Genomic DNA, 69,092 nt, shown 5'->3' on the forward strand with positions numbered 1-69,092 from the left:
GGTACCCTACACAATAAGAGGGGGTTTGAAATTTTGACTTGTCTACTTAAATATCACCAAAATCTGATCACAAGGTCAATTACGTCCCTGGGTGGGATTGAACCACCAACCTTTTGGTTAATAGTCGAACACACTAACCGATCGCGCCACAGAGACACTTTGCAAAAAGTACATACTGACAAAGGCTAATAAGCATACATCTAGAACGTTTCCTAGAAAAACATTAAAAAATAAATAATCTGGAGAGTTTTTGTAAGATGTTTCTTCCATCAACCAACGAATAAACACATTGGTACTTTCCCATGATGAGTGAGTGCTTCAGGATCTCTTGCACTTACATGTGCAGCAGAGTACAGCAATGGAAGCATGCTGGGCCCATAACCCAGAGGTAGGCAGATTGAAACTATCCTCTGCTATATGCATTTTTTTTTGTTAATTAAAGTAATCCAAAACTGGGATTGATATTTTGGCTCTTTTATTTTTACTTAAAGTACAATAACTTTTACCATTTTAATTTGTTTTAATAGTATATTGACAGTATTGTTTTCTTTCAAAAATCCACTTCATTTTCTTTACCCTATTATTAAAATGGTAATTTACAAAAATAAACTACATTGTCACCAGAAGAGCAATACAAAATGTACAAGTGATATATTAAAATCATCTTTCCAGCTTGAATTTCAATGATGCATTGGGGCAACGATTTTGTGAGAAACATCTTCACCCTTAAATAAAGATTTTCTTAATTCCTTACCTGTGTGCTAATTAGATATCACCTTGTTTTCACATTAAACAGACTTCCACATGAGAAAGCAGCAAGGATGCAGTGGCGTTAATGTTTCCTGGTGTCAACCTGTATTATTTCAGTAGACATTGAAATGAGGATGCATCTTGCTGCCTTTCCAATGAAGCAAGTTTAATTTAGTAATAGGTGAAAAACCATCCCTACAAAGGTGTTAATCAGAGACTTTGCTTTGTGGACACTTTTCAGAGAACAAATTTGTTAGCATAAAAATAAAGCCAGAAAATGAAGAGCTGTTTAATCACTCAATTGGATTTTTCTGCCAGCATATTTCTTTTTCTCTGCAACCCACTGCTAAATTGTGCTTCCTAGCTGTTTTTATAAAATCACTGAATCAAATCTAACTCTGATTACATCAGAGAAGGCCAGGTACCCTACACAATAAGAGGGGGTTTGAAATTTTGACTTGTCTACTTAAATATCACCAAAATCTGATCACAAGGTCAATTGCGTCCCTGGGTGGGATTGAACCACCAACCTTTTGGTTAATAGTCGAACACACTAACCGATCGCGCCACAGAGACACTTTGCAAAAAGTACGTACTGACAAAGGCTAATAAGCATACATCTAGAACGTTTCCTAGAAAAACATTAAAAAATAAATAATCTGGAGAGTTTTTGTAAGATGTTTCTTCCATCAACCAACGAATAAACACATTGGTACTTTCCCATGATGAGTGAGTGCTTCAGGATCTCTTGCACTTACATGTGCAGCAGAGTACTGCAATGGAAGCATGCTGGACCCATAACCCAGAGGTAGGCAGATTGAAACTATCCTTTGCTATATGCATTTTTTTTTGTTAATTTAAGTAATCAAAACTGGGATTGATATTTTTGCTCTTTTATTTTTACTTAAAGTACAATAACTTTTACCATTTTAATTTGTTTTAATAGTATATTGACAGTATAGTTTTCTTTCAAAAATCCACTTAATTTTCTTTACCCTATTATTAAAATGGTAATTGACAAAAAAAACTACATTGTCACCAGAAGAGCAATACAAAATGTACAAGTGATATATTAAAATCATCTTTCCAGCTTGAATTTCAATGATGCATTGGGGCAACAATTTTGTGAGAAACATCTTCACCCTTAAATAAAGATTTTCGTAATTCCTTACCTGTGTGCTAATTAGATATCACCTTGTTTTCACATTAAACAGACTTCCACATGAGAAAGCAGCAAGGATGCAGTGGCGTTAATGTTTCCTGGTTTCAACCTGTATTATTTCAGTAGACATTGAAATGAGGATGCATCTTGCTGCCTTTCCAATGAAGCAAGTTTAATTTAGTAATAGGTGAAAAACCATCCCTACAAAGGTGTTAATCAGAGACTTGGCTTTGTGTACACTTTTCAGAGAACAAATTTGTTAGCATAAAAATAAAGCCAGAAAATGAAGAGCTGTTTAATCACTCAATTGGATTTTTTTTGCCAGCATATTTTTTTTCTCTGCAACCCACTGCTAAATTGTGCTTCCTAGCTGTTTTTTATAAAATCACTGAATCAAATCTAACTCTGATTACATCAGAGAAGGCCAGGTACCCTACACAATAAGAGGGGGTTTGAAATTTTGACTTGTCTACTTAAATATCACCAAAATCTGATCACAAGGTCAATTACGTCCCTGGGTGGGATTGAACCACCAACCTTTTGGTTAATAGTCGAACACACTAACCGATCGCGCCACAGAGACACTTTGCAAAAAGTACATACTGACAAAGGCTAATAAGCATACATCTAGAACGTTTCCTAGAAAAACATTAAAAAATAAATAATCTGGAGAGTTTTTGTAAGATGTTTCTTCCATCAACCAACGAATAAACACATTGGTACTTTCCCATGATGAGTGAGTGCTTCAGGATCTCTTGCACTTACATGTGCAGCAGAGTACAGCAATGGAAGCATGCTGGGCCCATAACCCAGAGGAAGGCAGATTGAAACTATCCTCTGCTATATGCATTTTTTTTTGTTAATTAAAGTAATCCAAAACTGGGATTGATATTTTGGCTCTTTTATTTTTACTTAAAGTACAATAACTTTTACCATTTTAATTTGTTTTAATAGTATATTGACAGTATTGTTTTCTTTCAAAAATCCACTTCATTTTCTTTACCCTATTATTAAAATGGTAATTGACAAAAATAAACTACATTGTCACCAGAAGAGCAATACAAAATGTACAAGTGATATATTAAAATCATCTTTCCAGCTTGAATTTCAATGATGCATTGGGGCAACGATTTTGTGAGAAACATCTTCACCCTTAAATAAAGATTTTCTTAATTCCTTACCTGTGTGCTAATTAGATATCACCTTGTTTTCACATTAAACAGACTTCCACATGAGAAAGCAGCAAGGATGCAGTGGCGTTAATGTTTCCTGGTGTCAACCTGTATTATTTCAGTAGACATTGAAATGAGGATGCATCTTGCTGCCTTTCCAATGAAGCAAGTTTAATTTAGTAATAGGTGAAAAACCATCCCTACAAAGGTGTTAATCAGAGACTTTGCTTTGTGGACACTTTTCAGAGAACAAATTTGTTAGCATAAAAATAAAGCCAGAAAATGAAGAGCTGTTTAATCACTCAATTGGATTTTTCTGCCAGCATATTTCTTTTTCTCTGCAACCCACTGCTAAATTGTGCTTCCTAGCTGTTTTTATAAAATCACTGAATCAAATCTAACTCTGATTACATCAGAGAAGGCCAGGTACCCTACACAATAAGAGGGGGTTTGAAATTTTGACTTGTCTACTTAAATATCACCAAAATCTGATCACAAGGTCAATTACGTCCCTGGGTGGGATTGAACCACCAACCTTTTGGTTAATAGTCGAACACACTAACCGATCGCGCCACAGAGACACTTTGCAATAAGTACATACTGACAAAGGCTAATAAGCATACATCTAGAACGTTTCCTAGAAAAACATTAAAAAATAAATAATCTGGAGAGTTTTTGTAAGATGTTTCTTCCATCAACCAACGAATAAACACATTGGTACTTTCCCATGATGAGTGAGTGCTTCAGGATCTCTTGCACTTACATGTGCAGCAGAGTACTGCAATGGAAGCATGCTGGACCCATAACCCAGAGGTAGGCAGATTGAAACTATCCTTTGCTATATGCATTTTTTTTTTGTTAATTTAAGTAATCAAAACTGGGATTGATATTTTTGCTCTTTTATTTTTACTTAAAGTACAATAACTTTTACCATTTTAATTTGTTTTAATAGTATATTGACAGTATAGTTTTCTTTCAAAAATCCACTTAATTTTCTTTACCCTATTATTAAAATGGTAATTGACAAAAAAAACTACATTGTCACCAGAAGAGCAATACAAAATGTACAAGTGATATATTAAAATCATCTTTCCAGCTTGAATTTCAATGATGCATTGGGGCAACAATTTTGTGAGAAACATCTTCACCCTTAAATAAAGATTTTCGTAATTCCTTACCTGTGTGCTAATTAGATATCACCTTGTTTTCACATTAAACAGACTTCCACATGAGAAAGCAGCAAGGATGCAGTGGCGTTAATGTTTCCTGGTTTCAACCTGTATTATTTCAGTAGACATTGAAATGAGGATGCATCTTGCTGCCTTTCCAATGAAGCAAGTTTAATTTAGTAATAGGTGAAAAACCATCCCTACAAAGGTGTTAATCAGAGACTTGGCTTTGTGGACACTTTTCAGAGAACAAATTTGTTAGCATAAAAATAAAGCCAGAAAATGAAGAGCTGTTTAATCACGCAATTTGATTTTTTTGCCAGCATATTTCTTTTTCTCTGCAACCCACTGCTAAATTGTGCTTCCTAGATGTTTTTATAAAATCATTGAATCAAATCTAACTCTGATTACATCAGATAAGGCCAGGTACCCTACACAATAACAGGGGGTATGAAATTTGACTTGTCTACTTAAAGATCACCAAAATCTGATAACAAGGTCAATTACTTCCCTGGGTGGGATTGAACCACCAACCTTTTGGTTAATAGCCGTATACACTAACTGATTGCGCCACAGAGACACTTTGCAAAAGTACATACTGACAAATGCTAATAAGCATTCATCTAAAACGTTTCCTAGAAAAACTTAAAAAAAGTCAATAATCTGGAGAGTTTTTGTAAGATGTTTCTTCTATCAACCAACGAAGAAACACATTGGTACTTTCCCATGATGAGTGAGTGCTTCAGGATCTCTTGCACTTACATGTGCAGCAGAGTACAGCAATGGAAGCATGCTGGGCCCATAACCCAGAGGTAGGCAGATTGAAACTATCCTTTGCTATATGCTTTTTTTTTTGTTAATTAAAGTAATCCAAAACTGGGATTGATATTTTGGCTCTTTTATTTTTACTTAAAGTACAATAACTTTTACCATTTTAATTTGTTTTAATAGTATATTGACAGTATTGTTTTCTTTCAAAAATCCACTTAATTTTCTTTACCCTATTATTAAAATGGTAATTGACAAAAACAAACTACATTGTCACCAGAAGAGCAATACAAAATGTACAAGTGATATATTAAAATCATCTTTCCAGCTTGAATTTCAATGATGCATTGGGGCAACGATTTTGTGAGAAACATCTTCACCCTTAAATAAAGATTTTCTTAATTCCTTACCTGTGTGCTAATTAGATATCACCTTGTTTTCGCATTAAACAGACTTCCACATGAGAAAGCAGCAAGGATGCAGTGGCGTTAATGTTTCCTGGTGTCAACCTGTATTATTTCAGTAGACATTGAAATGAGGATGCATCTTGCTGCCTTTCCAATGAAGCAAGTTTAATTTAGTAATAGGTGAAAAACCATCCCTACAAAGGTGTTAATCAGAGACTTTGCTTTGTGGACACTTTTCAGAGAACAAATTTGTTAGCATAAAAATAAAGCCAGAAAATGAAGAGCTGTTTAATCACTCAATTGGATTTTTCTGCCAGCATATTTCTTTTTCTCTGCAACCCACTGCTAAATTGTGCTTCCTAGCTGTTTTTATAAAATCACTGAATCAAATCTAACTCTGATTACATCAGAGAAGGCCAGGTACCCTACACCATAACAGGGGGTTTGAAATTTTGACTTGTCTACTTAAAGATCACCAAAATCTGATAACAAGGTCAATTACGTACCTGGGTGGGATTGAACCACCAACCTTTTGGTTAATAGCCGTACACACTAACTAATTGCGCCACAGAGACACATTGCAAAAGTATATACTGACAAGGGCTAATAAGCATTCATCTAAAACGTTTCCTAGAAAAACTTTAAAAAGTCAATAATCTGGAGAGTTTTTGTAAGATGTTTCTTCCATCAACCAACGAAGAAACACATTGGTACTTTCCCATGATGAGTGAGTGCTTCAGGATCTCTTGCACTTACATGTGCAGCAGAGTACAGCAATGGAAGCATGCTGGGCCCATAACCCAGAGGTAGGCAGATTGAAACTATCCTTTGCTATATGCTTTTTTTTTGTTAATTAAAGTAATCCAAAACTGGGATTGATATTTTGGCTCTTTTATTTTTACTTAAAGTACAATAACTTTTACCATTTTAATTTGTTTTAATAGTATATTGACAGTATTGTTTTCTTTCAAAAATCCACTTAATTTTCTTTACCCTATTATTAAAATGGTAATTGACAAAAACAAACTACATTGTCACCAGAAGAGCAATACAAAATGTACAAGTGATATATTAAAATCATCTTTCCAGCTTGAATTTCAATGATGCATTGGGGCAACGATTTTGTGAGAAACATCTTCACCCTTAAATAAAGATTTTCTTAATTCCTTACCTGTGTGCTAATTAGATATCACCTTGTTTTCACATTAAACAGACTTCCACATGAGAAAGCAGCAAGGATGCAGTGGCGTTAATGTTTCCTGGTGTCAACCTGTATTATTTCAGTAGACATTGAAATGAGGATGCATCTTGCTGCCTTTCCAATGAAGCAAGTTTAATTTAGTAATAGGTGAAAAACCATCCTTACAAAGGTGTTAATCAGAGACTTGGCTTTGTGGACACTTTTCAGAGAACAAATTTGTTAGCATAAAAATAAAGCCAGAAAATGAAGAGCTGTTTAATCACTCAATTGGATTTTTCTGCCAGCATATTTTTTTTCTCTGTAACCCACTGCTAAATTGTGCTTCCTAGCTGTTTTTTATAAAATCACTGAATCAAATCTAACTCTGATTACATCAGAGAAGGCCAGGTAGCCTACACAATAAGAGGGGGTTTGAAATTTTGACTTGTCTACTTAAATATCACCAAAATCTGATCACAAGGTCAATTACGTCCCTGGGTGGGATTGAACCACCAACCTTTTGGTTAATAATCGAACACACTAACCGATCGCGCCACAGAGACACTTTGCAAAAAGTACATACTGACAAAGGCTAATAAGCATACATCTAGAACGTTTCCTAGAAAAACATTAAAAAATAAATAATCTGGAGAGTTTTTGTAAGATGTTTCTTCCATCAACCAACGAATAAACACATTGGTACTTTCCCATGATGAGTGAGTGCTTCAGGATCTCTTGCACTTACATGTGCAGCAGAGTACAGCAATGGAAGCATGCTGGGCTCATAACCCAGAGGTAGGCAGATTGAAACTATCCTCTGCTGTATGCTTTTTTTTTTTAATTAAAGTAATCCAAAACTGGGATTGATATTTTGGCTCTTTTATTTTTACTTAAAGTACAATAACTTTTACCATTTTAATTTGTTTTAATAGTATATTGACAGTATAGTTTTCTTTCAAAAATCCACTTAATTTTCTTTACCCTATTATTAAAATGGTAATTGACAAAAAAAACTACATTGTCACCAGAAGAGCAATACAAAATGTACAAGTGATATATTAAAATCATCTTTCCAGCTTGAATTTCAATGATGCATTGGGGCAACAATTTTGTGAGAAACATCTTCACCCTTAAATAAAGATTTTCGTAATTCCTTACCTGTGTGCTAATTAGATATCACCTTGTTTTCACATTAAACAGACTTCCACATGAGAAAGCAGCAAGGATGCAGTGGCGTTAATGTTTCCTGGTTTCAACCTGTATTATTTCAGTAGACATTGAAATGAGGATGCATCTTGCTGCCTTTCCAATGAAGCAAGTTTAATTTAGTAATAGGTGAAAAACCATCCCTACAAAGGTGTTAATCAGAGACTTGGCTTTGTGGACACTTTTCAGAGAACAAATTTGTTAGCATAAAAATAAAGCCAGAAAATGAAGAGCTGTTTAATCACGCAATTTGATTTTTTTGCCAGCATATTTCTTTTTCTCTGCAACCCACTGCTAAATTGTGCTTCCTAGATGTTTTTATAAAATCATTGAATCAAATCTAACTCTGATTACATCAGAGAAGGCCAGGTACCCTACACAATAACAGGGGGTATGAAATTTGACTTGTCTACTTAAAGATCACCAAAATCTGATAACAAGGTCAATTACGTCACTGGGTGGGATTGAACCACCAACCTTTTGGTTAATAGCCGTACACACTAACTGATTGCGCCACAGAGACACATTGCAAAAGTATATACTGACAAGGGCTAATAAGCATTCATCTAAAACGTTTCCTAGAAAAACTTTAAAAAGTCAATAATCTGGAGAGTTTTTGTAAGATGTTTCTTCCATCAACCAACGAAGAAACACATTGGTACTTTCCCATGATGAGTGAGTGCTTCAGGATCTCTTGCACTTACATGTGCAGCAGAGTACAGCAATGGAAGCATGCTGGGCCCATAACCCAGAGGTAGGCAGATTGAAACTATCCTTTGCTATATGCTTTTTTTTTGTTAATTAAAGTAATCCAAAACTGGGATTGATATTTTGGCTCTTTTATTTTTACTTAAAGTACAATAACTTTTACCATTTTAATTTGTTTTAATAGTATATTGACAGTATTGTTTTCTTTCAAAAATCCACTTAATTTTCTTTACCCTATTATTAAAATGGTAATTGACAAAAACAAACTACATTGTCACCAGAAGAGCAATACAAAATGTACAAGTGATATATTAAAATCATCTTTCCAGCTTGAATTTCAATGATGCATTGGGGCAACGATTTTGTGAGAAACATCTTCACCCTTAAATAAAGATTTTCTTAATTCCTTACCTGTGTGATAATTAGATATCACCTTGTTTTCGCATTAAACAGACTTCCACATGAGAAAGCAGCAAGGATGCAGTGGCGTTAATGTTTCCTGGTGTCAACTTGTATTATTTCAGTAGACATTGAAATGAGGATGCATCTTGCTGCCTTTCCAATGAAGCAAGTTTAATTTAGTAATAGGTGAAAAACCATCCTTACAAAGGTGTTAATCAGAGACTTGGCTTTGTGGACACTTTTCAGAGAACAAATTTGTTAGCATAAAAATAAAGCCAGAAAATGAAGAGCTGTTTAATCACTCAATTGGATTTTTCTGCCAGCATATTTTTTTTCTCTGCAAACCACTGCTAAATTGTGCTTCCTAGCTGTTTTTATAAAATCAATGAATCAAATCTAACTCTGATTACATCAGAGAAGGCTAGGTACCCTACACCATAAGAAGGGGTTTGAAATTTTGACTTGTCTACTTAAAGATCACCAAAATCTGATAACAAGATCAATTACATCCCTGGGTGGGATTGAACCACCAACCTTTTAGTTAATAGCCGTACACACTAACTGATTGCGCCACAGAGACACTTTGCGAAAAGGCATACTGACAAAGGCTAATAAGCATTCATCTAAAACGTTTCCTAGAAAAACTTTAAAAAGTCAATAATCTGGAGAGTTTTTGTAAGATGTTTCTTCCATCAACCAACGAAGAAACACATTGGTACTTTCCCATGATGAGTGAGTGCTTCAGGATCTCTTGCACTTACATGTGCAGCAGAGTACAGCAATGGAAGCATGCTGGGCTCATAACCCAGAGGTAGGCAGATTGAAACTATCCTCTGCTGTATGCTTTTTTTTTTTAATTAAAGTAATCCAAAACTGGGATTGATATTTTGGCTCTTTTATTTTTACTTAAAGTACAATAACTTTTACCATTTTAATTTGTTTTAATAGTATATTGACAGTATTGTTTTCTTTCAAAAATCCACTTAATTTTCTTTACCCTATTATTAAAATGGTAATTGACAAAAACAAACTACATTGTCACCAGAAGAGCAATACAAAATGTACAAGTGATATATTAAAATCATCTTTCCAGCTTGAATTTCAATGATGCATTGGGGCAACGATTTTGTGAGAAACATCTTCACCCTTAAATAAAGATTTTCTTAATTCCTTACCTGTGTGCTAATTAGTTATCACCTTGTTTTCGCATTAAACAGACTTCCACATGAGAAAGCAGCAAGGATGCAGTGGCGTTAATGTTTCCTGGTGTCAACTTGTATTATTTCAGTAGACATTGAAATGAGGATGCATCTTGCTGCCTTTCCAATGAAGCAAGTTTAATTTAGTAATAGGTGAAAAACCATCCTTACAAAGGTGTTAATCAGAGACTTGGCTTTGTGGACACTTTTCAGAGAACAAATTTGTTAGCATAAAAATAAAGCCAGAAAATGAAGAGCTGTTTAATCACTCAATTGGATTTTTCTGCCAGCATATTTTTTTTCTCTGCAAACCACTGCTAAATTGTGCTTCCTAGCTGTTTTTATAAAATCAATGAATCAAATCTAACTCTGATTACATCAGAGAAGGCTAGGTACCCTACACCATAAGAAGGGGTTTGAAATTTTGACTTGTCTACTTAAAGATCACCAAAATCTGATAACAAGATCAATTACATCCCTGGGTGGGATTGAACCACCAACCTTTTAGTTAATAGCCGTACACACTAACTGATTGCGCCACAGAGACACTTTGCGAAAAGGCATACTGACAAAGGCTAATAAGCATTCATCTAAAACGTTTCCTAGAAAAACTTTAAAAAGTCAATAATCTGGAGAGTTTTTGTAAGATGTTTCTTCCATCAACCAACGAAGAAACACATTGGTACTTTCCCATGATGAGTGAGTGCTTCAGGATCTCTTGCACTTACATGTGCAGCAGAGTACAGCAATGGAAGCATGCTGGGCTCATAACCCAGAGGTAGGCAGATTGAAACTATCCTCTGCTGTATGCTTTTTTTTTTTAATTAAAGTAATCCAAAACTGGGATTGATATTTTGGCTCTTTTATTTTTACTTAAAGTACAATAACTTTTACCATTTTAATTTGTTTTAATAGTATATTGACAGTATTGTTTTCTTTCAAAAATCCACTTAATTTTCTTTACCCTATTATTAAAATGGTAATTGACAAAAACAAACTACATTGTCACCAGAAGAGCAATACAAAATGTACAAGTGATATATTAAAATCATCTTTCCAGCTTGAATTTCAATGATGCATTGGGGCAACGATTTTGTGAGAAACATCTTCACCCTTAAATAAAGATTTTCTTAATTCCTTACCTGTGTGCTAATTAGTTATCACCTTGTTTTCGCATTAAACAGACTTCCACATGAGAAAGCAGCAAGGATGCAGTGGCGTTAATGTTTCCTGGTGTCAACTTGTATTATTTCAGTAGACATTGAAATGAGGATGCATCTTGCTGCCTTTCCAATGAAGCAAGTTTAATTTAGTAATAGGTGAAAAACCATCCCTACAAAGGTGTTAATCAGAGACTTGGCTTTGTGGACACTTTTCAGAGAACAAATTTGTTAGCATAAAAATAAAGCCAGAAAATGAAGAGCTGTTTAATCACTCAATTGGATTTTTTTTTGCCAGCATATTTTTTTTCTCTGCAACCCACTGCTAAATTGTGCTTCCTAGCTGTTTTTTTATAAAATCACTGAATCAAATCTAACTCTGATTACATCAGAGAAGGCCAGGTACCCTACACAATAAGAGGGGGTTTGAAATTTTGACTTGTCTACTTAAATATCACCAAAATCTGATCACAAGGTCAATTACGTTCCTGGGTGGGATTGAACCACCAACCTTTTGGTTAATAGCCTTACACACTAACCAATTGCACCACAGAGACACTTTGCAAAAAGTACATACTGACAAAGGCTAATAAGCATTCATCAAGAACGTTTCCTAGAAAAACTTTAAAAAGTCAATAATCTGGAGAGTTTTTGTAAGATGTTTCTTCCATCAACCAATGAAGAAACACATTGGTACTTTCCCATGATGAGTGAGTGCTTCAGGATCTCTTGCACTTACATGTGCAGCAGAGTACTGCAATGGAAGCATGCTGGGCCCATAACCCAGAGATAGGCAGATTGAAACTATCCTTTGCTATATGCATTTTTTTTGTTAATTAAAGTAATCCAAAACTGGGATTGATATTTTTGCTCTTTTATTTTTACTTAAAGTACAATAACTTTTACCATTTTAATTTGTTTTAATAGTATATTGACAGTATTGTTTTCTTTCAAAAATCCACTTAATTTTCTTTACCCTATTATTAAAATGGTAATTGACAAAAACAAACTACATTGTCACCAGAAGAGCAATACAAAATGTACAAGTGATATATTAAAATCATCTTTCCAGCTTGAATTTCAATGATGCATTGGGGCAACGATTTTGTGAGAAACATCTTCACCCTTAAATAAAGATTTTCTTAATTCCTTACCTGTGTGCTAATTAGATATCACCTTGTTTTCACATTAAACAGACTTCCACATGAGAAAGCAGCAAGGATGCAGTGGCGTTAATGTTTCCTGGTGTCAACCTGTATTATTTCAGTAGACATTGAAATGAGGATGCATCTTGCTGCCTTTCCAATGAAGCAAGTTTAATTTAGTAATAGGTGAAAAACCATCCCTACAAAGGTGTTAATCAGAGACTTGGCTTTGTGGACACTTTTCAGAGAACAAATTTGTTAGCATAAAAATAAACCAGAAAATGAAGAGCTGTTTAATCACTCAATTGGATTTTTTTGCCAGCATATTTTTTTTCTCTGCAACCCACTGCTAAATTGTGCTTCCTAGCTGTTTTTTAATAAAATCACTGAATCAAATCTAACTCTGATAACATCAGAGAAGGCCGGGTACCCTACACAATAAGAGGGGGTTTGAAATTTTGACTTGTCTACTTAAATATCACCAAAATCTGATCACAAGGTCAATTACGTCCCTGGGTGGGATTGAACCACCAATCTTTTGGTTAATAGCCTTACACACTAACCAATTGCGCCACAGAGACACTTTGCAAAAGTACATACTGACAAAGGCTAATAAGCATTCATCTAGAACGTTTCCTAGAAAAACTTTAAAAAGTCAATAATCTGGAGAGTTTTTGTAAGATGTTTCTTCCATCAACCAACAAAGAAACACATTGGTACTTTCCCATGATGAGTGAGTGCTTCAGGATCTCTTGCACTTACATGTGCAGCAGAGTACTGCAATGGAAGCATGCTGGGCCCATAACCCAGAGGTAGGCAGATTGAAACTATCCTTTGCTATATGCATTTTTTTTTTTGTTAATTAAAGTAATCCAAAACTGGGATTGATATTTTGGCTCTTTTATTTTTACTTAAAGTACAATAACTTTTACCATTTTAATTTGTTTTGATAGTATATTGACAGTATTGTTTTCTTTCAAAAATCCACTTAATTTTCTTTACCCTATTATTAAAATGGTAATTGACAAAAACAAACTACATTGTCACCAGAAGAGCAATACAAAATGTACAAGTGATATATTAAAATCATCTTTCCAGCTTGAATTTCAATGATGCATTGGGGCAACGATTTTGTGAGAAACATCTTCACCCTTAAATAAAGATTTTCTTAATTCCTTACCTGTGTGCTAATTAGATATCACCTTGTTTTCACATTAAACAGACTTCCACATGAGAAAGCAGCAAGGATGCAGTGGCGTTAATGTTTCCTGGTGTCAACCTGTATTATTTCAGTAGACATTGAAATGAGGATGCATCTTGTTGCCTTTCCAATGAAGCAAGTTTAATTTAGTAATAGGTGAAAAACCATCCCTACAAAGGTGTTAATCAGAGACTTGGCTTTGTGGACACATTTCAGAGAACAAATTTGTTAGCATAAAAATAAAGCCAGAAAATGAAGAGCTGTTTAATCACTCAATTGTATTTTTTTGCCAGCATATTTTTTTTATCTGCAACCCACTGCTAAATTGTGCTTCCTAGCTGTTTTTTTTATAAAATCACTGAATCAAATCTAACTCTGATTACATCAGAGAAGGCCAGGTACCCTACACAATAAGAGGGGGTTTGAAATTTTGACTTGTCTACTTAAATATCACCAAAATCTGATCACAAGGTCAATTACATTCCTGGGTGGGATTGAACCACCAACCTTTTGGTTAATAGTCTTACACACTAACCAATTGCACCACAGAGACACTTTGCAAAAGTACATACTGACAAAGGCTAATAAGCATTCATCTAGAACGTTTCCTAGAAAAACTTTAAAAAGTCAATAATCTGGAGAGTTTTTGTAAGATGTTTCTTCCATCAACCAACGAAGAAACACATTGGTACTTTCCCATTATGAGTGAGTGCTTCAGGATCTCTTGCACTTACATGTGCAGCAGAGTACTGCAATGGAAGCATGCTGGGCCCATAACCCAGAGGTAGGCAGATTGAAACTATCCTTTGCTATATGCATTTTTTTTTGTTAATTAAAGTAATCCAAAACTGGGATTGATATTTTTGCTCTTTTATTTTTACTTAAAGTACAATAACTTTTACCATTTTAATTTGTTTTAATAGTATATTGACAGTATTGTTTTCTTTCAAAAATCCACTTAATTTTCTTTACCCTATTATTAAAATGGTAATTGACAAAAACAAACTACATTGTCACCAGAAGAGCAATACAAAATGTACAAGTGATATATTAAAATCATCTTTCCAGCTTGAATTTCAATGATGCATTGGGGCAACGATTTTGTGAGAAACATCTTCACCCTTAAAGATTTTCTTAATTCCTTACCTGTGTGCTAATTAGATATCACCTTGTTTTCACATTAAACAGACTTCCACATGAGAAAGCAGCAAGGATGCAGTGGCGTTAATGTTTCCTGGTGTCAACCTGTATTATTTCAGTAGACATTGAAATGAGGATGCATCTTGCTGCCTTTCCAATGAAGCAAGTTTAATTTAGTAATAGGTGAAAAACCATCCCTACAAAGGTGTTAATCAGAGACTTGGCTTTGTGGACACTTTTCAGAGAACAAATTTGTTAGCATAAAAATAAAGCCAGAAAATGAAGAGCTGTTTAATCACTCAATTTGATTTTTTTGCCAGCATATTTCTTTTTCTCTGCAACCCACTGCTAAATTGTGCTTCCTAGCTGTTTTAATAAAATCACTGAATCAAATCTAACTCTGATTACATCAGAGAAGGCCAGGTACCCTACACCATAACAGGGGGTTTGAAATTTTGACTTGTCTACTTAAAGATCACCAAAATCTGATCACAAGGTCAATTACGTCCCTGGGTGTGATTGAACCACCAACCTTTTGGTTAGTAGCTGTACACACTAACTGATTGCGCCACAGAGACACTTTGCAGAAGTAAATACTGACAAAGGCTAATAAGCATTCATCTAGAACGTTTCCTAGAAAAACTTTAAAAAGTCAATAATCTGGAGAGTTTTTGTAAGATGTTTCTTCCATCAACCAACGAAGAAACACATTGGTACTTTCCCATGATGAGTGAGTGCTTCAGGATCTCTTGCACTTACATGTGCAGCAGAGTACAGCAATGGAAGCATGCTGGGCCCATAACCCAGAGGTAGGCAGATTGAAACTATCCTTTGCTATATGCTTTTTTTTTGTTAATTAAAGTAATCCAAAACTGGGATTGATATTTTGGCTCTTTTATTTTTACTTAAAGTACAATAACTTTTACCATTTTAATTTGTTTTAATAGTATATTGACAGTATTGTTTTCTTTCAAAAATCCACTTAATTTTCTTTACCCTATTATTAAAATGGTAATTGACAAAAACAAACTACATTGTCACCAGAAGAGCAATACAAAATGTACAAGTGATATATTAAAATCATCTTTCCAGCTTGAATTTCAATGATGCATTGGGGCAACGATTTTGTGAGAAACATCTTCACCCTTAAATAAAGATTTTCTTAATTCCTTACCTGTGTGATAATTAGATATCACCTTGTTTTCGCATTAAACAGACTTCCACATGAGAAAGCAGCAAGGATGCAGTGGCGTTAATGTTTCCTGGTGTCAACTTGTATTATTTCAGTAGACATTGAAATGAGGATGCATCTTGCTGCCTTTCCAATGAAGCAAGTTTAATTTAGTAATAGGTGAAAAACCATCCTTACAAAGGTGTTAATCAGAGACTTTGCTTTGTGGACACTTTTCAGAGAACAAATTTGTTAGCATAAAAATAAAGCCAGAAAATGAAGAGCTGTTTAATCACTCAATTGGATTTTTCTGCCAGCATATTTTTTTTCTCTGCAAACCACTGCTAAATTGTGCTTCCTAGCTGTTTTTATAAAATCAATGAATCAAATCTAACTCTGATTACATCAGAGAAGGCCAGGTACCCTACACCATAAGAGGGGGTTTGAAATTTTGACTTGTCTACTTAAAGATCACCAAAATCTGATAACAAGATCAATTACATCCCTGGGTGGGATTGAACCACCAACCTTTTAGTTAATAGCCGTACACACTAACTGATTGCGCCACAGAGACACTTTGCGAAAGAGCATACTGACAAAGGCTAATAAGCATTCATCTAAAACGTTTCCTAGAAAAACTTTAAAAAGTCAATAATCTGGAGAGTTTTTGTAAGATGTTTCTACCATCAACCAACGAAGAAACACATTGGTACTTTCCCATGATGAGTGAGTGCTTCAGGATCTCTTGCACTTACATGTGCAGCAGAGTACAGCAATGGAAGCATGCTGGGCTCATAACCCAGAGGTAGGCAGATTGAAACTATCCTCTGCTGTATGCTTTTTTTTTTTTATTAAAGTAATCCAAAACTGGGATTGATATTTTGGCTCTTTTATTTTTACTTAAAGTACAATAACTTTTACCATTTTAATTTGTTTTAATAGTATATTGACAGTATTGTTTTCTTTCAAAAATCCACTTAATTTTCTTTACCCTATTATTAAAATGGTAATTGACAAAAACAAACTACATTGTCACCAGAAGAGCAATACAAAATGTACAAGTGATATATTAAAATCATCTTTCCAGCTTGAATTTCAATGATGCATTGGGGCAACGATTTTGTGAGAAACATCTTCACCCTTAAATAAAGATTTTCTTAATTCCTTACCTGTGTGCTAATTAGATATCACCTTGTTTTCGCATTAAACAGACTTCCACATGAGAAAGCAGCAAGGATGCAGTGGCGTTAATGTTTCCTGGTGTCAACTTGTATTATTTCAGTAGACATTGAAATGAGGATGCATCTTGCTGCCTTTCCAATGAAGCAAATTTAATTTAGTAATAGGTGAAAAACCATCCCTACACAGGTGTTAATCAGAGACTTGGCTTTGTGGACACTTTTCAGAGAACAAATTTGTTAGCATAAAAATAAAGCCAGAAAATGAAGAGCTGTTTAATCATTCAATTGGATTTTTTTTTGCCAGCATATTTTTTTTCTCTGCAACCCACTGCTAAATTGTGCTTCTTAGCTGTTTTTTATAAAATCACTGAATCAAATCTAACTCTGATTACATCAGAGAAGGCCAGGTACCCTACACAATAAGAGGGGGTTTGAAATTTTGACTTGTCTACTTAAATATCACCAAAATCTGATCACAAGGTCAATTACGTTCCTGGGTGGGATTGAACCACCAACCTTTTGGTTAATAGCCTTACACACTAACCAATTGCACCACAGAGAAAAAGTACATACTGACAAAGGCTAATAAGCATTCATCAAGAACGTTTCCTAGAAAAACTTTAAAAAGTCAATAATCTGGAGAGTTTTTGTAAGATGTTTCTTCCATCAACCAATGAAGAAACACATTGGTACTTTCCCATGATGAGTAAGTGCTTCAGGATCTCTTGCACTTACATGTGCAGCAGAGTACTGCAATGGAAGCATGCTGGGCCCATAACCCAGAGATAGGCAGATTGAAACTATCCTTTGCTATATGCATTTTTTTTGTTAATTAAACTAATCCAAAACTGGGATTGATATTTTTGCTCTTTTATTTTTACTTAAAGTACAATAACTTTTACCATTTTAATTTGTTTTAATAGTATATTGACAGTATTGTTTTCTTTCAAAAATCCACTTTATTTTCTTTACCCTATTATTAAAATGGTAATTGACAAAAACAAACTACATTGTCACCAGAAGAGCAATACAAAATGTACAAGTGATATATTAAAATCATCTTTCCAGCTTGAATTTCAATGATGCATTGGGGCAACGATTTTGTGAGAAACATCTTCACCCTTAAATAAAGATTTTCTTAATTCCTTACCTGTGTGCTAATTAGATATCACCTTGTTTTCACATTAAACAGACTTCCACATGAGAAAGCAGCAAGGATGCAGTGGCGTTAATGTTTCCTGGTGTCAACCTGTATTATTTCAGTAGACATTGAAATGAGGATGCATCTTGCTGCCTTTCCAATGAAGCAAGTTTAATTTAGTAATAGGTGAAAAACCATCCCTACAAAGGTGTTAATCAGAGACTTGGCTTTGTGGACACTTTTCAGAGAACAAATTTGTTAGCATAAAAATAAACCAGAAAATGAAGAGCTGTTTAATCACTCAATTGTATTTTTTTGCCAGCATATTTTTTTTATCTGCAACCCACTGCTAAATTGTGCTTCCTAGCTGTTTTTTTATAAAATCACTGAATCAAATCTAACTCTGATTACATCAGAGAAGGCAAGGTACCCTACACAATAAGAGGGGGTTTGAAATTTTGACTTGTCTACTTAAATATCACCAAAATCTGATCACAAGGTCAATTACATTCCTGGGTGGGATTGAACCACCAACCTTTTGGTTAACAGCCTTACACACTAACCAATTGCACCACAGAGACACTTTGCAAAAGTACATACTGACAAAGGCTAATAAGCATTAATCTAGAACGTTTCCTAGAAAAACTTTAAAAAGTCAATAATCTGGAGAGTTTTTGTAAGATGTTTCTTCCATCAACCAACGAAGAAACACATTGGTACTTTCCCATGATGAGTGAGTGCTTCAGGATCTCTTGCACTTACATGTGCAGCAGAGTACTGCAATGGAAGCATGCTGGGCCCATAACCCAGAGGTAGGCAGATTGAAACTATCCTTTGCTATATGCATTTTTTTTTGTTAATTAAAGTAATCCAAAACTGGGATTGATATTTTTGCTCTTTTATTTTTACTTAAAGTACAATAACTTTTACCATTTTAATTTGTTTTAATAGTATATTGACAGTATTGTTTTCTTTCAAAAATCCACTTAATTTTCTTTACCCTATTATTAAAATGGTAATTGACAAAAACAAACTACATTGTCACCAGAAGAGCAATACAAAATGTACAAGTGATATATTAAAATCATCTTTCCAGCTTGAATTTCAATGATGCATTGGGGCAACGATTTTGTGAGAAACATCTTCACCCTTAAATAAAGATTTTCTTAATTCCTTACCTGTGTGCTAATTAGATATCACCTTGTTTTCACATTAAACAGACTTCCACATGAGAAAGCAGCAAGGATGCAGTGGCGTTAATGTTTCCTGGTGTCAACCTGTATAATTTCAGTAGACATTGAAATGAGGATGCATCTTGCTGCCTTTCCAATGAAGCAAGTTTAATTTAGTAATAGGTGAAAAACCATCCTTACAAAGGTGTTAATCAGAGACTTGGCTTTGTGGACACTTTTCAGAGAACAAATTTGTTAGCATAAAAATAAAGCCAGAAAATGAAGAGCTGTTAAATCACTCAATTGGATTTTTCAGCCAGCATATTTTTTTTCTCTGCAACCTACTGCTAAATTGTGCTTCCTAGCTGTTTTTATAAAATCACTGAATCAAATCTAACTCTGATTACATCAGGGAAGGCCAGGTACCCACACCATAACCGGGGGTTTGAAATTTTGACTTGTCTACTTAAATATCACCAAAATCTGATCACAAGGTCAATTACATCCCTGGGTGGGATTGAACCACCAACCTTTTGGTTAATAGCCAAACACACTAACCGATTGCGCCACAGAGACACTTTGCAAAAAGTTCATACTGACAAAGGCTAATAAGCATTCATCTAGAACGTTTCCTAGAAAAACTTTAAAAAGTCAATAATCTGGAGAGTTTTTGTAAGATGTTTCTTCCATCAATCAACGAAGAACATTCAAGCTGATTTCTTGCAGCAGCTGGGCACTGTAACAGCTCCAGAGCTGCTCTGTAAGGCAACTAAAAGGGTGTGGGCCCTGCAGCACTACCTGTAGTTCGCATTGTGCGTTGGAAGGCACAAAGTAAGCAGACGGGAGAAGTCAGGATAGTGCGCAAGGGCATAGAAAGGAGCGGCTCAAGAAAAGAGAAGTGGAAACAGACAGCAAACTAGGCTGGAGAGAGACCTGAGACAAAGAGATCTGAATTATACGAGAGCCGACCAGGGGAAACACAAATTATGCAGTCGAGTTTCCCACATTTGGGGAAATCGCTGGAGCAGCACACACAGAGTGCAATGGGTGAGCCTTGCCCTGGGAGAAGCACCTTCATGATCATAGTATCTCACCTGGCAGGTAAGTAGGAGTTGGGCAAGAGCTGAGGAGGGTCGCTGCTCGGGCACCCCCCTGTCAAGTGAAGGAGATCCAACTGAGGCAGCACAAGAGAACTCTCGAAAGAAGAACAAGGCTAGAGGAAGATCTGAGACACAGAAATCTGGCTTTTACCAGAGCTGACCAGAGGAAAGCACAAACACAGTCCCCCACTACCACAAATAATGCAGTCGAGTTTCCCACATTTGGGGAAATCACAGGGGTCAGCATACCCAGAATGCAATGAATGAACCTCACCCTGGGAGAACAATCTTCATGACCATGGTATCTCCTATGCAAAATAAGTATGATTTGGGATAGGGCTGGGGAGGGCCGCTGCTCAGGCACATCTCTGTCAAGTAAAGGAGATTCAACTGAGGCAGCACAAGGGAACTCTCATCTGGGGACAACAACTGCAGGGAGAACACATATTTTCAGATGAACATGGGAGGGCAGAAGGCTGCCTAATACTGAAGCACCCCCAAACAACAAACCAAATGCAACAACTAGTACAAGCATTCCTGGGGGAAGGCCTGCAGCAGATGGATTTGCATATGGTGATGTCATCCAAGCAGTGGGTCAAAGTTGGCTTCAACCCTCGTCTGCATATGAAAAGAGAAAAGGGGCGTGCAGGGCATGGCGGCCTTTTGCGGCGCTTGGATGACCCCTAGTTCGCATTAAACACCTCCACCCTACTTCGGTGTGGGGCTCATGTTGGCTATGCCCCAGCCCATGAAGCATTCAAGCTGATTACTTGCAGCAGCTGGGCACTGTAATAGCTCCAGAGCTGCTCTGTAAGGCAAGTAAAAGGGTGTGGGCCCTGCAGCACTACCTGTAGTTCGCATTGTGCATTGGAAGGCACAAAGTAAGCAGATGGGAGAAGTCAAGATAATGCGCAAGGGCATAGAAGGGAGCGGCTCAAGAAAAGAGAAGTTTAAACAGACAGCAAACTAGGCTGGAGAGAGACCTGAGACAAACAGATCTGAATTATACGAGAGCTGACCAGGGGAAACACAAATTATGCAGTCAAGTTTCCCACATTTGGGGAAATCGCAGGAGCAGCACACCCAGAGTGCAATGGGTGAGCCTTGCCCTGGGAGAAGCACCTTCATGATCATAGTATCTCACTTGGCAGGTAAGTAGGAGTTGGGCTTGAGCTGGGGAGGGTTGATGCTAGGGCACCCCCCTGTCAAGTGAAGGAGATCCAACTGAGGCAGCACAAGGGAACTCTCGAAAGAAGAACAAGGCTAGAGGAAGATCTGAGACAAATAAATCTGACTTTTACCAGAGCTGACCAGAGGAAAGCACAAACACAGTCCCCCACTACCACAAATAATGCAGTCGAGTTTCCCACATTTGGGGAAATCATAGGAGTCAGCATACCCAGAATGCAATGAATGAACCTCACCCTGGGAGAACAATCTTCATGACCATGGTATCTCCTATGCAAAATAAGTATGATTTGGGATAGAGCTGGGGAGGGCCGCTGCTCAGGCACATATCTGTCAAGTAAAGGAGATTCAACTGAGGCAGCACAAGGGAACTCTCATCTGGGGACAACAACTGCTGGGAGAACACATATTTTCAGATGAACATGGGAGGGCAGAAGGCTGCCTAATACTGAAGCACCCCCAAACAACAAACCAAATGCAACAACTAGTACAAGCATTCCTGGGGGAAGGCCTACAGCAGATGGATTTGCATATGGTGATGTCATCCAAGCAGTGGGTCAAAGTTGGCTTCAACCCTCGTCTGCATATGAAAAGAAAAAAGGGATGTGCAGGGCATGGCGTCCTTTTGTGGCGCTTGGATGACCCCTAATTCACATTAAACATCTCCACCCTCCTTCGGTGTGGGGCTCATGTTGGCTATGCCCCAGCCCCTGAAGCATTCAAGATGATTTCTTGCAGCAGCTGGGCACTGTAACAGCTCCAGAGCTGTTCTGTAAAGCATGTAAAAGGGTGTGGGCCCTGCAGCACTACCTGTAGTATGCATTGTGCGTTGGAAGGCACAAAGTAAGCAGACGGGAGAGGTCAGGATAGTGCGCAAGGGCATAGAAGGGAGCGGCTCAAGAAAAGAGAAGTGGAAACAGACAGCAAACTAGGCTGGAGAAAGACCTGAGACAAAGAGATCTGAATTATACGAGAGCCGACCAGAGGAAACACAAATTATGCAGTCAAGTTTCCCACATTTGGGGAAATCGCAGGAGCGGCACACCCAGAGTGCAATGGGTGAGCCTTGCCCTGGGAGAAGCACCTTCCTGATCATAGTATCTCACCTGGCAGGTAAATAGGAGTTGGGCTAGAGCTGGGGAGGGTCGCTGCTCGGGCACCCCCCTGTCAAGTGAAGGAGATCCAACTGAGGCAGCACAAGGGAACTCTCGAAAGAAGAACAAGGCTAGAGGAAGATCTGAGACAAAGAAATCTGACTTTTACCAGAGCTGAGCAGAGGAAAGCACAAACACAGTCCCCCACTACCACAAATAATGCAGTCGAGTTTCCCACATTTGGGGAAATCACAGGGGTCAGCATACCCAGAATGCAATGAATGAACCTCACCCTGGGAGAACAATCTTCATGACCATAGTATCTCCTATGCAAAATAAGTATGATTTGGGATAGGGCTGGGGAGGGCCGCTGCTCAGGCACATCTCTGTCAAGTAAAGGAGATTCAACTGAGGCAGCACAAGGGAACTCTCATCTGGGGACAACAACTGCAGGGAGAACACATATTTTCAGATGAACATGGGAGGGCAGAAGGCTGCCTAATACTGAAGCACCCCCAAACAACAAACCAAATGCAACAACTAGTGCAAGCATTCCTGGGGGAAGGCCTGCAGCAGATTGATTTGCATATGGTAATGCCATCCAAGCAGTGGGTCAAAGTTGGCTTCAACCCTCGTCTGCATATGAAAAGAGAAAAGGGGCGTGCAGGGCATGGCGGCCTTTTGCGGCGCTTGGGTGACCCTTAGTTCGCATTAAACACCCCCACCCTCCTTCGGTGTGGGGCTCATGTTGGCAATGCCCCAGCCCCTGAAGCATTCAAGCTGATTTCTTGCAGCAGCTGGGCACTGTAACAGCTCCAGAGCTGCTCTGTGAGGCAAGTAAAAGGGTGTGGGCCCTGCAGCACTACCTGTAGTTTGCATTGTGTGTTGGAAGGCACAAAGTAAGCAGACGGGAGAAGTCAGGATAGTGCGCAAGGGCATAGAAGGGAGCGGCTCAAGAAAAGAGAAGTGGAAACAGACAGCAAACTAGGCTGGAGAGAGACCTGAGACAAAGAGATCTGAATTATACGAGAGCCGACCAGGGGAAACACAAACTATGCAGTCAAGTTTCCCACATTTGGGGAAATCACAGGGGCAGCACACCCAGAGTGCAATGGGTGAGCCTTGCCCTGGGAGAAGCACCTACATGATCATAGTATCTCACCTGGCAGGTAAGTAGGAGTTGGGCTAGAGCTGCGAAGGGTCGCTGCTCGGGTACCCCCCTGTCAAGTGAAGGAGATCCAACTGAGGCAGCACAAGGGAACTCTCGAAAGAGGAACAAGGCTAGAGGAAGATCTGAGACAAAGAAATCTGATTTTTACCAGAGTTGACCAGAAGAAAGCACAAACACAGTCCCCCACTACCACAAATAATGCAGTTGAGTTTCCCACATTTGGGGAAATCACAGGGGTCAGCATACCCAGAATGCAATGAATGAACCTCACCCTGGGAGAACAATCTTCATGACCATGGTATCTCCTATGCAAAATAAGTATGATTTGGGATAGGGCTGGGGAGGGCCGCTGCTCAGGCACATCTCTGTCAAGTAAAGGAGATTCAACTGAGGCAGCACAAGGGAACTCTCATCTGGGGACAACAACTGCAGGGAGAACACATATTTTCAGATGAACATGGGAGGGCAGAAGGCTGCCTAATACTGAAGCACCCCCAAACAACAAACCAAATGCAACAACTAGTGCAAGCATTCCTGGGGGAAGGCCTGCAGCAGATGGTTTTGCATATGGTGATGTCATCCAAGCAGTGGGTCAAAGTTGGCTTCAACCCTCGTCTGCATATGAAAAGAAAAAAGGGATGTGCAGGGCATGGCGTCCTTTTGTGGCGCTTGGGTGACCCCTAATTCGCATTAAACATCTCCACCCTCCTTCGGTGTGGGGCTCATGTTGGCTATGCCCCAGCCCCTGAAGCATTCAAGATGATTTCTTGCAGCAGCTGGGCACTGTAACAGCTCCAGAGCTGCTCTGTAAAACATGTAAAAGGGTGTGGGCCCTGCAGCACTACCTGTAGTATGCATTGTGCGTTGGAAGGCACAAAGTAAGCAGACGGGAGAGGTCAGGATAGTGCGCAAGGGCATAGAAGGGAGCGGCTCAAGAAAAGAGAAGTGGAAACAGACAGCAAACTAGGCTGGAGAAAGACCTGAGACAAAGAGATCTGAATTATATGAGAGCCGACCAGAGGAAACACAAATTATGCCGTCAAGTGTCCCACATTTGGGGAAATCGCAGGAGCAGCACACCCAGAGTGCAATGGGTGAGCCTTGCCCTGGGAGAAGCACCTTCCTGATCATAGTATCTCACCTGGCAGGTAAATAGGAGTTGGGCTAGAGCTGGGGAGGGTCGCTGCTCGTGCACCCCCCTGTCAAGTGAAGGAGATCCAACTGAGGCAGCACAAGGGAACTCTCGAAAGAAGAACAAGGCTAGAGGAAGATCTGAGACAAAGAAATCTGACTTTTACCAGAGCTGACCAGAGGAAAGCACAAACACAGTCCCCCACTACCACAAATAATGCAGTTGAGTTTCCCACATTTGGGGAAATCACAGGGGTCAGCATACCCAGAATGCAATGAATGAACCTCACCCTGGGAGAACAATCTTCATGACCATGGTATCTCCTATGCAAAATAAGTATGATTTGGGATAGGGCTGGGGAGGGCCGCTGCTCAGGCACATCTCTGTCAAGTAAAGGAGATTCAACTGAGGCAGCACAAGGGAACTCTCATCTGGGGACAACAACTGCAGGGAGAACACATATTTTCAGATGAACATGGGAGGGCAGAAGGCTGCCTAATACTGAAGCACCCCCAAACAACAAACCAAATGCAACAACTAGTGCAAGCATTCCTGGGGGAAGGCCTGCAGCAGATTGATTTGCATATGGTAATGCCATCCAAGCAGTGGGTCAAAGTTGGCTTCAACCCTCGTCTGCATATCAAAAAAGAGAAAAGGGGCGTGCAGGGCATGGCGGCCTTTTGCGGCGCTTGGATGACCTCTAGTTCGCATTAAACACCTCCACCCTCCTTCGGTGTGGGGCTCATGTTGGCTATGCCCCAGCCCCTGAAGCATTCAAGCTGATTTCTTGCAGCAGCTGGGCACTGTAACAGCTCCAGAGCTGCTCTGTAAGGCAAGTAAAAGGGTGTGGGCCCTGCAGCACTACCTGTAGTTTGCATTGTGCATTGGAAGGCACAAAGTAAGCAGACGGGAGAAGTCAGGATAGTGCGCAAGGGCATAGAAGGGAGCGGCTCAAGAAAAGAGAAGTGGAAACAGACAGCAAACTATACTGGAGAGAGACCTGAGACAAAGAGATCTGAATTATACGAGAGCCGACCAGGGGAAACACAAATTATGCAGTCAAGTGTCCCACATTTGGGGAAATTGCAGGAGCAGCACACCCAGAGTGCAATGGGTGAGCCTTGCCCTGGGAGTAGCACCTTCATGATCATAGTATCTCACCTGGCAGGTAAGTAGGAGTTGGACTAGAGCTGGGGAGGGTCGCTGCTCGGGCACCCCCCTGTCAAGTGAAGGAGATCCAACTGAGGCAGCACAAGGGAACTCTTGAAAGAGGAACAAGGCTAGAGGAAGATCTGAGACAAAGAAATCTGACTTTTACCAGAGCTGACCAGAGGAAAGCACAAACACAGTCCCCCACTACCACAAATAATGCAGTCGAGTTTCCCACATTTGGGGAAATCACAGGGGTCAGCATACCCAGAATGCAATGAATGAACCTCACCCTGGGAGAACAATCTTCATGACCATGGTATCTCCTATGCAAAATAAGTATGATTTGGGATAGGGCTGGTGAGGGCCGCTGCTCAGGCACATCTCTGTCAAGTAAAGGAGATTCAACTGAGGCAGCACAAGGGAACTCTCATCTGGGGACAACAACTGCAGGGAGAACACATATTTTCAGATGAACATGGGAGGGCAGAAGGCTGCCTAATACTGAAGCACCCCCAAACAACAAACCAAATGCAACAACTAGTACAAGCATTCCTGGGGGAAGGCCTGCAGCAGATGGATTTGCACATGGTGATGTCATCCAAGCAGTGGGTCAAAGTTGGCTTCAACCCTCGTCTGCATATGAAAAGAGAAAAGGGACGTGCAGGGCATGGCGGCCTTTTGCGGCGCTTGGATGACCCCTAGTTCGCATTAAACACCTCCACCCTACTTCGGTGTGGGGCTCATGTTGGCTATGCCCCAGCCCATGAAGCATTCAAGCTGATTACTTGCAGCAGCTGGGCACTGTAATAGCTCCAGAGCTGCTCTGTAAGGCAAGTAAAAGGGTGTGGGCCCTGCAGCACTACCTGTAGTTCGCATTGTGCATTGGAAGGCACAAAGTAAGCAGATGGGAGAAGTCAAGATAATGCGCAAGGGCATAGAAGGGAGCGGCTCAAGAAAAGAGAAGTTGAAACAGACAGCAAACTAGGCTGGAGAGAGACCTGAGACAAACAGATCTGAATTATACGAGAGCTGACCAGGGGAAACACAAATTATGCAGTCAAGTTTCCCACATTTGGGGAAATCGCAGGAGCAGCACACCCAGAGTGCAATGGGTGAGCCTTGCCCTGGGAGAAGCACCTTCATGATCATAGTATCTCACTTGGCAGGTAAGTAGGAGTTGGGCTTGAGCTGGGGAGGGTTGATGCTAGGGCACCCCCCTGTCAAGTGAAGGAGATCCAACTGAGGCAGCACAAGGGAACTCTCGAAAGAAGAACAAGGCTAGAGGAAGATCTGAGACAAATAAATCTGACTTTTACCAGAGCTGACCAGAGGAAAGCACAAACACAGTCCCCCACTACCACAAATAATGCAGTCGAGTTTCCCACATTTGGGGAAATCATAGGAGTCAGCATACCCAGAATGCAATGAATGAACCTCACCCTGGGAGAACAATCTTCATGACCATGGTATCTCCTATGCAAAATAAGTATGATTTGGGATAGAGCTGGGGAGGGCCGCTGCTCAGGCACATCTCTGTCAAGTAAAGGAGATTCAACTGAGGCAGCACAAGGGAACTCTCATCTGGGGACAACAACTGCTGGGAGAACACATATTTTCAGATGAACATGGGAGGGCAGAAGGCTGCCTAATACTGAAGCACCCCCAAACAACAAACCAAATGCAACAACTAGTACAAGCATTCCTGGGGGAAGGCCTACAGCAGATGGATTTGCATATGGTGATGTCATCCAAGCAGTGGGTCAAAGTTGGCTTCAACCCTCGTCTGCATATGAAAAGAAAAAAGGGATGTGCAGGGCATGGCGTCCTTTTGTGGCGCTTGGATGACCCCTAATTCACATTAAACATCTCCACCCTCCTTCGGTGTGGGGCTCATGTTGGCTATGCCCCAGCCCCTGAAGCATTCAAGATGATTTCTTGCAGCAGCTGGGCACTGTAACAGCTCCAGAGCTGTTCTGTAAAGCATGTAAAAGGGTGTGGGCCCTGCAGCACTACCTGTAGTATGCATTGTGCGTTGGAAGGCACAAAGTAAGCAGACGGGAGAGGTCAGGATAGTGCGCAAGGGCATAGAAGGGAGCGGCTCAAGAAAAGAGAAGTGGAAACAGACAGCAAACTAGGCTGGAGAAAGACCTGAGACAAAGAGATCTGAATTATACGAGAGCCGACCAGAGGAAACACAAATTATGCAGTCAAGTTTCCCACATTTGGGGAAATCGCAGGAGCGGCACACCCAGAGTGCAATGGGTGAGCCTTGCCCTGGGAGAAGCACCTTCCTGATCATAGTATCTCACCTGGCAGGTAAGTAGGAGTTGGGCTAGAGCTGGGGAGGGTCGCTGCTCGGGCACCCCCCTGTCAAGTGAAGGAGATCCAACTGAGGCAGCACAAGGGAACTCTCGAAAGAAGAACAAGGCTAGAGGAAGATCTGAGACAAAGAAATCTGACTTTTACCAGAGCTGAGCAGAGGAAAGCACAAACACAGTCCCCCACTACCACAAATAATGCAGTCGAGTTTCCCACATTTGGGGAAATCACAGGGGTCAGCATACCCAGAATGCAATGAATGAACCTCACCCTGGGAGAACAATCTTCATGACCATGGTATCTCCTATGCAAAATAAGTATGATTTGGGATAGGGCTGGGGAGGGCCGCTGCTCAGGCACATCTCTGTCAAGTAAAGGAGATTCAACTGAGGCAGCACAAGGGAACTCTCATCTGGGGACAACAACTGCAGGGAGAACACATATTTTCAGATGAACATGGGAGGGCAGAAGGCTGCCTAATACTGAAGCACCCCCAAACAACAAACCAAATGCAACAACTAGTGCAAGCATTCCTGGGGGAAGGCCTGCAGCAGATTGATTTGCATATGGTAATGCCATCCAAGCAGTGGGTCAAAGTTGGCTTCAACCCTCGTCTGCATATGAAAAGAGAAAAGGGGCGTGCAGGGCATGGCGGCCTTTTGCGGCGCTTGGGTGACCCTTAGTTCGCATTAAACACCCCCACCCTCCTTCGGTGTGGGGCTCATGTTGGCAATGTCCCAGCCCCTGAAGCATTCAAGCTGATTTCTTGCAGCAGCTGGGCACTGTAACAGCTCCAGAGCTGCTCTGTGAGGCAAGTAAAAGGGTGTGGGCCCTGCAGCACTACCTGTAGTTTGCATTGTGTGTTGGAAGGCACAAAGTAAGCAGACGGGAGAAGTCAGGATAGTGCGCAAGGGCATAGAAGGGAGCGGCTCAAGAAAAGAGAAGTGGAAACAGACAGCAAACTAGGCTGGAGAGAGACCTGAGACAAAGAGATCTGAATTATACGAGAGCCGACCAGGGGAAACACAAATTATGCAGTCAAGTTTCCCACATTTGGGGAAATCACAGGGGCAGCACACCCAGAGTGCAATGGGTGAGCCTTGCCCTGGGAGAAGCACCTACATGATCATAGTATCTCACCTGGCAGGTAAGTAGGAGTTGGGCTAGAGCTGCGAAGGGTCGCTGCTCGGGTACCCCCCTGTCAAGTGAAGGAGATCCAACTGAGGCAGCACAAGGGAACTCTCGAAAGAGGAACAAGGCTAGAGGAAGATCTGAGACAAAGAAATCTGATTTTTACCAGAGTTGACCAGAAGAAAGCACAAACACAGTCCCCCACTACCACAAATAATGCAGTTGAGTTTCCCACATTTGGGGAAATCACAGGGGTCAGCATACCCAGAATGCAATGAATGAACCTCACCCTGGGAGAACAATCTTCATGACCATGGTATCTCCTATGCAAAATAAGTATGATTTGGGATAGGGCTGGGGAGGGCCGCTGCTCAGGCACATCTCTGTCAAGTAAAGGAGATTCAACTGAGGCAGCACAAGGGAACTCTCATCTGGGGACAACAACTGCAGGGAGAACACATATTTTCAGATGAACATGGGAGGGCAGAAGGCTGCCTAATACTGAAGCACCCCCAAACAACAAACCAAATGCAACAACTAGTGCAAGCATTCCTGGGGGAAGGCCTGCAGCAGATGGTTTTGCATATGGTGATGTCATCCAAGCAGTGGGTCAAAGTTGGCTTCAACCCTCGTCTGCATATGAAAAGAAAAAAGGGATGTGCAGGGCATGGCGTCCTTTTGTGGCGCTTGGATGACCCCTAATTCGCATTAAACATCTCCACCCTCCTTCGGTGTGGGGCTCATGTTGGCTATGCCCCAGCCACTGAAGCATTCAAGATGATTTCTTGCAGCAGCTGGGCACTGTAACAGCTCCAGAGCTGCTCTGTAAAGCATGTAAAAGGGTGTGGGCCCTGCAGCACTACCTGTAGTATGCATTGTGCGTTGGAAGGCACAGAGTAAGCAGACGGGAGAGGTCAGGATAGTGCGCAAGGGCATAGAAGGGAGCGGCTCAAGAAAAGAGAAGTGGAAACAGACAGCAAACTAGGCTGGAGAAAGACCTGAGACAAAGAGATCTGAATTATATGAGAGCCGACCAGAGGAAACACAAATTATGCCGTCAAGTGTCCCACATTTGGGGAAATCGCAGGAGCAGCACACCCAGAGTGCAATGGGTGAGCCTTGCCCTGGGAGAAGCACCTTCCTGATCATAGTATCTCACCTGGCAGGTAAATAGGAGTTGGGCTAGAGCTGGGGAGGGTCGCTGCTCGTGCACCCCCCTGTCAAGTGAAGGAGATCCAACTGAGGCAGCACAAGGGAACTCTCGAAAGAAGAACAAGGCTAGAGGAAGATCTGAGACAAAGAAATCTGACTTTTACCAGAGCTGACCAGATGAAAGCACAAACACAGTCCCCCACTACCACAAATAATGCAGTTGAGTTTCCCACATTTGGGGAAATCACAGGGGTCAGCATACCCAGAATGCAATGAATGAACCTCACCCTGGGAGAACAATCTTCATGACCATGGTATCTCCTATGCAAAATAAGTATGATTTGGGATAGGGCTGGGGAGGGCCGCTGCTCAGGCACATCTCTGTCAAGTAAAGGAGATTCAACTGAGGCAGCACAAGGGAACTCTCATCTGGGGACAACAACTGCAGGGAGAACACATATTTTCAGATGAACATGGGAGGGCAGAAGGCTGCCTAATACTGAAGCACCCCCAAACAACAAACCAAATGCAACAACTAGTGCAAGCATTCCTGGGGGAAGGCCTGCAGCAGATTGATTTGCATATGGTAATGCCATCCAAGCAGTGGGTCAAAGTTGGCTTCAACCCTCGTCTGCATATCAAAAAAGAGAAAAGGGGCGTGCAGGGCATGGCGGCCTTTTGCGGCGCTTGGATGACCTCTAGTTCGCATTAAACACCTCCACCCTCCTTCGGTGTGGGGCTCATGTTGGCTATGCCCCAGCCCCTGAAGCATTCAAGCTGATTTCTTGCAGCAGCTGGGCACTGTAACAGCTCCAGAGCTGCTCTGTAAGGCAAGTAAAAGGGTGTGGGCCCTGCAGCACTACCTGTAGTTTGCATTGTGCATTGGAAGGCACAAAGTAAGCAGACGGGAGAAGTCAGGATAGTGCGCAAGGGCATAGAAGGGAGCGGCTCAAGAAAAGAGAAGTGGAAACAGACAGCAAACTATACTGGAGAGAGACCTGAGACAAAGAGATCTGAATTATACGAGAGCCGACCAGGGGAAACACAAATTATGCAGTCAAGTGTCCCACATTTGGGGAAATTGCAGGAGCAGCACACCCAGAGTGCAATGGGTGAGCCTTGCCCTGGGAGTAGCACCTTCATGATCATAGAATCTCACCTGGCAGGTAAGTAGGAGTTGGGCTAGAGCTGGGGAGGGTCGCTGCTCGGGCACCCCCCTGTCAAGTGAAGGAGATCCAACTGAGGCAGCACAAGGGAACTCTTGAAAGAGGAACAAGGCTAGAGGAAGATCTGAGACAAAGAAATCTGACTTTTACCAGAGCTGACCAGAGGAAAGCACAAACACAGTCCCCCACTACCACAAATAATGCAGTCGAGTTTCCCACATTTGGGGAAATCACAGGGGTCAGCATTCCCAGAATGCAATGAATGAACCTCACCCTGGGAGAACAATCTTCATGACCATGGTATCTCCTATGCAAAATAAGTATGATTTGGGATAGGGCTGGTGAGGGCCGCTGCTCAGGCACATCTCTGTCAAGTAAAGGAGATTCAACTGAGGCAGCACAAGGGAACTCTCATCTGGGGACAACAACTGCAGGGAGAACACATATTTTCAGATGAACATGGGAGGGCAGAAGGCTGCCTAATACTGAAGCACCCCCAAACAACAAACCAAATGCAACAACTAGTACAAGCATTCCTGGGGGAAGGCCTGCAGCAGATGGATTTGCATATGGTGATGTCATCCAAGCAGTGGGTCAAAGTTGGCTTCAACCCTCATCTGCATATGAAAAGAGAAAAGGGGCGTGCTGGGCATGGCGGCCTTTTGCGGCGCTTGGATGACCCCTAGTTCGCATTAAACACCTCCACCCTCATTCGGTGTGGGGCTCATGTTGGCTATGCCCCAGCCCCTGAAGCATTCAAGCTGATTTCTTGCAGCAGCTGGGCACTGTAACAGCTCCAGAGTTGCTCTGTAAGTCAAGTAAAAGGGTGTGGGCCCTGCAGCACTACCTGTAGTTCGCATTGTGCGTTGGAAGGCACAAAGTAAGCAGACGGGAGAAGTCAGGATAGTGCGCAAGGGCATAGAAGGGAGCGGCTCAAGAAAAGAGAAGTGGAAACAGACAGCAAACTAGGCTGGAGAGAGACCTGAGACAAAGAGATCTGAATTATATGAGAGCCGACCAGGGGAAACACAAATTATGCAGTCAAGTTTCCCACATTTGGGGAAATCAAAGGGGCAGCACACCCAGAGTGCAATGGGTGAGCCTTGCCCTGGGAGAAGCACCTACATGATCATAGTATCTCACCTGGCAGGTAAGTAGGAGTTGGGCTAGAGCTGGGGAGGGTCGCTGCTCGGGCACCCCCCTGTCAAGTGAAGGAGATCCAACTGAGGCAGCACAAGGGAACTCTCGAAAGAAGAACAAGGCTAGAGGAAGATCTGAGACAAAGAAATCTGACTTTTACCAGAGCTGACCAGAGGAAAGCACAAACACAGTCCCCCACTACCACAAATAATGCAGTCGAGTTTCCCACATTTGGGGAAATCACAGGGGTCATCATACCCAGAATGCAATGAATGAACCTCACCCTGGGAGAACAATCTTCATGACCATGATATCTCCTATGCAAAATAAGTATGATTTGGGATAGGGCTGGGGAGGGCCGCTGCTCAGGCACATCTCTGTCAAGTAAAGGCGATTCAACTGAGGCAGCACAAGGGAACTCTCATCTGGGGACAACAACTGCAGGGAGAACACATATTTTCAGATGAACATGGGAGGGCAGAAGGCTGCCTAATACTGAAGCACCCCCAAACAACAAACCAAATGCAACAACTAGTGCAAGCATTCCTGGGGGAAGGCCTGCAGCAGATGGATTTGCATATGGTGATGTCATCCAAGCAGTGGGTCAAAGTTGGCTTCAACCCTCGTCTGCATATGAAAATAAAAAAGGGATGTGCAGGGCATGGCGGCCTTTTGCGGCGCTTGCATGACCCCTAATTCGCATTAAACACCTCCACCCTCCTTCGGTGTGGGGCTCATGTTGGCTATGCCCCAGCACCTGAAGCATTCAAGCTGATTTCTTGCAGCAGCTGGGCACTGTAACAGCTCCAGAGCTGCTCTGTAAGGCAACTAAAAGGGTGTGGGCCCTGCAGCACTACCTGTAGTTCGCATTGTGCGTTGGAAGGCACAAAGTAAGCAGACGGGAGTAGTCAGGATAGTGCGCAAGGGCATAGAAGGGAGCGGTTTAAGAAAAGAGAAGTGGAAACAGACAGCAAACTAGGCTGGAGAGAGACCTGAGACAAAGAGATCTGAATTATACGAGAGCCGACCAGAGGAAACACAAATTATGCAGTCAAGTGTCCCACATTTGGGGAAATCGCAGGAGCAGCACACCCAGAGTGCAATGGGTGAGCCTTGCCCTGGGAGAAGCACCTTCCTGATCATAGTATCTCACCTGGCAGGTAAGTAGGAGTTGGGCTAGAGCTGGGGAGGGTCGCTGCTCGGGCACCCCCCTGTCAAGTGAAGGAGATCCAACTGAGGCAGCACAAGGGAACTCTCGAAAGAAGAACAAGGCTAGAGGAAGATCTGAGACAAAGAAATCTGACTTTTACCAGAGCTGACCAGAGGAAAGCACAAACACAGTCCCCCTCTACCACAAATAATGCAGTCGAGTTTTCCACATTTGGGGAAATCACAGGGGTCATCATACCCAGAATGCAATGAATGAACCTCACCCTGGGAGAACAATCTTCATGACCATGATATCTCCTATGCAAAATAAGTATGATTTCGGATAGGGCTGGGGAGGGCCGCTGCTCAGGCACATCTCTGTCAAGTAAAGGCGATTCAACTGAGGCAGCACAAGGGAACTCTCATCTGGGGACAACAACTGCAGGGAGAACACATATTTTCAGATGAACATGGGAGGGCAGAAGGCTGCCTAATACTGAAGCACCCCCAAACAACAAACCAAATGCAACAACTAGTACAAGCATTCCTGGGGGAAGGCCTGCAGCAGATGGATTTGCATATGGTGATGTCATCCAAGCAGTGGGTCAAAGTTGGCTTCAACCCTCGTCTGCATATGAAAAGAAAAAAGGGATGTGCTGGGCATGGCGTCCTTTTGTGGCGCTTGGATGACCGTTAATTCGCATTAAACATCTCCACCCTCCTTCGGTGTGGGGCTCATGTTGGCTATGCCCCAGCCCGTGAAGCATTCAAGATGATTTCTTGCAGCAGCTGGGCACTGTAACAGCTCCAGAGCTGTTCTGTAAAGCATGTAAAAGGGTGTGGGCCCTGCAGCACTACCTGTAGTATGCATTGTGCGTTGGAAGGCACAAAGTAAGCAGACGGGAGAGGTCAGGATAGTGCGCAAGGGCATAGAAGGGAGCGGCTCAAGAAAAGAGAAGTGGAAACAGACAGCAAACTAGGCTGGAGAAAGACCTGAGACAAAGAGATCTGAATTATACGAGAGCCGACCAGAGGAAACACAAATTATGCAGTCAAGTTTCCCACATTTGGGGAAATCGCAGGAGCAGCACACCCAGAGTGCAATGGGTGAGCCTTGCCTTGGGAGAAGCACCTTCCTGATCATAGTATCTCACCTGGCAGGTAAGTAGGAGTTGGGCTAGAGCTGGGGAGGGTCGCTGCTCGGGCACCCCCCTGTCAAGTGAAGGAGATCCAACTGAGGCAGCACAAGGGAACTCTCGAAAGAAGAACAAGGCTAGAGGAAGATCTGAGACAAAGAAATCTGACTTTTACCAGAGCTGAGCAGAGGAAAGCACAAACACAGTCCCCCACTACCACAAATAATGCAGTCAAGTTTCCCACATTTGGGGAAATCACAGGGGTCAGCATACCCAGAATGCAATGAATGAACCTCACCCTGGGAGAACAATCTTCATGACCATGGTATCTCCTATGCAAAATAAGTATGATTTGGGATAGGGCTGGGGAGGGCCGCTGCTCAGGCACATCTCTGTCAAGTAAAGGAGATTCAACTGAGGCAGCACAAGGGAACTCTCATCTGGGGACAACAACTGCAGGGAGAACACATATTTTCAGATGAACATGGGAGGGCAGAAGGCTGCCTAATACTGAAGCACCCCCAAACAACAAACCAAATGCAACAACTAGTGCAAGCATTCCTGGGGGAAGGCCTGCAGCAGATTGATTTGCATATGGTAATGCCATCCAAGCAGTGGGTCAAAGTTGGCTTCAACCCTCGTCTGCATATGAAAAGAGAAAAGGGGCGTGCAGGGCATGGCGGCCTTTTGCGGCGCTTGGGTGACCCTTAGTTCGCATTAAACACCCCCACCCTCCTTCGGTGTGGGGCTCATGTTGGCAATGCCCCAGCCCCTGAAGCATTCAAGCTGATTTCTTGCAGCAGCTGGGTACTGTAACAGCTCCAGAGCTGCTCTGTGAGGCAAGTAAAAGGGTGTGGGCCCTGCAGCACTACCTGTAGTTTGCATTGTGTGTTGGAAGGCACAAAGTAAACAGACGGGAGAAGTCAGGATAGTGCGCAAGGGCATAGAAGGGAGCGGCTCAAGAAAAGAGAAGTGGAAACAGACAGCAAACTAGGCTGGAGAGAGACCTGAGACAAAGAGATCTGAATTATACGAGAGACGACCAGGGGAAACACAAATTATGCAGTCAAGTTTCCCACATTTGGGGAAATCACAGGGGCAGCACACCCAGAGTGCAATGGGTGAGCCTTGCCCTGGGAGAAGCACCTACATGATCATAGTATCTCACCTGGCAGGTAAGTAGGAGTTGGGCTAGAGCTGGGGAGGGTCGCTGCTCGGGTACCCCCCTGTCAAGTGAAGGAGATCCAACTGAGGCAGCACAAGGGAACTCTCGAAAGAGGAACAAGGCTAGAGGAAGATCTGAGACAAAGAAATCTGATTTTTACCAGAGTTGACCAGAAGAAAGCACAAACACAGTCCCCCACTACCACAAATAATGCAGTCGAGTTTCCCACATTTGGGGAAATCACAGGGGTCAGCATACCCAGAATGCAATGAATGAACCTCACCCTGGGAGAACAATCTTCATGACCATGGTATCTCCTATGCAAAATAAGTATGATTTGGGATAGGGCTGGGGAGGGCCGCTGCTCAGGCACATCTCTGTCAAGTAAAGGAGATTCAACTGAGGCAGCACAAGGGAACTCTCATCTGGGGACAACAACTGCAGGGAGAACACATATTTTCAGATGAACATGGGAGGGCAGAAGGCTGCCTAATACTGAAGCACCCCCAAACAACAAACCAAATGCAACAACTAGTGCAAGCATTCCTGGGGGAAGGCCTGCAGCAGATGGATTTGCATATGGTGATGTCATCCAAGCAGTGGGTCAAAGTTGGCTTCAACCCTCGTCTGCATATGAAAAGAAAAAAGGGATGTGCAGGGCATGGTGTCCTTTTGTGGCGCTTGGATGACCCCTCCTTCGGTGTGGGGCTCATGTTGGCTATGCCCCAGCCCCTGAAGCATTCAAGATGATTTCTTGCAGCAGCTGGGCACTGTAACAGCTCCAGAGTTGCTCTGTAAAGCATGTAAAAGGGTGTGGGCCCTGCAGCACTACCTGTAGTATGCATTGTGCGTTGGAAGGCACAAAGTAAGCAGACGGGAGAGGTCAGGATAGTGCGCAACTGCATAGAAGGGAGCGGCTCAAGAAAAGAGAAGTGGAAACAGACAGCAAACTAGGCTGGAGAAAGACCTGAGACAAAGAGATCTGAATTATATGAGAGCCGACCAGAGGAAACACAAATTATGCAGTCAAGTGTCCCACATTTGGGGAAATCGCAGGAGCAGCACACCCAGAGTGCAATGGGTGAGCCTTGCCCTGGGAGAAGCACCTTCCTGATCATAGTATCTCACCTGGCAGGTAAATAGGAGTTGGGCTAGAGCTGGGGAGGGTCGCTGCTCGTGCACCCCCCTGTCAAGTGAAGGAGATCCAACTGAGGCAGCACAAGGGAACTCTCGAAAGAAGAACAAGGCTAGAGGAAGATCTGAGACAAAGAAATCTGACTTTTACCAGAGCTGACCAGAGGAAAGCACAAACACAGTCCCCCACTACCACAAATAATGCAGTCGAGTTTACCACATTTGGGGAAATCACAGGGGTCAGCATACCCAGAATGCAATGAATGAACCTCACCCTGGGAAAACAATCTTCATGACCATGGTATCTCCTATGCAAAATAAGTATGATTTGAGATAGGGCTGGGGAGGGCCGCTGCTCAGGCACATCTCTGTCAAGTAAAGGAGATTCAACTGAGGCAGCACAAGGGAACTCTCATCTGGGGACAACAACTGCAGGGAGAACACATATTTTCAGATGAACATGGGAGGGCAGAAGGCTGCCTAATACTGAAGCACCCCCAAACAACAAACCAAATGCAACAACTAGTGCAAGCATTCCTGGGGGAAGGCCTGCAGCAGATTGATTTGCATATGGTAATGCCATCCAAGCAGTGGGTCAAAGTTGGCTTCAACTCTCGTCTGCATATGAAAAGAGAAAAGGGGCGTGCAGGGCATGGCGGCCTTTTGCGGCGCTTGGATGACCCCTAGTTCGCATTAAACACCTCCACCCTCCTTCGGTGTGGGGCTCATGTTGGCTATGCCCCAGCCCCTGAAGCATTCAAGCTGATTTCTTGCAGCAGCTGGGCACTGTAACAGACCCAGAGCTGCTCTGTAAGGCAAGTAAAAGGGTGTGGGCCCTGCAGTACTACCTGTAGTTTGCATTGTGCATTGGAAAGCACAAAGTAAGCAGACGGGAGAAGTCAGGATAGTGCGGAGGGCTGGGTCAGTTGATTGTGGGCGAGTTTGTAAGCCATTGGCGGTGGCAGCGGGTATCGGCTCAGAGGCAGTAGCGGGCATTGGCTAAGGGTCATGGGCAGGATTCGGCGGACATTATGGCTGTAGTGCCTCACTAGCCACTGACCTCACCGCACGCCACTGTGGGACAGATGTAACATGCAGAGAGAGGTAGATTTGGGAGGGGGAATGTCCTAGCATAACTGTTAATTGCAGTGTAATACTGTAATTCAGCTGTGCAGCATTTGTGGCTAAATGTCAAAGAAGCCAGTATTTACCCTGCATGCAAAACAATAAATGTATTTGAACATACCTCCCAACTATCCCAATTTTTGCAGGACAGTCACTTTTTTGGGGAATGTCCAGCTAACCCAAACACCCCCCCCCCCCTTCCCATGGGGAAGGGGGTGGATGGGGGGTGGAAGGCTCCCTGTAGCTTGTTGCTCTGCAAATATGCACATTGTGGGTAATTCAGACCCGATCGCTAGGGTGTGTTTTTTGCATCCCTGTAATCAGGTAGTTGTCGCCTACAGCGGAAGGGAAAATTTGCTGTGCAGGTGTGTGATCACATGTGCACAAGAGCTGCACAGCTCAGCACTTACTCAGCCATTGAGGTGACGTCACAAATCCTCCCACAAAACGCCGGGTCCCTCCAGTGTTTTTCCGGACACTCCCTAGACACATTCAGTTGCCACCCACACAAACACCCTCTTCTTGTCAATCTTCTTGTGATCTCCGGGCCGTCGCACTTACGCATTGTGGCGCATACGCATGTGCAATGCAAACCAGATTGCCCGCTGGGTGAAAATAAATTGAAGCGATCTGGTCTGAATAAGCCTCAATCTCTATTCACGGGAGACAGAGGGGCTGGGGCATGGCCAGCAGCTCACAGAGCACCTATAATGACAAAAATGGGAGACATGGCTCATGATCGCGATATACCTGCGAAGGTACGCCCTCTACTGATTGACAGGCAGAGGCATTCGTATTTTCTGCGGGGCACCCGGAGAAAATGTAGGCACATGCACAGGATGGACCCTGCGTATATGCCCCCATCCTCTTCATAGTTTTTGCGGTTGGAACGCGTATTACGATCCAAACTGAATTAGGCCCTATGTCTTATATACACGAGCAGTGTGAAAACATCAATCGATGGGGGTAATTCCAAGTTGATCGCAGCAGGAATTTTGTTAGCAGTTGGGCAAAACCATGTGTACTGCAGGGGAGGCAGATATAACATGTGCAGAAAGAGTTAGATTTGGGTGAGTTATTTTGTTTCTGTGCAGGGTAAGCCCCACACATTAATGCCCTTTGGAACATATTATGTCACTCACCACAATATCTGTGATACACTATGCCCTACAGTAAAGCTTCTAATTACTTTTACAAAAACTGCTCAATGCCAAGAGTTTCACGTGCTGGGTGTCATGCTCATTGCCAGGGGTTTCACTCTCTGGGTGTCATGCTCATTGCCAGGGGGAACGCAGTAGGGGGTGTTATATAGTAAGCACCACTATGGCATAGTATATAGCATTATATATATTGTGAGCACTGGTGATGTTGAGTGCAGTAGAGCTGCTGCTGGGTAATTACAATTTACTACAACCACCAATATATTCTGCTGCACTATATATATGCAAAGCTAATTCTGCTGGGTAATTACAATTGACTACAACCACCAATATATTCTGCTGCACTATATCTATATTTGCAAAGCTAATTCTGCTGGGTAATTACAATTGACTACAACCACCAATATATTCTGCTGCACTATATCTATATATGAAAAGCTAATTCTGCTGAGTAATTACAATTGACTACAACCACCAATATATTCTGCTGCACTATATCTATATATGCAAAGCTAATTCTGCTGGGTAATGCAAATTGAAACATTATTGCATAGTATGTGATTTTTAAGTACTTTTTTAAAGTTTTGAATGATATAGACCCAGTTTAATCTTTGTGGAATGCCTGGTTGTTGTTTTTAAGGTAATTTATTGCCTGGCATTTGAGGGGGTGGGGTGTGGTTACAGATTTCAATTATTGGTTTCACTTGTAATAGTCTTCTACTTAAGTCCAATGGTGTAGGCTGTGCAAAGCCGTTTGGCTGTGCATTTATTGATCCAAGCGTGCATTTTTATCAAAGCGTGATAAAATTGACACATAACAGCAGCGTTCAATCAGCGTTAATTTATCTTCAGCTGATATCGATTGTGAATTGACGTTTCTTCTCTTCTTGTCACCTACAGGTAATTACAATTGACTACAACCACCAATATATTCTGCTGCACTATATCTATATATGCAAAGCTAATTCTGCTGGGTAATGCAAATTGAAACATTATCGCATAGTATGTGATTTTTAAGTACTTTTTTAAAGTTTTGAATGATATAGACCCAGTTTAATCTTTGTGGAATGCCTGGTTGTTGTTTTTAAGGTAATTTATTGCCTGGCATTTGAGGGGGTGGGGTGTGGTTACAGATTTCAATTATTGGTTTCACTTGTAATAGTCTTCTACTTAAGTCCAATGGTGTAGGCTGTGCAAAGCCATTTGGCTGTGCATTTATTGATCTAAGCGTGCATTTTTATCAAAGCGTGATAAAATTGACACATAACAGCAGTGTTCAATCAGCGTTCAATCGAAGTGAAAAAGAAGGAAAACAGAAGCACACCAATCTAACAAAACAAAGAAAACTGAAGAACTAATAACAAATGTGAGTCACTTACTCCTCAGATCACTCACCTCCTGATTGTTGCATCTGATTACATAGCACAGAACTACCTTACTTGGACATTTCATAAACCATCCATTTCACCTACAAATGCCTGTATCTGTATTATTGTAATTTTGTTTTTTAAGCACAGCTGCACCAATGCAATTTTACCTGCAAACACTTAAAACATCTAACATAATTACCATTGCTTCTTAAACCTCTCACAATCCTTTCATTTCTTACACTCCAAATACATTTCTGCACCCACTTTATCTACGCTTTTGACTCATTTCATACTAAATCTACACCCCTTGAGCCTACACTGCTTTTCTCACCTGCATTTCTGCAATTCTTCTGCTCGGATTGCCTTACAGTCTCCTCTCCTACTTCCACTACTTCAACCTATTTACCTACTTAACACTATGTCAAGGTTTTCTTATACTCCCCACATCACTCAGTGTCTACCTAATAATGTATCTTTATCCTTCCCCACTAGTCTCCTCCACCTCCTCCTCTCTCCCCTCCTCTGTCTCCCCTCCATCCCTCTGTTTCCTTCCCCCACCTTTCCTGTTACCCCACTTTCATTCACCTCTGCCCCATGGTCCTGCTACCCCACAACTCAGCCCTGCTCCCTCTCTCCCTTCCCTGTCACCTCCCCACACCCCCATCCACATCACACTGACCTCCCTCCCTGCCCACCTCCTGCAGTTTCCCCTCCTAGCTCAGGCACCCGTACCATCACTACTCTCTCATCATCCCTGCCCTCAAAGTTAATCCCACCTCATCGCTACAGCAACCCTGAAAATCTAATTCACATCTCTCCCACAAACTCATACCCCCTATCCTGTGCCCTCTGGAATGCCAGATCTGTTTGTAACAAACTGGTCCCCACTCATGACCTTTTCATTTCCAACTCCCTACACCTACTAGCCATTACTGAAACTTGGATTATGCCCTCTGACACTACTTCTGCTGCTGCTCTCTCTGCTGGGGGCCTTACATTCACACACACACCCCGACCTGGGGGTCGCCATGGGGGTGGTGTTGGGGTCCTTTTACCTTCTAGTTACTCCTACCAACTCATACCACCAGAACCATCCCTTATATTCTCTACATTTGAGGTCCACACCATATGCCTCTTCCAACCAGTCCATCTTAGAGTAGCTGTCATTTACCGGCCCCCTGGCACTGCTTCCAAATTCATCGACAACTTTGCTTCCTGGCTTCCTCACTTCCTCTCTTCTGACATTCCCACCATTATCCTAGGCGATTTCAACATCCCTATTGACATCCCCACACAATCCCCTGCCTCTAAACTCCTTAACCTCACCTCTTCACTTGGTCTCTCCCAGTGGACCTCCTCACCCTCCCATGTGAATGGGAGCTCACTGGATCTGGTCTTCACTCACCGCTGTGATATTTCTGATTTTTCCAACTCCCCATTTCCCCTCTCTGACCACCACCTGCTCTCCTTCAACCTATCTCTCTCGACTTCCCCATCTCTACCTCCTAAGGCTACCATCACTAAGCGTAACATTGAAGCTATTGACACCACATTCCTTTCCTCCCTGTTTGACTCACTTCTCTCTCCTATTCTCTCTCTCTCATGCCCTGAACAAGCCACTTCCACATACAATGCTTCCCTTACTTCTGCTCTTGACTCTGTTGCTCCACCAACCACTATTCACCCTTGCAAATTAACACCTCAACCCTGGCACACCAAATGCACCAGATATCTGCAAAAATGCTCATGTACTGCTGAGCGACACTGGAGGAAATCACGCTCTAAGGCAGACTTCCTCCATTTCAAACTTATGCTCTCATCCTTCAGTGCTGCCCTTTCTCTTGCTAAACAGTCATACTTCAAGAACCTCATCTCCTCCCAGTCTTCCAACCCCCGGCGCCTCTTTGCCACTCTCAACTCACTCCTCTGCCCACCTCCACCACGTCTCCCTTCCTCACTCTCTGCTCTTGACTTTGCCACTTACTTCACATCCAAAATTGACTCCATACGTCAGGACATCACATCACACCAGACTATCAGTAACCAGCCTTCTCCCATCCCTTACCAACCCTCCCCATCCCTCGCACCAACTCTGTCATCTTTCTCCCATGCATCTGGAGAGGAAGTCATGGCCCTCATTCGTTCCTGTCCCCTCACCACCTCCCCACTTGACCCTATCCCCTCCCGCCTCCTTTGCCACCTCTCTTCTTCTGCTTGTTCCCATCTTTCCCACCTTCTCAATCTCTCCCTCTCATCAGGCACTGTCCCCTCTGCCTTCAAGCACGCTCTCATCTCTCCTATTCTTAAAAAACCTACCCTTGATCCAAACACTATCTCCAACTACCGACCCATCTCTCTCCTCCCTTTTGCCTCCAAACTCCTTGAGCGTATTGTCTACAACCGCCTTACTTCCTTTCTTTCCTCACACTCACTGCTTGACCCATTCCAGTCTGGCTTCCGTCCTCTCCACTCCACTGAAACTGCCCTTACAAAAGTATGCAATGACCTCCATGCTGCTAAATCTAAGGGACACTACTCTCTACTTATTCTACTTGATCTCTCTGCTGCTTTTGACACTGTGGACCATCCTCTCCTACTGCAAATCCTTCACTCCATTGGTTTGCGTAACACTGCCCTCTCTTGGTTGTCGTCCTACCTTTCTGACCGTTCATTCTCTGTCTCCTCTCATGACTCCACCTCCCCCTCACTTCCACTAACTGTAGGGGTACCCCAAGGTTCTGTCCTTGGTCCTCTTCTCTTCTCTCTCTATACGTCCTCACTAGGTAAGCTCATTAGTTCTTTTGGTTTCCAATATCATCTCTATGCTGATGACACTCAAATCTATCTTTCCTCTCCAGACCTCTCCCCTACTCTCCTCACTCGTATCTCCAACTGTCTCTCTGCTATCTCTTCCTGGATGTCCCAGCGCTTTCTTAAACTTAACATGTCTAAGACCGAGCTGATCATCTTCCCTCCCTCCCGCATAATCTCACCTCCTACAATCTCATTATCTATTGATGGCACTACTATCTCCTCTACCCCCCAAGCGCGCTGTCTTGGAGTAATCCTTGACTCCTCCCTCTCCTTCAAACCACACATTCAGCACCTCTCACAAACCTGCCGTTTTCATCTAAAAAATATTTCCAGGATCAGACCCTTTCTGACCCAGGATGCTACTAAGACTCTTATCCACTCACTGGTCATCTCCAGACTGGACTGCTGTAATCTCTTCCTGACTGGCATTCCTGACAAATACCTCTCTCCACTCCAATCTATCCTCAATGCTGCTGCCCGGCTCATTTTCCTCACCAAACGCACTACGTCCACCTCTCCTCTCTTACTAGTCCTTCACTGGCTCCCCTTCCCTTTCAGAATCCATTTCAAGCTTCTCACACTTGCTTACAAAGCCCTCACCCACTCCTCTCCCATCTACATCTCTGATCTTATCTCGCTTTACACTCCCACCCGTCCTCTTCGCTCTGCTAATGCACACCGACTCTCCTGCCTACGGATTACTTCCTCCCACTCCTACCTCCAAGATTTTTCACGTGCTGCACCACTTTTCTGGAATTCCCTACCTCTCCCCCTCAGACTCTCCACCTCTCTACAAAACTTCAAACGGGCTCTCAAGACCCACTTCTTCACCAAACCCAGCCAAATCTCATCCTAAACCTCTGTTCCATGCTCTCTATGTACCCCATCTGTCTCACCCTGTCTGTCTACCCCTCCCTTTTAGAATGTAAGCTCTCACGAGCAGGGCCCTCTTCCCTCATGTGCTTACTCTTTTCTTACTTTAATAATCTTCAGCTGCACCAAATCCAGCAGTCTTCTGCCACCTGATACTTATTCCAGTGTCATCTGCTGATGTAGCTATGTTTATTTACCCTGTACTTGTCCTATATTGTCGTCAACTGTAAGTTGCTGTTTTCCTGTTTGATTATTTGTTTATGTACTCTGTAATTGGGCACTGCGGAACCCTTGTGGCGCCATATAAATAAAGGATAATAATAATAATAAATAATATAATACATAGCAGTACGGTACAGTAGGCCACTGCTCTACCTACCTCTGTGTCGTCAAGTATACTATCCATCCATACCTGTGGTGCATTTTAGAAAAAAACATGTCTCGGCAGAGCAATCTATAAATCCATCATTTTTCAGACAGCAACAGTGGGTATTGTAATAGTCACCCAATCCATCACTTTTATAGGGTTACATGCACCCACATGCTACAGCCTGTCTCAATAATTTTACTGTCACGCTGTGTGTGTTTGTGTTTTTATTTGGGTATTTTTTGTTGTTGTAGAACTACAGGTACCAGCAAGCCCGTTATTTCCCCGCCTGCTGGTACTTGAGGTTCTCCAAGTACCAGCAAGCGGGGGAGGCTTGCTGGGCCTTGTAGTTCCACAACGAAAAAACAATATTCTTTTTTTACACACATGGCTATCAGCCCGGCACCCACCACCCAGGGGTGCTGGGGACAGCCTCGGGCTTCACCCCTGGCCCTTGGGTGCCTCGAGGGGAGGAACCTCTTGATTTAAGGGGTCCCCACTCCTCCAGGGAACCCCGGCCAGGGGTGACTAGTTGGAGGGGTAATGCCAGGGCCGCAGGGACCTACATAAAAGTGTCCCCCGGCTGTGGCATTATCTCTCTGGCTAGTGGAGCCCGGTGCTGGTTTTAAAAATATGGGGGACCCCTACATCTATTGTCCCACGTATTTTTGGAACCTGGACCGGTCTAAGAGCCCGGTGCTGGTTGTCTAAATACGGGGAACCCCTGTCCAATTTTTCCCCCAGTATTTAAATAACCAGGACCGGCTCAAAGAGCCCGAGGCTGGTTATACTAAGGAGGGGGGGCCTCACGCATTTTTTTTAACCCATTCAGACCCTTCTCCTTTAAGTTAATGGAAGCCCTGGACAACAAAATTGCATTCATGTCCTCCTCCCTCACCCTTCCCAGTCCCAAACACTCATTTTTTTTTTCTTTAAAAATTTATAATATATAACGAGAACAATGAGCAGGCAGGCAGCGGGCATTGGCGGCATCGGACTGAGATAGAAATTAGTGGTGGAGGGCTGGGTCAGTTGATTGTGGGCGAGTTTGTAAGCTATTGGCGGTGGCAGCGGGTATCGGCTCAGAGGCAGTAGCGGGCATTGGCTAAGGGTCATCGGCAGGATTCGGCGGACATTATGGCTGTAGTGCCTCACTAGCCACTGACCTCACCGCACGCCACTGTGGGACAGATGTAACATGCAGAGAGAGGTAGATTTGGGAGGGGGAATGTCCTAGCATAACTGTTAATTGCAGTGTAATACTGTAATTCAGCTGTGCAGCATTTGTGGCTAAATGTCAAAGAAGCCAGTATTTACCCTGCATGCAAAACAATAAATGTATTTGAACATACCTCCCAACTATCCCAATTTTTGCAGGACAGTCACTTTTTTGGGGAATGTCCAGCTAACCCAAACAACCCCCCCCCCTTCCCATGGGAAAGGGGGGGGGGGGGGGTGGAAGGCTCCCTGTAGCTTGTTGCTCTGCAAATATGCACATTGTGGGTAATTCAGACCTGATCGCTAGGGTGTGTTTTTTGCATCCCTGTAATCAGGTAGTTGTCGCCTACAGCGGAAGGGAAAATTTGCTGTGCAGGTGTGTGATCACATGTGCACAAGAGCTGCACAGCTCAGCACTTACTCAGCCATTGAGGTGACGTCACAAATCCTCCCACAAAACGCCGGGTCCCTCCAGTGTTTTTCCGGACACTCCCTAGAAACATTCAGTTGCCACCCACACAAACACCCTCTTCTTGTCAATCTTCTTGTGATCTCCGGACCGTCGCACTTACGCATTGTGGCGCATACGCATGTGCAGTGCAAACCAGATTGCCCGCTGGGTGAAAATAAATTGAAGCGATCTGGTCTGAATAAGCCTCAATCTCTATTCACGGGAGACAGAGGGGCTGGGGCATGGCCAGCAGCTCACAGAGCACCTATAATTACAAAAATGGGAGACATGGCTCATGATCGCGATATACCTGCAAAGGTACGCCCTCTACTGATTGACAGGCAGAGGCATTCGCATTTTCTGCGGGGCACCCGGAGAAAATGTAGGCACACGCACAGGATGGACCCTGCGTATATGCCCCCATCCTCTTCATAGTTTTTGCGGTTGGAACGCGTATTACGATCCAAACTGAATTAGGCCCTATGTCTTATATACACGAGCAGTGTGAAAACATCAATCGATGGGGGTAATTCCAAGTTGATCGCAGCAGGAATTTTGTTAGCAGTTGGGCAAAACCATGTGTACTGCAGGGGAGGCAGATATAACATGTGCAGAAAGAGTTAGATTTGGGTGAGTTATTTTGTTTCTGTGCAGGGTAAATACTAACTGCTTTATTTTTACACTGCAAATTAGATTGCAGATTGAACACACCACACCCAAATCTAACTCTCTCTGCACATGTTAAATCTGCCTTCCCTGCAGTGCACATAGGTGGTCATTCCGAGTTGTTCGCTCGGTAATTTTCTTCGCATCGCAGCGATTTTCCGCTTAATGCGCATGCGCAATGTTCACACTGCGACTGCGCCAAGTAAATTTGCTGTGCAGTTAGGAATATTACTCACGGTTTTTTCATCGTTCTGGTGATCGTAATGTGATTGACAGGAAGTGGGTGTTTCTGGGCGGAAACAGGCCGTTTTAGGGGCGTGTGGGAAAAAATGCTACCGTTTCTGGGAAAAACGCGGGAGTGGCTGGAGAAACGGAGGAGTGTCTGGGCGAACGCTGGGTGTGTTTGTGACGTCAAACCAGGAACGACAAGCACTGAACTGATCGCACTGGCAGAGTAAGTCTCGAGCTACTCAGAAACTGCACAGAGATGTCTTATCGCAATATTGCAAATCTTTCGTTCGCAATTTTAAGATGCTAAGATTCACTCCCAGTAGGCGGCAGCTTAGCGTGTGCAATGCTGCTAAAAGCAGCTTGCGAGCGAACAACTCGGAATGAGGGCCATGGGGGGTAATTCTGAGTTGATCGCAGCAGGATTTTTGTTAGCAGTTGGGCAAAACCATGTGCACTGCATTTACGAACAGATGATTTTTTATATAAATTTTAAAATGTTAGTAAATGTGTGTTTTTTTTTCAACCTGGAAGCCCAACATCGATTAAGATCGATCTTAAATAGACCCCTGGGTTTTAAGGATAACCATGGTTGAGTCCAATGGTTAATTCACATTGACCGAAGTTCTAATTAAGTCACCTGTGCTCAAGCATGATATCCTTAAAATCTGGATTGCAATGACAGCATTTTGGAACTATGCCTAAGGGTTTAATTTTTACATTTATCCACTGACAATAAATCTACCTACAATATCCCTGTAACTGTTATGATTACAGTATTTCACTAAATAATTTAATTTGCTGAACCTTCTGTAAAAAGAAATATTAAGCTGCTGTAATTCCCAGATGCAGCAAATTTGTTAGCTAGTGGGCAAAACCATGTGCACTGCAGGGTTGGGGGGGGGGGGCAGATATAACATTTGCAGAGAGATTTAGGTGGGTTATATTGTTTGTGTGCAGGGTAAATACTGGCTGTTTTGTTTTTACACTGCAATTTAGATTTCAGTTTGAACACACCGCACCAAAATCTAACTCTCTCTGCACATATTATACACCCCCCCCCCCTGCAGTGTACATGATTTTAGCTAATAAATTTGCTGCTGTGATCAGATCTGAGTTAAGCCCTATGTATTTGGCACTGGCAAAGGGTTAGAGGCCTTGCTGTAGAGCTCACACCTTTCTTATCATGCATTGTAATATTTCCTATGTCCTGATGTTGTGCTCTCTGCTCCATCCAAGTAAACAGCAATGTAGCATGGCTATCAAAGAGCGTGAAGATTGCAGATTTCCTGGGATTAATGCTAAGGAATGCTATTCCAGAGGCTGCTGCTTTAATTCAAGTGTCACTGGGGTTAAATGGTGTTTTTACCTTAAAAACACAGGTAGAGTATATAGTACAGTGGTAAAGTGGGAGCATGTAGTGCTATTGATTACAGATTTGATGGAGCTTAAACATGGATAAGGTCCATGGCTCTAAGAGTTTATCTTGTGTATCCTTTATTTTTAGTCATGGTCAGATAAGATTAGAAAATACCATTTAAGTGGAAATTTCCTGTTAGCTGTTTTTCAGTTTGCTCAACTGTCTGATTAACTTGTCCTAAAAAAGGACCAAAGGAGCTAAATTGCCCTGTGATCTAGCTAAATTGCCCCAGTTAAAAAAAAAAAAACTAAGCTGCTGTAATTCCTGGATGTTTCCTTACTGCATCAACAGGAAGTGACAAGAAACAATGTAATGTGGAACCGTACAGCAGAAGGGATTGCGGCTACCCCACAATAAGTGCAGCGGAATGTAAGAAGAGGAATTGTTGCTTTGACTGCAGCATTCCCGGGGTTAACTGGTGTTTCTTCAAGTCACAAGGTATGGAGCTGCTGTATAGTTACTCGCAAGTCAGTAGTTGTATCATGCTCACACCTGGAAAACTGGATACACACAGAATGCCCTACACAGGGGGTGAAATGAGCGCCCCCCCCCCCCACCCCCCGTACGCTCAGCACACATCACGCTGTGCTGAGCGGGGGCAGAGATGTGTGCTGAGCAGTTCGCTCAGCACACATCTCTCCCCAAAATCGGGCCGTGAATACGGACCTTTAAACTGGATCCACACTTAGATTATCTGTCCAATTTTTTTTTTCTAGTTGAAACAAAATTATGCTAATATGTGGCAGCAAATGACAATTGACCATTTGCTCACAAACACTGGAAAACATCCAAAAATGGTCATTTAGATAAATTGGTTAAATCCATTTCATTTAGCTAATTTATCCAAACTACCTTTATTGTATCTTTGTGGGTGAATGATGTGTGGGTCAGTGTTGAGGGTGGTGGAGGAGATGGGTATTAGGCACAGCAGGGTGTGGACAGTCAAATAGTGTGCTTAGAGGTTCAGAGTCATTGTATGAGACTCTGGCAACAGTGACTTGATGAGTCTGGTGTCCATAGGGTGGGACGCATTAACCTTTTTATGCTATTGAAATAGTTCTCCTCCTGACCGACGCAGTTCCTTGCTCCGAGGTTGGTGTATTGTTCTGTTGCAGCGCCTCTCCACTGTGGTCACAGTGAGCTGTGTGGTGTTTCTGGCGCATGCCAATCTCCCCCCAACCTCCCTCTTGCATTTCAGACCTACGTACGCATGATGGGATCTTGTATGATATGCGCGTGTGCTGTAGAGATGAAAGTGGGGGTGAGGAGGCAGATCGTGAGATGGGGAAACTTTGTGGACTGTTAGCGAAGGGGAGCACTGGGCAATCTGAGTTGCAAAGAGGGCAGCAGAAGAGGTTATTGCATGTGCACTGGTGACAGGTCCATCCTTGGTGGCCAGCCTCAGTGGTAAAGGGGTACATGAGCTAGTGTCCCTTGGCCAGCCATGTACCATGGCCACCTCCCTACCTCCTATATATTCTCCCTGATCTGTCACTTTGTTACGGTCTGCTGCTGGCACTGGTGTATCGTCCTGCAGATGCCGTCTCCGCCCATTGCTGTGACTTCCCCCAGAGTTAGCCACACAGAGTGACAGATCTGGGAAAATATATAGGAGATCATTACTTTCACTTGCAGCCTACCTTATTTTTTGCAGCCTAGCATGCTCCTGACCCATTCTCTCACTAATACTTATACAACATTCATGAACTCATCTTAAGGTTTCTTTATTATTCAGTCACACTGTCTTGGATCCAAACCATTTCCTGTGGCATTGCAGTCAAACAATTGAGCTATTTACCCTTGCATAGAAAGGTATAATCTAAGCTAGAGAATTCTATTTGGAGCTCACCTTGTACTTTGTGAAGAAATAATCAGCTTTGTGGCTGAGCAGATATATGGAGTGTGTGGCTGCACACTGCATTGATCTGCTGAGTTGCAATGCTAATAATTTTTTTTTTGCAAAGTACCAATAGCTTCATTGTGAAGGTGGAAAGAAGGGTGTTACGGCATGGAATGTACAAACTGCGAGACCCTGCTGGTAGCGCCTTTGTCTATTTAGTAGGAAGGGCACGTAACAGCCGGGGGGCAATGGAGGAAGCCCCTTTAGGGCTGGAGCCCGGCGGCAACTGACTCCGTTGTCTCTGGCAGTTCCGCCCCTGGACTAGAGGAATGGTCAAGAACATGGCAACATTTAATGCCAAAAAATGCAAAATCATACACGTCTCAAAAATGCAAAGGCTAACTATAATATTAAGGGCATTATAATGGCAAGAGGAAAGCTATCTAAGTATTACTATTTCAGGTGAGCAATGTAACAAAGCAATAGGAAAGGCAAGTCAGATGCTTGTTTGCATAGGTTAAAGAACCAGTAGCAGAAAAAAGTAATACAGGTTGAGTATCCCATATCCAAATATTCAGAAATACGGAATATTCCGAAATACGGACTTTTTTGAGTGAGACTGAGATAGTGAAACCTTTGTGTTTTGATGGCTCAGTGTACACAAACTTTGTTTAATACTCAAAGTTATTAAAAATATTGTATTAAATGAACTTCAGACTGTGTGTATAAGGTGTATATGAAACATAAATGAATTCTGTGAATGTACACACACTTTGTTTAATGCACAAAGTTATAAAAAATATTGGCTAAAATGACCTTCAGGCTGTGTGTATAAGGTGTATATGAAACATAAATGCCTTCTGTGCTTAGATTTAGGTCCCATCACCATAATATCTCGTTATGGTATGCAATTATTCCAAAATACAGAAAAATCTGATATCCAAAATTCCTCTGGTCCCAAGCATTTTGGATAAGGGATACTCAACCTGTAATGCCACTGTATAGGTCCTTGGTACAGCCACATTTAGAATCCTGTGTTCAGTTCCAGAAGCCATATCTCCAGAAGGCTGTAAATACATTAGGGCAACTAAAATTGTGCATGGCCTACATCACAAAACTTACCTGGAAATACTAAAAAATGTTGATGTGTATAGTTTGGAGAAGGGAAGAGGGAACATACAGTAATAGAAACATTTAAATATATAGGGAGGAATGTAATAGGGTGTGAGAATCAGAAAGTGAGAGATTTTGTGTTTTTTCCTGTTGTTTTTTTTTTTTTTGATTGTTTGTTTTTAAAGTGGCAATCCTTTACATGGCAAAACCAGGTTGATATTTGCCATGTAAAGGATTGCCACCGTGGGCATGTGTAGAAGGGGCACTGCTACTGTTGGCATTATGTGTGTAAGCTGCACTGATATGGTGGTTATGTGTATAAAGGGCACTGCGACTGTGGGTATTATTATTATTATTATTACATGCGGTGTAATGACAATAAGATAGTGCTACTGTGTGGCGTATTTTGATTTGGGGTGCTATTGTGTGGCCATGCCCCTTCCTTGTGATACCACACCTTCTTTTTTTAAGGAGCGCACTGTCCCTTTATTAAGTATTGGAGAGAGGGCCCAAATTAATAGTTTGCAGGGAGGCGCCAAACACCCTAGCACTGGCCCTTTGGTAGGGGACAGGATTTGCTTCTGCTTGTGCACATATGTTATGATTGCCAGCCAACAGCACTGGTTTTGCCTATAACACTAACTATAAATATTTTGAATTGGTCCTGGACCACCAATCCAAGGCACCCCTGCAAGTGTCCTGAGGCACCCCAGGGTGCAGTTTGAGAACCACTGGTCTAGTGAGTACCCAGGATAATTATTGTAGCTGGTCTGCGGGTAACAGCTCTCAGATCCACTTCTAGAAAAAATGCAGCAATGTAATTTGAGTGACAAACTGCAGAGATGAACCCTTTCTGTGACTGCTGCACAGGGATCACACAAACTCTATTCATAGGGCTGACTTCACTTAGGGGAGATGTTCTCACCCCGCAAAGAAGTGCGAGTATATACCGCACTTACGGTACCATTGGATTTACAGATATTTTCTTGCAATACACTATGGGGGTCATTCTGAGTTGATTGCTCGCTAGCAGTTTTTAGCAGCCATGCAAACGCATTGTCGCTGCCCACTGGAGAGTGTATATTCACTTTGGAGAAGTGCGAATACTTGAGTAGCAGAGCGCCTGCAAAATCGTTTCAAAATAAGACCAGCACTGTAGTTACACTTCGTGTGCGTTGATTCTAACAACCGAGGGACGGCTTTTGATGTCACACACCCATCCAGCGAATGCCCAGCCACGTCTGCATTTCTTCTGCCACGCCTGCATTTTTCCAAGCACTCCCTGAAAACGGTCAGTTGACACCCAGAAACGCCCTCTTTCTGTCAATCTCCTTGTGGCCTGTTCTGTGATTGGAATAATCGCTAGAACTAGTGCAAAACCACAATGGACTTTGTACCCGTACGATGCGCATGCACATTACGGAGCATGCGCATGCACAGATTAGCCATTTTTTTTCAACTGATTGCTACGCAGCGAACAACGGCAGCAAGCGATCAACTCGGAATGACCCCCTATATACATAGAAACATGGATTTTTACTGCAGGAATTATGGTTAGTTTAGGGGTATCGGTTAGGGTCAACAGAGGTGTAGCTAGGGGTCCAAGCGCCCCTGGCAAAGTAAGGGACTGGCGCCCCCCCTTTCGATAAAGCATTGCAGTCCATTGGCGGTTACCATGTTGGAGCCACAGCAACTGACCCCCTCCCCCACACGCTGCCCTACATCATCGGCTGGGATTCACTGTTGGTGTGAAGCCACTGGGAACATTCTGGTAGCATTAGCAGCAGTCTGTGTCATAGATAGGGAAGGCAGAAGGTTAACTAGCTAATAGCAGTCTGTTGGCAGCAGAGGCTGGGCGGGGGGCTGAGAATGAGCCAACGCTGATCAGTGTCCAGTCTGCTCAGACAAAAATATTTTGTGATCAGGGCTGGTTCTAGACCAAAGGAGCCAATGGCAAAAATTTCCTTTGGCACCCCCCCCCCCCCCCCACACACACACACACACACACATACACAAACACACACACACACACACACACACACACACACCAAAAAAGAACATATCCCAGTTTAACATAACGCTATGTGGTGCAAGGTGTGGAGCTGGTCACTTGTATCAGACCTCTGACATTTGCCTTTTCACCCATATTGCATACTTTTGTCTTGCAGGTTGTGTCTTAATTCAAGAAGTGTTCTAAGTACTTCAGCTTAGTATCTTTACTGACCCCTCTTTACCCCACACTACATAACTGACCCCTCTATACCCTACACTACATCACTGACCTTTCTATAACCATCACTGCATTACTGACCCCTCTATTAGAGATGTGCACTTGAAATTTTTCGGGTTTTGTGTTTTGGTTTTGGGTTCGGTTCCGCGGCCGTGTTTTGGGTTCGACCGCGTTTTGGCAAAACCTCACCGAATTTTTTTTGTCGGATTCGGGTGTGTTTTGGATTCGGGTGTTTTTTTCAAAAAACACTAAAAAACAGCTTAAATCATAGAATTTGGGGGTCATTTTGATCCCAAAGTATTATTAACCTCAAAAACCATAATTTCCACTCATTTTCAGTCTATTCTGAACGCCTCACACCTCACAATATTATTTTTAGTCCTAAAATTTGCACCGAGGTCGCTGGATGACTAAGCTAAGCGACCCTAGTGGCCGACACAAACACCTGGCCCATCTAGGAGTGGCACTGCAGTGTCACGCAGGATGGCCCTTCCAAAAAACACTCCCCAAACAGCACATGACGCAAAGAAAAAAAGAGGCGCAATGAGGTAGCTGTGTGAGTAAGCTAAGCGACCCTAGCGGCCGACACAAACACCTGGCCCATCTAGGAGTGTCACTGCAGTGTCACGCAGGATGGCCCTTCCAAAAAACACTCCCCAAACAGCACATGACGCAAAGAAAAAAAGAGGCGCAATGAGGTAGCTGTGTGAGTAAGATAAGCGACCCTAGTGGCCGACACAAACACCTGGCCCATCTAGGAGTGGCACTGCAGTGTCACGCAGGATGGCCCTTCCAAAAAACATTACCCAAACAGCACATGACGCAAAGAAAAAAAGAGGCGCAATGAGGTAGCTGTGTGAGTAAGATAAGCGACCCTAGTGGCCGACACAAACACCTGGCCCATCTAGGAGTGGCACTGCAGTGTCACGCAGGATGGCCCTTCAAAAAAATACTCCCCAAACAGCACATGACGCAAAGAAAAATGAAAGAAAAAAGAGGTGCAAGATGGAATTGTCCTTGGGCCCTCCCACCCACCCTTATGTTGTATAAACAGGACATGCACACTTTAACCAACCAATCATTTCAGTGACAGGGTCTGCCACACGACTGTGACTGAAATGACGGGTTGGTTTGGACCCCCACCAAAAAAGAAGCAATTAATCTCTCCTTGCACAAACTGGCTCTACAGAGGCAAGATGTCCACCTCATCATCATCCTCCGATATATCACCGTGTACATCCCCCTCCTCACAGATTATCAATTCGTCCCCACTGGAATCCACCATCTCAGCTCCCTGTGTACTTTGTGGAGGCAATTGCTGCTGGTCAATGTCTCCACGGAGGAATTGATTATAATTCATTTTAATGAACATCATCTTCTCCACATTTTCTGGAAGTAACCTCGTACGCCGATTGCTGACAAGGTGAGCGGCGGCACTAAACACTCTTTCGGAGTACACACTTGTGGGAGGGCAACTTAGGTAGAATAAAGCCAGTTTGTGCAAGGGCCTCCAAATTGCCTCTTTTTCCTGCCAGTATAAGTACGGACTGTCTGACGTGCCTACTTGGATGCGGTCACTCATATAATCCTCCACCATTCTTTCAATGGGGAGAGAATCATATGCAGTGCCAGTAGACGACATGTCCGACTCCGTAATCGTTGTCAGGTCCTTCAGTACGGACCAGATGTCAGCATCAGCAGTCGCTCCAGACTGCCCTGCATCACCGCCAGCGGGTGGGCTCGGAATTCTGAGCCTTTTCCTCGCACCCCCAGTTGCGGGAGAATGTGAAGGAGGAGATGTTGACAGGTCGCGTTCCGCTTGACTTGACAATTTTCTCACCAGCAGGTCTTTGAACCCCAGCAGACTTGTGTGTGCCGGAAAGAGAGATCCAAGGTAGGTTTTAAATCTAGGATCGAGCACGGTGGCCAAAATGTAGTGCTCTGATTTCAACGGATTGACCACCCGTGAATCCTTGTTAAGCGAATTAAGGGCTCCATCCACAAGTCCCACATGCCTAGCGGAATCGCTCTGTGTTAGCTCCTCCTTCAATGTCTCCAGCTTCTTCTGCAAAAGCCTGATGAGGGGAATGACCTGACTCAGGCTGGCAGTGTCTGAACTGACTTCACGTGTGGCAAGTTCAAAGGGCAGCAGAACCTTGCACAACGTTGAAATCATTCTCCACTGCGCTTGAGACAGGTGCATTCCACCTCCTATATCGTGCTCAATTGTATAGGCTTGAATGGCCTTTTGCTGCTCCTCCAACCTCTGAAGCATATATAGGGTTGAATTCCACCTCGTTACCACTTCTTGCTTCAGATGATGGCAGGGCAGGTTCAGGCGTTTTTGGTGTTGCTCCAGTCTTCTGTACGTGGTGCCTGTACGCCGAAAGTGTCCCGCAATTCTTCTGGCCACCGACAGCATCTCTTGCACGCCCCTCTCGTTTTTTAAATAATTCTGCACCACCAAATTCAAGGTATGTGCAAAACATGGGACGTGCTGGAATTTGCCCATATTTAATGCACACACAATATTGCTGGCGTTGTCCGATGCCACAAATCCACAGGAGAGTCCAATTGGGGTAAGCCATTCCGCGATGATCTTCCTCAGTTGCCGTAAGAGGTTTTCAGCTGTGTGCGTATTCTGGAAACCGGTGATACAAAGCGTAGCCTGCCTAGGAGTTGGCGTTTGCGAGATGCTGCTACTGGTGCCGCCGCTGCTGTTCTTGCGGCGGGAGTCCATACATCTACCCAGTGGGCTGTCACAGTCATATAGTCCTGACCCTGCCCTGCTCCACTTGTCCACATGTCCGTGGTTAAGTGGACATTGGGTACAACTGCATTTTTTAGGACACTGGTGAGTCTTTTTCTGACGTCCGTGTACATTCTCGGTATCGCCTGCCTAGAGAAGTGGAACCTAGATGGTATTTGGTAACGGGGGCACACTACCTCAAGAAATTGTCTAGTTCCCTGTGAACTAACGGCGGATACCGGACGCACGTCTAACACCAACATAGTTGTCAAGGCCTCAGTTATCCGCTTTGCAACAGGATGACTACTGTGATATTTCATCTTCCTCGCAAAGGACTGTTGGACAGTCAATTGCTTGGTGGAAGTAGTAAAAGTGGGCTTACGACTTCCCCTCTGGGATGACCATCGACTCCCAGCAGCAACAACAGCAGCGCCAGCAGCAGTAGGCGTTACACGCAAGGATGCATCGGAGGAATCCCAGGCAGGAGAGGACTCGTCAGAATTGCCAGTGACATGGCCTGCAGGACTATTGGCATTCCTGGGGAAGGAGGAAATTGACACTGACGGAGTTGGTGGGGTGGTTTGCGTGAGCTTGGTTACAAGAGGAAGGGATTTACTGGTCAGTGGACTGCTTCCGCTGTCGCCCAAAGTTTTTGAACTTGTCACTGACTTATTATGAATGTGCTGCAGGTGACGTATAAGGGAGGATGTTCCGAGGTGGTTAACGTCCTTACCCCTACTTATTACAGCTTGACAAAGGCAACACACGGCTTGACACCTGTTGTCCGCATTTCTGTTGAAATACTTCCACACCGAAGAGCTCATTTTTTTGGTATTTTCACCAGGCATGTCAATGGCCATATTCCTCCCACGGACAACAGGTGTCTCCCCGGGTGCCTGACTTAAACAAACCACCTCACCATCAGAATCCTCCTGGTCAATTTCCTCCCCAGCGCCAGCAACACCCATATCCTCCTCATCCTGGTGTACTTCAACACTGACATCTTCAATCTGACTATCAGGAAATGGACTGCGGGTGCTCCTTCCAGCACTTGCAGGGGGCGTGCAAATGGTGGAAGGCGCATGCTCTTCACGTCCAGTGTTGGGAAGGTCAGGTATCGCAACCGACACAATTGGACTCTCCTTGTGGATTTGGGATTTCGAAGAACGCACAGTTCTTTGCTGTGCTTTTGCCAGCTTGAGTCTTTTCATTTTTCTAGCGAGAGGCTGAGTGCTTCCATCCTCATGTGAAGCTGAACCACTAGCCATGAACATAGGCCAGGGCCTCAGCCGTTCCTTGCCACTCCGTGTGGTAAATGGCATATTGGCAAGTTTACGCTTCTCCTCCGACAATTTTATTTTAGATTTTTGAGTCCTTTTTTTACTGATATTTGGTGTTTTGGATTTTACATGCTCTGTACTATGACATTGGGCATCGGCCTTGGCAGACAACGTTGCTGGCATTTCATCGTCTCAGCCATGACTAGTGGCAGCAGCTTCAGCACGAGGTGGAAGTCGATCTTGATCTTTCCCTATTTTTGGAACCTCAACATTTTTGTTCTCCATATTTTAATAGGCACAACTAAAAGGCACCTCAGGTAAACAATGGAGATGGATGGATACTAGTATACTTATGGATGACGAGCGACTGCCGACACAGAGGTAGCTACAGCCGTGGACTACCGTACTGTGTCTGCTGCTAATATAGACTGGATGATAATGAGATAAAATTAAAATATATATATATATATATATATATATATCACACTAGTACTGCAGCCGGACAGGTATATATTATGTAATGACGGACCTGCTGGACACTGTCTGTCAGCACTGCAGACTCCTAAAGTAAGCTACTAGTATCAAGAAGATAGAAAAAAAAAAAAACACGGGTAGGTGATATACAATTATGGATGGACGAGCGACTGCCGACACAGAGGTAACTACAGCCGTGGACTACCGTACTGTGTCTGCTGCTAATATAGACTGGATGATAATGAGATAAAATTAAAATATATATATATATCACACTAGTACTGCAGCCGGACAGGTATATATTATGTAATGACGGACCTGCTGGACACTGTCTGTCAGCACTGCAGACTCCTAAAGTAAGCTACTAGTATCAAGAAGATAGAAAAAAAAAACCACGGGTAGGTGGTATACAATTATGGATGGACGAGCGACTGCCGACACAGAGGTAGCTACAGCCGTGGACTACCGTACTGTGTCTGCTGCTAATATAGACTGGATGATAATGAGATAAAATTAAAATATATATATATATATCACACTAGTACTGCAGCCGGACAGGTATATATTATGTAATGACGGACCTGCTGGACACTGTCTGTCAGCACTGCAGACTCCTAAAGTAAGCTACTAGTATCAAGAAGATAGAAAAAAAAAACCACGGGTAGGTGGTATACAATTATGGATGGACGAGCGACTGCCGACACAGAGGTAGCTACACCCGTGGACTACCGTACTGTGTCTGCTGCTAATATAGACTGGATGATAATGAGATAAAATTAAAATATATATATATTATATATCACACTAGTACTGCAGCCGGACAGGTATATATTATGTAATGACGGACCTGCTGGACACTGTCTGTCAGACTCAGCACTGCAGACTCCTAAAGTAAGCTACTAGTATCAAGAAGATAGAAAAAAAAAAAACCACGGGTAGGTGGTATACAATTATGGATGGACGAGCGACTGCCGACACAGAGGTAACTACAGCCGTGGACTACCGTACTGTGTCTGCTGCTAATATAGACTGGATGATAATGAGATAAAATTAAAATATATATATATATATCACACTAGTACTGCAGCCGGACAGGTATATATTATGTAATGACGGACCTGCTGGACACTGTCTGTCAGCACTGCAGACTCCTAAAGTAAGCTACTAGTATCAAGAAGATAGAAAAAAAAAAAACCACGGGTAGGTGGTATACAATTATGGATGGACGAGCGACTGCCGACACAGAGGTAACTACAGCCGTGGACTACCGTACTGTGTCTGCTGCTAATATAGACTGGATGATAATGAGATAAAATTAAAATATATATATATTATATATCACACTAGTAGCTACAGCCGTGGACTACCGTACTGTGTCTGCTGCTAATATAGACTGGATGATAATGAGATAAAATTAAAAAATATATATATATATATATATATCACACTAGTACTGCAGCCGGACAGGTATATATTATGTAATGACGGACCTGCTGGACACTGTCTGCAGAATGCGTTTATAAAAACACCACACGACGAGTGTTTAACTTTTTCAGGCAGACAATCACAATATACTGGTGGTCAGCAGACAATCACAATACTGGTGGTCAGTGGTCACTGGTCAGTCACACTGGCAGTGGCACTCTGGCAGCAAAAGTGTGCACTGTACTTAAAATATGTACTCCTGCTATAACTGCTCCCCAGTCTCCCCCACAATTAAGCTGTGTGAGCAGTGAGCACTCAGCACAGTCAGATAATGATATACAGTATTACATATAATGCAGCACACTGGGCTGAGCACAGATATGGTATGTGACTGTGTCACACTGTGTATCGTTTTTCTTCAGGCAGAGAACGGATTAATTAAACTGGTGGTCACTGGTCACACTATCAGCAGCAAGTAGTACTCCTCCTAATAATATGCTCCCCAAAATTTGTGTCTCTCTCTAGTACTCTAGTCTAAAAGGAGAGGACGCCAGCCACGTCCTCTCCCTATCAATCTCAATGCACGTGTGAAAATGGCGGCAAAACCACAATGGACTTTGTACCCGTACGATGCGCATGCACATTACGGAGCATGCGCATGCACAGATTAGCCATTTTTTTTCAACTGATTGCTACGCAGCGAACAACGGCAGCAAGCGATCAACTCGGAATGACCCCCTATATACATAGAAACATGGATTTTTACTGCAGGAATTATGGTTAGTTTAGGGGTATCGGTTAGGGTCAACAGAGGTGTAGCTAGGGGTCCAAGCGCCCCTGGCAAAGTAAGGGACTGGCGCCCCCCCTTTTGATAAAGCATTGCAGTCCATTGGCGGTTACCATGTTGGAGCCACAGCAACTGACCCCCTCCCCCACACGCTGCCCTACATCATCGGCTGGGATTCACTGTTGGTGTGAAGCCACTGGGAACATTCTGGTAGCATTAGCAGCAGTCTGTGTCATAGATAGGGAAGGCAGAAGGTTAACTAGCTAATAGCAGTCTGTTGGCAACAGAGGCTGGGCGGGGGGCTGAGAATGAGCCAACGCTGATCAGTGTCCAGTCTGCTCAGACAAAAATATTTTGTGATCAGGGCTGGTTCTAGACCAAAGGAGCCAATGGCAAAAATTTCCTTTGGCACCCCCCCCCCCCACACACACACACACACATACACACACACACACACACACACACACACACACACACACAAAAAAGAACATATCCCAGTTTAACATAACGCTATGTGGTACAAGGTGTGGAGCTGGTCACTTGTATCAGACCTCTGACATTTGCCTTTTCACCCATATTGCATACTTTTTCTTGCAGGTTGTGTCTTAATTCAAGAAGTGTTCTAAGTACTTCAGCTTAGTATCTTTACTGACCCCTCTTTACCCCACACTACATAACTGACCCCTCTATACCCTACACTACATCACTGACCTTTCTATAACCATCACTGCATTACTGACCCCTCTATACAGTACACTGACCTCTATATACCTGCTAGTACATCCCTGATGCCTATATTCCCTAAGCTAAATCCCTGACGCCTCTATTCCCTACGCTACATCCCTGACGCCTCTATTCCCTACGCTACATCCCTGACGCCTCTATTCCCTACGCTACATCCCTGACGCCTCTATTCCCTATGCTACATCCCTGACGCCTCTATACCCTACGCTACATCCCTGATGCCTCTATTCCCTACGCTACATTCCTGATGCCTCTATAACCTACGCTACATCCCTGACGCCTCTATACCCTACGCTACATCCCTGACGCCTCTATACAGTACAATGCATTACTGATCCCTCTAGACCATACATCCTCATTACATCAGAGAGATAGTGAAACACTGGAAAAAATAAGGATAAAGTGGACTACAGAAACTGATGCTCTAAACAAAGGAGAGAGAGAGAGAGAGAAAAGCACAAGGGAAAGTGGGCAATCGGAACACCATAGGGAGAGGAGAGATAGAAATGCCTGAAAAAGTAAAGGGGGTTGGGTATGGCATCCGGCGCTCGGGATTCCAGCAGTCACATGATACCTAATCCTAACCCTCTGGGGGGGTGGCGGATAGGGCTAACCCTCAGGGGGTGGCAGCTAGGACTAACCCCCCCCCCCTCCTAGTGCCTTCCCTAACACCCCCTCCCCCGGTCCTAACCCTCCCTCCAATACTCGCCTTCGGGATGTTGGCTGTCTGTGTGCCGGCACCAGTCTCCCAAGTGGTGTCAGAATTCCAACATCGGTCAAATGACCGCCGGTATACCGTCTGCCGGGATGGTAAATGTATCCTGAGGACAGGTAGTGAGTGTGGAGGGATAGGTGGTTCAGTAAAATGTAACAGCTCAAACTGCGATCATTCACTGATAAATTGATTTATAGCTCTCCCTTTTTAACCATTGCAGTCATAAAAGCAATGTTTTTAGACTTTTAAATAAAGCTTGTTAGCATCCCCAGCACACTGTATATGCTGGGAGATGTAGTTCTCAATATGAAAACATTTAATTACTGTATGAACTCTAATTCCCCAACTGAAACCTCTCACAAACACACACTCCAAAATCTAGTACACACACACACACATTTCCCCAATACTGACAACTCTCATCACTTCCACACACTGACAACTCCCTCCTGCTCCTCTCCCCACTGACACTGACAGCTCCCTCACAGTCACACACATCCTCCACCCCCCCACACACACACTGATAGCACACATGCACAAATCCCTCCCTCCTCGACACTAACTGTCACGGACTGCTTGGGCAGCAGGGGGCAGGCTCTGACTTGAAGTGCTGAAATTCAACAGCTCTCTCGAACTTGCAAGGCATGGCTGTGCAGCTGTCTCCAGCCATCTCCTTGCCCACTGTGTAATTTGTGGCGTTCTCTGATGTTCCCCGCTCTGCCTCTACAACCGGCACATAATGTACAGCAGTGGTGACTCCTGAGTATGGGCCTGGAGAACTCCGCCTACCGGGGGGTAGGGATTAACAATTTCAAAGGGGCAGAGCTAGGAGTGAAGCAGTGGACAGCAGTTGAGGGGCGTTTCAAACTGTAACAAGGTTGGGACAATTTCAGTATCCTTCCCTCACCGTCTAATTGGTCAGTCCCACGCCGAGACTGCAGAACTCTATCCCTTAGCCACGGTTGGCACAGCTGGATGGTGCCCCTGGCAAGTGCCATCCTGGCCAAGGGGTAGATACGCCCCTGAGGGTCAGGGCCAGCAACAGAAATCTCGGGGCCCAGTACACTGATATCTCTGGGGCCCCCTCAACCCCCCCTTAACTTGGCAGAGGGATCTTTAAAAAAAAAATGGAGCCTTTGACTCGGACCGTCAGTGAGGCCGGCAGGTGGTTTTCATACTGGGCTATCCAGCTCTTCGGTGGCGGCGGCAGGGACATTCAGAAAAGGGCCAGCACAGCAACATGCATAATAATGGCAATACAGTATGGACCACAGGGACTGGACAAAGTGATGGGGTAAAAGGAGGGGGGAGGGTTTAGTTGGCCTGTTAATTGTTTTCCTGCTTAAATTGAGCAGTTGGTGGATACACTTTAAAAAGCAATATTGGCACTGTGGCCCCATTATTTCTGTTCTTAATACTTGGAGCCCTGAACAAGTGTCCCCTTTGTCCCCCCTGTCACCGGGCCTGTTCAGGCGTTACCTATGGAGAAGCTGCGACATGACATCCTAGGACACGATACTGCACCATGCATCACCATTATATTTCAGTGTGCCTTGTCAATATTTAAATCTTGTTCTGTGTGACGTGAGTTGTAAATGGTTGAAAATCTCTGTGCTACAGTATCGTCACCATGTAGTTATAACAACACCGCAAAACCACCAAAAGACGTGTTTTGGTAGAGGGACTGCTGGAGGGGCCCATTGGGGCCCCCAGTTTGCTACCCCACCCCAGTATACCTGTGCTGTAGCCAGTGGAAGGGGCACTATCTTCCCGGTGATCTCTTCGGGAAGATGGTGCCGCACATAGAAAGCAAAGACTCTGGCTGCACTCTCCTGCCCTCGCTCTAAGCAAGGTGATCGGGCCACAAAAGGACCCCTGTCGGACCCCGGCCTGTGGGCCACAAAAGGATGCATTGGGGGCGGCATGCGGCCCATGGGTTTGACACCCCTGCTCTAGAGTATCAAAATTTGTTTCACGGCACCCCTAGGCCAAAGTTTTTTTATTGAGAAATTCAGAAAAAAATATAAAATTAAGTAAATTGTGTTTATAGCATGTCATCCTCAGGTTCAGTTATGTTGTGAGGGAATGGTTTTGCCAATTTAATAAAGTATAAATAATTTTAATTGGTCCTGGACCACCAAACTATGCTACCAGTGCAAGAACCCCAGTTTGGAAACTACTGCCATAAAATAAACCTTTTTTGTTTTTTTTAAACTACATGTAATACACCTTAGATCTCAGTTCCTAAAAGGTTTTAAACCTTTGCATACAGTAAACTACACATATTTAAAAATCCTACACCGGGCACAAGTGCTCACGGGCCAATTTCATGGCAGTCTCGGATAGGAGGGCATTGTGGATTCACCAAGGGAATGCTGATGCTGACTCCAAGAAGAAAGGGAGTCTCTTCCCTATGAAGGTGAAGCCTTGTTTGGCGACGGCCTAGTTAATTTGATCTCGGCAGCTCCCGCAGGTAAGTCATCCTTCTTGCCCTATGTTCCCTCTCAACGGATGAAGACGCATCATTATCTGACGCAGTCATTTCGGCCCAATAGATATGCAAGAAGTTAAGATTCCCCTTTCTTTGCAGGTAGAGGAAGGAAAAGAGGGAAGAGGTCTGTAGCCTCTTCAAGATCGCAGGAGCAGAGATCGTCCTCTGCTTCTGCCAAATCCACTGCATGACGCTGGGGCTCTCTTGCAGGAGCCCGCACCAGTGGGGGGCACGTCTAAAACTCTTCAGTCAGTTCTGGATTCATTCGGACCTGGACTCGTGGGTTTTACAAATAGTGTCCCAAGGGTACAAACTGGGGTTTCAAGACGTTCCCCCTCACCGATTGTTCAAATCAGCCTTAGTCAGCAGGGAGAAGGTTTTTATTCAAGCCTCTTCGTGGTCCCGAAGCCGGACGGCTCAGTCAGACCAATCTTAAATCTGAAATCCCTTAATTTCTACATAAAGAAATTCAATTTCAAGATGGAATCTCTCAGGGTAGTGATCTCCAGTCCGGGGGATAAAGGAGATTTCATGGTTTTGGTAGACATAAAGGATGCCTACTTATATGTTCCCATTTAGCCACTGCATCAAGCTACCTGAGGTTTGCAATTCAGGATTGTCATTACCAATTTCAGACGTTGCCGTTTGGTCTGTCCACGGCTCCGAGGATTTTCACCAGGGTGATGGCGGAAATGATGGTTCTCCTTCGCAAGCAAGGAGTCACAATTATCCCGTACTTGGATGATCTCCTGATAAAGGCGAGATCCAGGGACCAGTTGGTGCAAAACATCTACTCTCCCTGACAGTTCTTCAACAACATGGTTGGCTCCTAAACTTGCCAAAATCGCAGTTGGTCCCAATGACGCGGTTGTTGTTTTTGGGAGTGATGCTGGACACAGAAGAGGTTTTCTTCTAGTGGAAAGGCTCTGGAGATCCAGAGTCTGGTCAAACAAATTCTGAAACCAGCAAGAGTGTTAATCCATCATTGCATTCAGTTGCTGGGGAAGATGGTTGCGGCCTACGAGGCCATTCAGTTTGGCAGGTTCCATGCCAGAGTGTTCCAGTGGGACCTGTTGGACAAGTGGTCCGGATCCCACCTACACATGCACCGGAGGATAATCCTGTCTTCCAAGACCAGAATCTCACTCCATTGGTGGCTGCACAGTTCTCACCACCTAGAGGGGCGATGGTTCGGGATCCAGGACGGGATCCTAGGGACCACGGATGCAACCCTCTGAGGCTGGAGAGCAGTCACACAGGGGGAAAACATCCAAGGAAGATGGTCAAGTCTTCCTTGGATGTTTTCATCTCCACATAATGTTCTGGAGTTAAGGGCCATTTAATAACTGCAGACACAGTACGCACTGGGACGGGTGCCCAGCATCCTCTACGGACTAAGAGAAAAGGATTTACCGGTAGGTATTAAAATCCTATTTTCTCTAACGTCCTAGAGGATGCTGGGGACTCCGTAAGGACCATGGGGATAGACGGGCTCCGCAGGAGACATGGGCACTTTAAGAAAGACTTTAGTTCTGGGTGTGCACTGGCTCCTCCCTCTATGCCCCTCCTCCAGACCTCAGTTTGATACTGTACCCAGTGGAGACTGGGTGCTTTTCAGGAGCTCTCCTGAGCTTTCTGACAGAAAGTATTTTGTTAGGTTTTTCATTTTCAGGGAGCACTGCTGGCAACAGACTCCCTCATCGAGGGACTGAGGGGAGAGAAGCAGCCCTACTCTCTGAGTTGCAAGGTCCTGCTTCTTAGGCTACTGGACTCCATTAGCTCCAGTGGGATTGGTACGCAGGATCTCACCCTCGCCGTCCGTCCCAGAGCCGCGCCGCCGTCCCCCTCGCAGAGCCGGAAGACAGAAGCCGGGTGAGTATGAGAAGAAAAGAAGACTTCAGAGGCGGCAGAAGACTTCATGATCTTCACTGAGGTAACGCACAGCACTGCAGCTGTGCGCCTTTGCTCCCATACACCTCACATACTCCGGTCACTGTAAGGGTGCAGGGCGCAGGGGGGGCGCCCTGGGCAGCAATATAAACCTCTTTCGCAAAAATATAACATATATACAGCTGGGCACTTTATATATGTATAAGCCCCCACCAATTTTACAGTTTAAGCGGGACAGAAGCCCGCCTCCGAGGGGGCGGGGCTTCTCCCTCAGCACTCACCAGCGCCATTTTTTCTCCACAGCACCGCTGAGAGGAAGCTCCCCGGACTCTACCCTGCTTATACCACGTTAGACAAGAGGGTTGAAAAGAGGGGGGGGGGGGGGGCACATAATTCGCAAATTACATACAGCAGCACTACTGGGCAAACATTAAGTTACTGTTTTATTCCTGGGTTATATAGCGCTGGGGGGGGTGCTGGCATACTCTCTCTCTGTCTCTCCAAAGGGCCTTGTGGGGAACCTGTCTTCAGAAAAAGCATTCCCTGTGTGTGAAGTGTGTCGGTACACGTGTGTCGACATGTCTGAGGAAGAAGGCTATATTAGAGAGGAGCGGGAGCAAATGAATGTGGTGTCTCATTGGATGGATATGTGGAATGTTTTAAATGCTAGTGTAAACTCATTGCACAAAAGATTAGACAAGGCAGAAGCTTTGGGACAGTCAGGGTTTCAACCCATGCCTGATCCTATGTTGCAGGGACTGTCAGGGTCTCATAAGCGCCCACTATCCCAGATTGTTGACACAGATACCGACACGGATTCTGACTCCAGTGTCGATTACGATGAAGCAAAGTTACAGCCAAAATTGGCAAAATCCATTCGATTTATGATTATGGCAATAAAAGATGTTTTGCACATCACAGAGGAACCCCCTGTCGCTGACAAGAGGGTACATATGTACAAGGGAAAGAAGCCTGAGGTAACCTTTCCCCCCTCACACGAGCTGAACGAGTTATGTGAAAAAGCTTGGGAATCTCCAGATAAAAGACTGCAGATTTCCAAAAGGATTCTTATGGCGTATCCTTTCCCATCAACGGATAGGTTACGATGGGAATCCTCCCCTAGGGTGGACAAAGCATTAACACGCTTATCCAAGAAGGTAGCCCTCCCGTCCCAGGATACGGCTACCCTCAAAGAGTGTGCTGACCGCAAACAGGAGATTACCCTGAAGTCCATTTATACACATTCAGGTACCTTACTCAGACCGGCAATTGCGTCGGCCTGGGTGTGTAGTGCTGTAGCGGCATGGACAAATACCTTATCTGAGGGGATGGATAGCCTAGACAAGGATACTATTTTATTGACCCTGGGGCATATAAGAGATGCTGTCCTATATATGTGTGTATGCAAACTACAGGTGGTGCTGCAGGGCCCACACCCTTTTACTTGTCTTGTAGAGCAGCTCTGAAGCTGTTACAGTGCCCAGCTGCTGCAAGAAATCAGCTTGAATGCTTCAGGGGCTTGGGCATGGCCAACATGAGCCCCACACCGAAGGAGGGTGGGGGTGTTTAATGCAAACTTGGGGTTATCCAAGCGCCGCAAAAGGCCGCCATGCCCTGCATGCCCCTTTTCTCTTTTCATATACAGATGAGGGTTCCAGCCAACTTTGGCCCACTGCTTGGATGACATCACCGTATGCAAATCCGTCTGCTGCAGACCTTCCCCCAGGAATGCTTGCAATAGTTGTTGCATATGGTTTAATGTCTGAGGGTGCTTCAGTATTAGGCAGCCTTCCGCCCTCCCATGTTCATCTGAAAAGGTGTGGTCTCCCTGCAGTTGTTGTCCCCAGACGAGAGTTCCCTTGTGCTTCCTCAGTTAAATCTCCTTAACTTGACGGGGGT

At 44.0% G+C, this 69,092-nt stretch overlaps 32 non-coding genes and 1 pseudogene across 32 annotated transcripts; all 33 read right to left on the minus strand.

The window, feature by feature from the left end:
• Positions 1–19,936: 19,936 nt before the first annotated feature.
• On the minus strand, positions 19,937–20,010 carry TRNAN-AUU (transfer RNA asparagine (anticodon AUU)). Its single transcript has one exon. It is a non-coding gene; the product is annotated as a tRNA-Asn (tRNA).
• Positions 20,011–20,380: 370 nt separating this feature from the next.
• LOC135046304 (U1 spliceosomal RNA) lies at positions 20,381–20,543 on the minus strand. The gene has a single exon (XR_010238623.1). It is a non-coding gene; the product is annotated as a U1 spliceosomal RNA (small nuclear RNA).
• A 152-nt stretch (positions 20,544–20,695) lies between these two features.
• Positions 20,696–20,859, minus strand: LOC135046285 (U1 spliceosomal RNA). Its single transcript, XR_010238604.1, has one exon. It is a non-coding gene; the product is annotated as a U1 spliceosomal RNA (small nuclear RNA).
• Positions 20,860–21,530: 671 nt separating this feature from the next.
• LOC135046305 (U1 spliceosomal RNA) lies at positions 21,531–21,693 on the minus strand. The gene has a single exon (XR_010238624.1). It is a non-coding gene; the product is annotated as a U1 spliceosomal RNA (small nuclear RNA).
• A 152-nt stretch (positions 21,694–21,845) lies between these two features.
• LOC135046294 (U1 spliceosomal RNA) lies at positions 21,846–22,009 on the minus strand. Its single transcript, XR_010238613.1, has one exon. It is a non-coding gene; the product is annotated as a U1 spliceosomal RNA (small nuclear RNA).
• Positions 22,010–22,680: 671 nt separating this feature from the next.
• LOC135046302 (U1 spliceosomal RNA) lies at positions 22,681–22,843 on the minus strand. The gene has a single exon (XR_010238621.1). It is a non-coding gene; the product is annotated as a U1 spliceosomal RNA (small nuclear RNA).
• A 152-nt stretch (positions 22,844–22,995) lies between these two features.
• LOC135046284 (U1 spliceosomal RNA) lies at positions 22,996–23,159 on the minus strand. The gene has a single exon (XR_010238603.1). It is a non-coding gene; the product is annotated as a U1 spliceosomal RNA (small nuclear RNA).
• Positions 23,160–23,830: 671 nt separating this feature from the next.
• LOC135046313 (U1 spliceosomal RNA) lies at positions 23,831–23,993 on the minus strand. Its single transcript, XR_010238630.1, has one exon. It is a non-coding gene; the product is annotated as a U1 spliceosomal RNA (small nuclear RNA).
• A 152-nt stretch (positions 23,994–24,145) lies between these two features.
• Positions 24,146–24,309, minus strand: LOC135046288 (U1 spliceosomal RNA). The gene has a single exon (XR_010238607.1). It is a non-coding gene; the product is annotated as a U1 spliceosomal RNA (small nuclear RNA).
• Positions 24,310–24,980: 671 nt separating this feature from the next.
• On the minus strand, positions 24,981–25,143 carry LOC135046314 (U1 spliceosomal RNA). The gene has a single exon (XR_010238631.1). It is a non-coding gene; the product is annotated as a U1 spliceosomal RNA (small nuclear RNA).
• A 152-nt stretch (positions 25,144–25,295) lies between these two features.
• On the minus strand, positions 25,296–25,459 carry LOC135046316 (U1 spliceosomal RNA). The gene has a single exon (XR_010238633.1). It is a non-coding gene; the product is annotated as a U1 spliceosomal RNA (small nuclear RNA).
• Positions 25,460–26,132: 673 nt separating this feature from the next.
• LOC135046303 (U1 spliceosomal RNA) lies at positions 26,133–26,295 on the minus strand. Its single transcript, XR_010238622.1, has one exon. It is a non-coding gene; the product is annotated as a U1 spliceosomal RNA (small nuclear RNA).
• Positions 26,296–26,447: 152 nt separating this feature from the next.
• LOC135046286 (U1 spliceosomal RNA) lies at positions 26,448–26,611 on the minus strand. Its single transcript, XR_010238605.1, has one exon. It is a non-coding gene; the product is annotated as a U1 spliceosomal RNA (small nuclear RNA).
• A 671-nt stretch (positions 26,612–27,282) lies between these two features.
• Positions 27,283–27,445, minus strand: LOC135046306 (U1 spliceosomal RNA). The gene has a single exon (XR_010238625.1). It is a non-coding gene; the product is annotated as a U1 spliceosomal RNA (small nuclear RNA).
• Positions 27,446–27,597: 152 nt separating this feature from the next.
• On the minus strand, positions 27,598–27,761 carry LOC135046295 (U1 spliceosomal RNA). Its single transcript, XR_010238614.1, has one exon. It is a non-coding gene; the product is annotated as a U1 spliceosomal RNA (small nuclear RNA).
• A 671-nt stretch (positions 27,762–28,432) lies between these two features.
• On the minus strand, positions 28,433–28,595 carry LOC135046300 (U1 spliceosomal RNA). The gene has a single exon (XR_010238619.1). It is a non-coding gene; the product is annotated as a U1 spliceosomal RNA (small nuclear RNA).
• Positions 28,596–28,747: 152 nt separating this feature from the next.
• Positions 28,748–28,911, minus strand: LOC135046287 (U1 spliceosomal RNA). Its single transcript, XR_010238606.1, has one exon. It is a non-coding gene; the product is annotated as a U1 spliceosomal RNA (small nuclear RNA).
• Positions 28,912–29,582: 671 nt separating this feature from the next.
• LOC135046308 (U1 spliceosomal RNA) lies at positions 29,583–29,745 on the minus strand. The gene has a single exon (XR_010238627.1). It is a non-coding gene; the product is annotated as a U1 spliceosomal RNA (small nuclear RNA).
• A 152-nt stretch (positions 29,746–29,897) lies between these two features.
• Positions 29,898–30,061, minus strand: LOC135046289 (U1 spliceosomal RNA). The gene has a single exon (XR_010238608.1). It is a non-coding gene; the product is annotated as a U1 spliceosomal RNA (small nuclear RNA).
• A 671-nt stretch (positions 30,062–30,732) lies between these two features.
• LOC135046315 (U1 spliceosomal RNA) lies at positions 30,733–30,895 on the minus strand. Its single transcript, XR_010238632.1, has one exon. It is a non-coding gene; the product is annotated as a U1 spliceosomal RNA (small nuclear RNA).
• Positions 30,896–31,047: 152 nt separating this feature from the next.
• Positions 31,048–31,211, minus strand: LOC135046296 (U1 spliceosomal RNA). Its single transcript, XR_010238615.1, has one exon. It is a non-coding gene; the product is annotated as a U1 spliceosomal RNA (small nuclear RNA).
• Positions 31,212–31,884: 673 nt separating this feature from the next.
• Positions 31,885–32,047, minus strand: LOC135046310 (U1 spliceosomal RNA). Its single transcript, XR_010238629.1, has one exon. It is a non-coding gene; the product is annotated as a U1 spliceosomal RNA (small nuclear RNA).
• Positions 32,048–32,199: 152 nt separating this feature from the next.
• Positions 32,200–32,363, minus strand: LOC135046291 (U1 spliceosomal RNA). The gene has a single exon (XR_010238610.1). It is a non-coding gene; the product is annotated as a U1 spliceosomal RNA (small nuclear RNA).
• A 692-nt stretch (positions 32,364–33,055) lies between these two features.
• On the minus strand, positions 33,056–33,197 carry LOC135046312 (U1 spliceosomal RNA; annotated as a pseudogene).
• Positions 33,198–33,349: 152 nt separating this feature from the next.
• Positions 33,350–33,513, minus strand: LOC135046297 (U1 spliceosomal RNA). Its single transcript, XR_010238616.1, has one exon. It is a non-coding gene; the product is annotated as a U1 spliceosomal RNA (small nuclear RNA).
• Positions 33,514–34,184: 671 nt separating this feature from the next.
• On the minus strand, positions 34,185–34,347 carry LOC135046301 (U1 spliceosomal RNA). Its single transcript, XR_010238620.1, has one exon. It is a non-coding gene; the product is annotated as a U1 spliceosomal RNA (small nuclear RNA).
• A 152-nt stretch (positions 34,348–34,499) lies between these two features.
• LOC135046298 (U1 spliceosomal RNA) lies at positions 34,500–34,663 on the minus strand. Its single transcript, XR_010238617.1, has one exon. It is a non-coding gene; the product is annotated as a U1 spliceosomal RNA (small nuclear RNA).
• Positions 34,664–35,334: 671 nt separating this feature from the next.
• On the minus strand, positions 35,335–35,497 carry LOC135046299 (U1 spliceosomal RNA). Its single transcript, XR_010238618.1, has one exon. It is a non-coding gene; the product is annotated as a U1 spliceosomal RNA (small nuclear RNA).
• Positions 35,498–35,649: 152 nt separating this feature from the next.
• On the minus strand, positions 35,650–35,813 carry LOC135046293 (U1 spliceosomal RNA). Its single transcript, XR_010238612.1, has one exon. It is a non-coding gene; the product is annotated as a U1 spliceosomal RNA (small nuclear RNA).
• A 671-nt stretch (positions 35,814–36,484) lies between these two features.
• LOC135046309 (U1 spliceosomal RNA) lies at positions 36,485–36,647 on the minus strand. The gene has a single exon (XR_010238628.1). It is a non-coding gene; the product is annotated as a U1 spliceosomal RNA (small nuclear RNA).
• Positions 36,648–36,799: 152 nt separating this feature from the next.
• Positions 36,800–36,963, minus strand: LOC135046292 (U1 spliceosomal RNA). Its single transcript, XR_010238611.1, has one exon. It is a non-coding gene; the product is annotated as a U1 spliceosomal RNA (small nuclear RNA).
• Positions 36,964–37,609: 646 nt separating this feature from the next.
• LOC135046307 (U1 spliceosomal RNA) lies at positions 37,610–37,772 on the minus strand. The gene has a single exon (XR_010238626.1). It is a non-coding gene; the product is annotated as a U1 spliceosomal RNA (small nuclear RNA).
• Positions 37,773–37,924: 152 nt separating this feature from the next.
• On the minus strand, positions 37,925–38,088 carry LOC135046290 (U1 spliceosomal RNA). The gene has a single exon (XR_010238609.1). It is a non-coding gene; the product is annotated as a U1 spliceosomal RNA (small nuclear RNA).
• Positions 38,089–69,092: the final 31,004 nt, after the last annotated feature.

Source organism: Pseudophryne corroboree, unplaced genomic scaffold (assembly GCF_028390025.1).
Source record: "Pseudophryne corroboree isolate aPseCor3 unplaced genomic scaffold, aPseCor3.hap2 scaffold_924, whole genome shotgun sequence".
Classification (NCBI taxonomy): Eukaryota; Metazoa; Chordata; class Amphibia; order Anura; family Myobatrachidae; genus Pseudophryne; species Pseudophryne corroboree.